At 36.2% G+C, this 69,566-nt stretch overlaps 9 protein-coding genes across 10 annotated transcripts; 4 read left to right on the plus strand and 5 right to left on the minus strand.

Moving 5' to 3' along the window:
- Positions 1–798: 798 nt before the first annotated feature.
- Positions 799–1,470, minus strand: LOC137714498 (uncharacterized). The gene has a single exon (XM_068453699.1). The coding sequence runs from the start codon at positions 1,468–1,470 to the stop codon at positions 799–801; it is 672 nt and encodes a 223-aa protein (XP_068309800.1).
- Positions 1,471–16,865: 15,395 nt separating this feature from the next.
- Positions 16,866–26,010, plus strand: LOC137716309 (EH domain-containing protein 1-like). The gene is made up of 16 exons (XM_068455748.1): positions 16,866–17,081; positions 18,577–18,645; positions 18,782–18,861; positions 20,161–20,221; positions 20,336–20,394; positions 20,516–20,558; positions 20,639–20,697; positions 21,194–21,307; positions 21,453–21,555; positions 21,654–21,703; positions 24,308–24,436; positions 24,519–24,770; positions 24,887–24,966; positions 25,091–25,217; positions 25,395–25,538; positions 25,611–26,010. The coding sequence occupies exons 1-16, from the start codon at positions 16,928–16,930 to the stop codon at positions 25,794–25,796; spliced, it is 1,710 nt and encodes a 569-aa protein (XP_068311849.1). The 5' UTR covers positions 16,866–16,927; the 3' UTR covers positions 25,797–26,010.
- A 1,303-nt stretch (positions 26,011–27,313) lies between these two features.
- Positions 27,314–27,850, minus strand: LOC137714499 (uncharacterized). Its single transcript, XM_068453700.1, has one exon. The coding sequence runs from the start codon at positions 27,848–27,850 to the stop codon at positions 27,314–27,316; it is 537 nt and encodes a 178-aa protein (XP_068309801.1).
- A 5,699-nt stretch (positions 27,851–33,549) lies between these two features.
- Positions 33,550–37,216, plus strand: LOC137714989 (purple acid phosphatase 18-like). The gene is made up of 5 exons (XM_068454183.1): positions 33,550–33,717; positions 34,921–35,589; positions 36,230–36,418; positions 36,500–36,588; positions 36,813–37,216. Exons 1-5 carry the CDS (start codon positions 33,580–33,582, stop codon positions 37,030–37,032), a joined length of 1,305 nt encoding a protein of 434 aa, XP_068310284.1. The 5' UTR covers positions 33,550–33,579; the 3' UTR covers positions 37,033–37,216.
- A 411-nt stretch (positions 37,217–37,627) lies between these two features.
- On the minus strand, positions 37,628–41,097 carry LOC137714990 (CRS2-associated factor 2, mitochondrial). Of its 2 annotated transcripts, XM_068454186.1 has the most exons (6): positions 40,557–41,097; positions 40,279–40,406; positions 39,959–40,184; positions 39,674–39,801; positions 39,445–39,577; positions 37,628–38,852 (listed from the first exon to the last, which is right to left on the minus strand). In XM_068454186.1, exons 1-5 carry the CDS (start codon positions 41,056–41,058, stop codon positions 39,455–39,457), a joined length of 1,107 nt encoding a protein of 368 aa, XP_068310287.1. In that variant the 5' UTR covers positions 41,059–41,097; the 3' UTR covers positions 37,628–38,852; positions 39,445–39,454. The 2 variants fall into 2 exon arrangements, with proteins under 2 accessions (XP_068310287.1, XP_068310285.1); XM_068454184.1 differs by having other exon boundaries at positions 37,628–39,577.
- A 1,973-nt stretch (positions 41,098–43,070) lies between these two features.
- On the minus strand, positions 43,071–44,246 carry LOC137714500 (uncharacterized). Its single transcript, XM_068453701.1, has 3 exons — positions 43,859–44,246; positions 43,578–43,727; positions 43,071–43,414 (listed from the first exon to the last, which is right to left on the minus strand). Exons 1-3 carry the CDS (start codon positions 44,244–44,246, stop codon positions 43,071–43,073), a joined length of 882 nt encoding a protein of 293 aa, XP_068309802.1.
- Positions 44,247–46,007: 1,761 nt separating this feature from the next.
- LOC137716308 (protein FATTY ACID EXPORT 5-like) lies at positions 46,008–48,551 on the plus strand. Its single transcript, XM_068455747.1, has 3 exons — positions 46,008–46,397; positions 47,275–47,362; positions 48,306–48,551. Exons 1-3 carry the CDS (start codon positions 46,199–46,201, stop codon positions 48,376–48,378), a joined length of 360 nt encoding a protein of 119 aa, XP_068311848.1. The 5' UTR covers positions 46,008–46,198; the 3' UTR covers positions 48,379–48,551.
- A 2,100-nt stretch (positions 48,552–50,651) lies between these two features.
- On the plus strand, positions 50,652–52,631 carry LOC137714845 (cytochrome P450 716B1-like). Its single transcript, XM_068453973.1, has 4 exons — positions 50,652–51,146; positions 51,279–51,720; positions 51,927–52,114; positions 52,237–52,631. The coding sequence occupies exons 1-4, from the start codon at positions 50,652–50,654 to the stop codon at positions 52,540–52,542; spliced, it is 1,431 nt and encodes a 476-aa protein (XP_068310074.1). The 3' UTR covers positions 52,543–52,631.
- Positions 52,632–58,513: 5,882 nt separating this feature from the next.
- Positions 58,514–58,891, minus strand: LOC137714501 (uncharacterized). The gene has a single exon (XM_068453702.1). It carries the CDS (start codon positions 58,889–58,891, stop codon positions 58,514–58,516), a length of 378 nt encoding a protein of 125 aa, XP_068309803.1.
- Positions 58,892–69,566: the final 10,675 nt, after the last annotated feature.

The raw sequence follows: 69,566 nt of genomic DNA on the forward strand, positions 1-69,566 counted from the left end.
CAAATAAACTTAAAAAAACACACTAAATAAACTAAGAACTTTATTGTTCCACCACAAGTTCCTTTTAATTATCTTGAACTTGTTGCAATCCCCATTGGTGCTCAATCAAGTCAGTTTGACAGGTACTGTGCTAGTAAGACTCTTGCAATGAAGTGTACCGTTGAACGATCAATTGATTGTAACGTCCATACCGTTCCAATGGCTCGTGTTGCATGGGATCTTTGGTGTCATCATGAGCACAATAGATACATGTTCTTGAGTTGTTCATTGTGTCCGGCTCATATTTGTTGACGGCATCATAATCATACTCATCTTCCACGAGCATGTTGTGGAGAATGATACACGTCATCATGATGGATCGAAGTGCCTCGACATCAAACATTCTAGCAGCTGACCTGACAATCGCCTAATGAGCTTGCATGATACCAAAACAATGCTCCACATCCTTCCTACACCCCTTTTAACATTTTGCAAAGTGTTTTTCTTTTTCATTTTTTGGATGTGGGACTGTTTTGACAAACGTTGTCCACCTTGGGTAAATGTCGTCTGCAAGGTAGTATGGCTCATCGTATGTATGGCCATTGACTGAATATGTGACTCTGGGTGCTTTTCCTTGTAGCACTTCGTCGAAGACTGGAGATTGGGTAAGGACATTTAGGTCATTCTGAGCTCCTAGAACACCAAAAAATGCATGCCAAATCCATGTATCAAATGAAGCCACAACTTCCAAAATGATACTTTTGGCTCCTTTTCTATCTCCATACGCTCTTTGCCACGTACTTAGACAGTTTTCCAGGTTCAGTGCATGCAATCAATGCTTCCAATCATGCCAAGGAAGCCTCGCATCTCACCCTTCCTCAGTACCCTTCGCAGATCCCTATGCATCTGTTTCCGAATGTACTCCTTCGTATAGAGGGCTTCAATTGCGGAGCAAAATCGCATCAGGGACTCCAGAACAGTTGATTTTCTCATCCTCGTTATCTCATCCACTTTATTTGCAGATACTCCATATGCAAGTATCTGTAAGGTAGCAGTAACTTTTTGCTCAGGAATAAGACCTAGAACATGAAAAGCATCTTTTTGTGGCACAAAGTATTCATCATGGCTGCAAATAGCACTCATGATTTTATCGAACAAACTTTGTTGCATTCTAAAACGACGTCTAAAAACATGATCAGGAAATACACAGTTGGGGATAAAATAATCTTCCAAGTGATTATTACCTCGTATTTCCCTTTTTCTATCGAAGTTTGCAGAACGTATGGGTTTGGATATCTGATCCACAACTTCCATGACATGGTGGGAATGTGAGGCCCTATGCCTTCCATAGTCATCATCCTCATCCTCCTCCATTGCTAAAGCCTCATCTCCACCTTCACCTTCTTCGAGATTGACCAATTCTTCCTGTTGTGCCAACAATCTTTTATGTTGCTCCTCAAACTGTTTATACACTCTTCTTGAAGAAGACATTGTACAAATGGATGTAAAGATGAAGAAATATTTTTAGCTAAAAATAAGGATTGATTTTGGTGTGAGGATGGATGTAGGGTTTATATCGACAAAAAAAGAAAGGATGAGGTTCTGGTTAGGTATTTTTTTCACACAAAAACTATATGAAAGCTTTGGTAGAAAGTGTTGAAAATATTGAAATATGGTGTAAGGTGGAAGATGATGGTTAGGTATTTATAGGAAAAAATAAGTAAATAAAATAATAGTATTTCCACCTCTACAATTGAATAGCCCTGGCAATAGGTAAATAAAATAATAGTATTTTTTTTGCTTGGAATTTCCCGTGCACTCTCCACTCCCTCTCTTTCCACTCATCTTTCTCACTTTTCTCCATTTTTCTAAAGTGCCTTTCTCTTTCTAAGCTCTCGACACTCTCACTCTCTCTAGAGCTCCGAGAGCTCTCACCCATTTTCCTCTTCAAAAATTAAACAAATCAAACTCCAAAACCATGAAACCTTAATCTCTGGGACTAAAGGATCCTAGCTATACCATTGCATGCGTCATCGAACCATCACGATGTAAACCACCATTGAAGCCGAAAGCTTCAAGATCTGAAACTCGAACCCAGGTGAGGTTTTCTATGCAAATCTTGTTTCATTATGTCTTAATGTTGATTAGGACAAGATTTGTGGTGTTTTTCCAGTTCGAAACCAGAAGTTTAACCCCCTGAAATTTCTCTGAAACCTTGCCCAGTTTTTGGTCACCTCCTCGAAGCAAACTCCGGCAAGTTTGTGGGTTCTGGAGCTCTTGCTCAGTTTGAATCCATTCCAGGTACTTAAATGTCTCTTTGCATGTGAAAATTAGTTGGAAATTACTAAGGTTTGACATGCATGCATACTGTTTTTCCCCATTTCGAATCCGGCGACGAAACCCAGCCCTTGCAAGCCATTTTCCGACAATAAAAAAGTGGCTGACGTCTAGGCGATGTCAGCCTTACGTCATGTTGCCTTCGGGCTCTCGAGCTAGTAACTCGTGTCAAGCCTCTCCCTCAGGTCAGGCCTTCCCTCGGGCTGGCACACATTGGGGCAAGTCACTTGGGCTATCTAGCCCTGTTCCATCGCCAGTCCATCGGGCAAAAGACCACGGTGGAACTGCTCTAAAGCTTAGCAAAAAAGAACCATTCATCATGTGAAAGAGCACCGTTCATAAACAGTAAAGTGACAAAAATGCCTTTAGTTGTTGCTGATTCTCAAGCTTTTTCCTGAACATTAAATTTACAGTTTTACCCCTGCTCTCCACGTGTTGGTCATCGTGGAAAAGGAAGGGATGGGTCGCACTCTTCTTTCTGCTTTTCTCGAGTTTTCTTTCCCAGAAAGCTCTCTAGTTCTCTCTTGCTATTCCTCCGCTTCTTCCTATCAAATTTCGATTCCTCATGTGTTTGTCGTACAACGCCAAAATGGCGCAAGGTTTCGTTGATTTCGGTACAAATTCCTTCGAATGTCCAGCGTTCGCATCTTTCTCTCGCCGATTAGCCACGGTGGTTTAACTTCTCCTTCTGTTTCAACTTCTTTGTCACAAATATCTGCATCTATCATGCCGACGACAGTTTTTCTTGCCGGAAAAAACACATCAAGGTTTATTTTTGGTTGAACAGCTTCTTGATTGTTCAAATCTTTGGTTTCCTTGATGAGTTCTAGGTTTTTAGGGATTTCTGGGTTTTTTTAGCTAGTGAGTGTTAAGGATTTCTGGGTCTTTTTTTGGAATTGTTGTTTGCTGCCCTTGGATTTTTGAATTATTAAAATTTATAATTCATCTAAATCGTTTTTAATAAATCAATGTTATCACGTAGAGCAGTTTACATAGTCAAACTTTATATTGGTTTTTTTTTCAATCGTTCTTATATTATATTTTAAATGTAAGAAACTTTTAATTTTTCTGGGTTTAATTTTAAATCAGATTCTGTTATGGGTCGTTATCAACCATTGAATTGGTTTTGGAGTTTTCATTTTATCAAAGGGATAAAGTGTTTTTTTTGGGTGAAAGTTTTAATCGGTGAGATTTTTAGTTAGGCTATGTTGTGGGTTTTGGCAAATTTCTTGCCTGTTTATGCATGTGGTTTTTATTATAGACTTGGAAGAAAATGGGATTGAGGGTGAGGGGAAAATGGCAGAGAAAGCATGGAAGACAGATTTCGGATTAGGGTTTACATTAGGCTTTTCATCTCCAAATAATTCTAAATTTGGTTCCCTTGTTGCTCGGATATGCAAACAATCATCGTTTGGAATTTGGTTTTGACTGCAAATTTGGAATTTGATGTTTATAGCATTTGATTTTCTCGGATATTTTACATGTATTTGCGGTGACACAAGGGACGAATTCTAGGATGTAGGTGGAAGGATTTGGAAGAATCAGATGTGCCTAGGTGATTGTTTTACAGGTTAAAATACGGTGCAACTTTATTTCACTAACTTTGCGTTGGTTTTTTAATTTGATATGTTGTTTTGGTGTGTGAAAATCAAAGAACTTTTAAATGTTTGCGAATTTGGTTGACACGTAAGTGCAATTCATTTTGGTCAAGGCTTTGGTTTGTGGCCGGTTGGAAATCATTTTGCTAAAATAAGAAATATCTCTTTTTGCAGCTTGCAATTGCGTTTTCAATTGCCAATTAGTTTTATGGTAGAACCTCAATTTCATCATATATTATCATCTCCAAGAGGGATTCGTTTCAGCAGGACAACCTATCTTCGACCACAGCGATTTCACACAAGAATCCTGAACCAAAATATACAAATGCTGTCAGAGTAAAAAGCATAAACATGCAAATGCATTTGATTGCTAGTGCATGTAAACGCCGGTTACGAAAATGATTCTGCATGATCGAATCATCTTTACTGTCCTATGTAATATGTCTAGAACCCAAACCGGCTCACCACTTTCATTCTTACTGTTTCTAGGACAACCTAGAACAAAGCTACATAAAATACACACCGTACCTCCGCAACTACACTCGATGAGCTTGTTCATGACCAAATAAAATAAAACTACGACTTGTCTGCTAATTCTTGAAGTAAGCCTACGTAACTAGAAGTTCATATATGTGCTTTCAATTGTTCTTACTGAGCTCATAAAAATATAGATGAAAGGACACTTCGCTCACAAAATCAGCCCAATGTCTGACCCGCCAGACACATCCAGAATGATTATGCAAGGGGCAATTGAAGCCCAATTTGGTACAGTTTTTCAGAGAAGATTTTGGTTTCCAGCCCAACTTTTAGGCACTTTGCCGGAAAAGCTATCCAGGGAGAGCATGCCATGGGATCAGTTGAGCTTTCTTATTCATTATCAGTGTTTTAAAAAACTAGTTTTAAGACTCGCCTAGGTGGTTTTTTGGGGGCAGGGATATGAAGGAAACGTCTCTGCTCGGCGGGAGACTAGCCTAAATGCTTAGGTTATCACCTTAGGCGGCTAGGCGACATGGGCATTTGAATTTTTTATTTTTTTTTTTTAAACAGCCCACCCCAAAATGACACCATTTTGGGCAAGTTTTTATAAAATTCATGCTCATTTTATATTTCTAACGTTTCTATTAGTTTATTATGACTCTGTAATGTGAATTAGAGAAATAATAATAAGTCAAATATTTTCTTTCTTGGCATGGTTGTTTGATTGTTTTACAAAGTATTATATTTTATATATATTAACTATAATAATAATTTTAGGTACCATGAGGGTATTGCCTCACACCTCAAGGCTATCGCCTAGGCGAGGCTATGCATGAAACACCTTGGCTTTACTTTCACTTTTTAAAACATTATTCATTTTTATTCCCTTCTTAAATACCATAAGTTCTAAATTAACATTTATGTCTATGCTATTCATCTGTAACATTCCAAATGCCTAACTAATCTGATGAAATCATGAGATCTGTGAAAACATAGCCATGGAAAGCAAAAGACTAAGGTTAGCTGCAACTGATGATAGCATGTGGTAATTAATGTCTGCAATTTAAAATGCGGTTTAAAAAGCCCTTAAACGGTTTCGGATGGCTAAAACCATCAGATATAGCAAAGCAGTGTGTTTGAACTAGGCCATGCTCTTTTCAAAAACGTATCATGGACCAAAACAGAGATCGGACATTAAATCTACGTTCTTGTCTTCCTTGGGTCCATTCTCAAGCAACCAAAAAATCTCAACCAAATATTCTTCTTCCTCTTTTAACGTCATATTTGATATTTGAGTGAAGTTTTCCTTTCATGAGTCATTTTTTATCAACCTTAAAGTGTTTCATTTTCTTTATTTTTCTTCGTAGAAATTCAGCCAAAAATTAAGTCAACCATTGTTTTGTACTGTTGCAGGGTAATCAGCTCCAGCTTCTTTCCTTGAATATGTCTCTCCCTGGAAGTCAAATTCCAGATTGGTTCAGCCATCAGTGCATGGGGTCTTCGGTAACTATGCAGCTACCGCTGAATTCATACCATAATAAGGTATTGGGGTTTGCTATATGCACTGTTAGTAAGTTCAGGGGTGCTCATTATTGTGCATCTGATCTCTCTGTTCGATGTTTTTGCACCTTCAAAGGAGATCATAGTGATTTCAATTACAATTTCTATATGGTTGATTGGGGATCCAGAGTCAGATTCCTTGACTCAGATCACATCTTTCTGGGATATGTTCCATGGTCTAAATGTACCTTGATTGAAACTGGAAAGCTGCCCAGTAAACATTGTTACACTGAGGCTACATTCAAAATTGTAGTAAAAGAAAATGGAGTCTATGCGAGCAATTTCAGGGGCTGCAGTACGATACCCTTCTATTGGAAGGGTCGGACTTCATTTCATTTATGCCAATCATGAGACAGACAGCAGTTGCTAACTATGCTTAGATGAGCAGCCAGGGTTGCTGCTATAATGAGGCTGGATGGTCAAGTGAAGGAATGCTTCTTGTAAGCAAGGGGTGCAATATCCTAAAAGGAATTCAAAACATTACTAATCTGAAAATGACAGTGGTGAAATGCCTTCACTGGGAATTGTTGATGGCCCGGAATGGTGGTGATGCAACCCTGCAGATTGGTTTTCTCTTCAGCTCACATTAACAATGTCATGAAAAGAAGTTGTTTGGTTGAAAAACCTTCTAGTGAGTGTCATTATCTCTGTCATATTCTGCCATCTCTGCGTTCATTCCTAGCAAACCAATTTTTTTTTTTTTTGGTTTCTTGACCCAAAAGAAAATTTCACTTTGATTTGCAGCTTGCAATTGATGATCGTTTTCATCCTCAATTGGTGAGGCAGTAACTCAATGTGGATTTATACTTTGTGCAGGTTGCTTGATGAAGGGGAAAACAATTGTATTTGTTGGAGTTGGGAACATCTTCCAATAGACTTAATCGTTTAATGCTTTGCCTTGATTGGTTTAATACAAGCTTGTAATATCTTCTGTTCTCTACTTTGCCCTCATATAAGTTTCAAAGAAACGTAGGAACGCTTTTGATTCTGAGAATAAAATGTACCTACTTTTGCTGTGAAAATTTATTGTCTCTGGCCTGAAATTCTTGACTTGCGTGACTTCAATCTGCTGGAGGTATCGGATGGTATTGCCCGTTGGAAATATTAAAGCTTTGAAGAAACTTTTTTGAGAGCTTACATGAGACACTGACAATCCTCAATTTTTTTGCTGGGAATAATGTGATCTGTGACCATGTGATTAATCCTAACGCGCAGAAGGGACTGGTGGTGAAATATGGAGGAGTAGGAGTAGGTATGATTTTGGCAAACACAGCTGCGTCGCATTAGATTTTTTTGCTGGGAATAATGTGATCTGTGACCATGGAGGAGTAGGAGTAGGAGGAGGTGCAAAACCGAAGCATGGCGCAGCCCTAAATATCATCATGAAAACTATGAAGCGGAACTTCGTGTTCTTGGCAAATCACAGGTAAGAGTTTCCAATCAATAATTCAGGTGTGTTCTGTCTGTTTATATAGCTTTTTGTGTTTTTCTTTAAGTCTGCTCGATAAAAGTAGATTTCGATTTTCAGTCAGTGGCGGGGTTTCACTCTACAGAGGAAAAAGGATGCTGTCAACAAATAAGCAAAATATACCGGTAGCGTGTATACTGGTAGTTCACCAACCCCTGACCGGCTGTTCCCACTTCCTTGTTTTGGAAGCAACTTTAAATTGCTGCATTGTTGCTGCTGTAGGATTGTGATTTGTGACCGTGGGATGGGATTAGTCCGAGAGCGCAGAAGGGACGGGTGGTGACAGATGCTGGGGAGTAGGTATGATCTTGGCAAACACAACCTGCAAATGGAGAGGAGGTTGTTGCAGATTCCCAACTGGTTCCTGCTTTTGACACTCCACAGAACTGTCACTAACGTTGGCCCTCTGGTTTTGAACTACCACGCCATTGTTTCACCGTTCAAAGGTGCTTATATGAAAGTTGAGGCCTCGGACGCTGAATGTCACCAAAGCCAATCAGAAGCTGTCTTATAAAATCTCATTCACTTCAAAATTCCAGTAGGCAGTCCCCCGGTCGGAGGGTTGGTGTGGAAGGATGGAGTGCAGAGGGTGAGAAGCCCTTTTGTTGTACTCCGGCTGCCACCGCCATAAATCGTGCACTGGATTTTCTTTTTTTTTTTTTTTTGGCGCGAATTAATTTCAATGTGTGTTTTCATTAATGTTTTTGATTAAACAGATTTTCTGTAATAGTTAGCCTTTTTCCTTGCTTCTTGCCATGATCTTCTAGCTGTTGTCAACCTTACAACGCAAGCGAAACAAGAAAGTGTAGTGAAAACGTAGATTATGCAAGTTCAAATCTAGGCAAATTTTTTTGTAATTTCATAAGCAATTTGTGGAGTTCTAGTAGTTTTGTAGCTAACAACATATATATCAAAGATCTCAGAGTAGTAGCGTTATTACCGTGACATCAGATTAGATGCCAAACAACCATTAATCGCCTGCTTTCTGCCTACTATGCCGATCCGGAGCTCTTGACAACTATCCGAGTATCAAACTCTCGATTGTAGTTTTTTTTTCCCAAAACTATGCTTCTTCCATGCTGTGTTTAAGGGCTGGTTTGGTATTGCTATGCTTTGAAAAAAAAACTACTTTTGTTGTGATGTGAGAATAAGCAGCTGTGAAATAAAGCAGCAGAATGTTTGGTAAACTTTTTTTTGTAAAAGTGCTTTTGGGAAAAACAAAAAAATATGGTAGTGTTTGGTAAACTTGTATGTAAAACAGCTGTGATTGTGTGAAATGACCAAAAGGGTATAATACTATATGTGCTATTAATTTAATTTTCTTAACAAATAAAAGTGAATTACTAAATATACTTTATTTTTAAAACAAAAATATGCATAAACTTTATCTTAAACATATAATCTAACGTTTAACAAGAAATCATAATCCAACATTCACTATATAATTCAGCATTTAAAATATCTATTTACTATACAACTATTATTCTTTATCTTTTCTTTTATTATGGAATCAAAATTTTTTATTCCCTTTGCCCTTGTCATCTCTCAAATCCCCTTCCCCTTGCCATCCCATTAGACTTTTCATCGTCTTCTTCTTCTTCTTCTTCGTAATCTTGCTTCTCGTCTTCGTCTTCGAGGTCAGCATTGGCTTTAAACTTACAGGTTTTCTCTTCGCCAGTGGAGGAGGAGTTGTTGAAATTTTCTGGGGTTTGAATTTTAGTTTCGACAGCCAACGAACTGTTATGGGGAACTTCAAGCTCTGGGTTTTGTTGGGGCAGTCGGGCTAGTCGCTGCAACTTTGGGTTTGCACTTCCATGGCCATGGTGATACCTAGTGGAGCCATGGTCTTCCATGTCATTGAAGAAGTCCATCGTCGCCTGCTGCATCACTCTGAAACCTAGATTACCCAGAATCGCATATCACCCAGATTACCCAGAAATCCAAATCTTCCTATTCTACCTTCCAATTATTCAATTCAATATTCCAATTACCTTGAAATAAAGGTTGAAAAAAAAAAGAAATTTAACCTTTTTATTGATGAAGAGTGCTCGAACCAGATAAGAGCCAGAGATCGAGCTTGAACGAAGAGAGAAAGCTGGAGACAGGGAGCTCGAACCAGAAAGTGAGGGTAGGTTTGGGAATTTGGAAGTTTCATTAATAAAATCACTATAGCTCCGTGTTTTCACAAGAAGCTGATTTCTGAAGCTGCCTTTGCAGCTTCCCATTTTTAGCTTTGTTTCATCTAAAACTTTGAAATAAAGCTGTTTTGGGGGTGTTTACCAAACACCAAAAACTCTCCTAGGTTTTCTTTCATACCAGCTTTATTTAAAATCACCTCAACCCCAAACCATACCTAAAACAACGGGTTCATATTCTAGAATGTGTGGATACAAAGAAGCATATAGGGTTGATTTGAGTAGTAATTGTAAATGTTATTGGAATCCTATTTTAGGTAGGATTAGGTTATGTAATCTTTAGGATTTAGTTTCCTTATTTTTTAATTACTTTTTCCTTGTAGAATATAGTGTGTGCGCCTATATATTGTGAACCCTAGAGGATAAATAATATAACGAAGTATTAATCTATTTCTTCTTGGCATCAAGAGCTGGGTTTCGTTCAAAATTCTAAACAATAAACCGTGTACAGTTGATGTGCTTCTGCAATTGTGCACCGCGTATAATTGCGACTAGTAGTTGGCTTCTCTCACTCTATTGTCGACTATAAAAATTAATTTATAAAAATAAAACTAAAAAAAAGTACACATACATGGTAGGCCAACCTAATAACCCAAAGGAAATTCTAAGCTAAATTTGCCTCAAAAAATGAAGTTTTGGGTTAAAACTCATATTTGGTCCAAGGGTTGGAGCAAGTTGGGATAGGTTTATAACCTAAAATTTGAGTTTTACTACAAGAATTGGAGTAGGTCTAAGGACACTCCCATTGGAGCTAATTTCTTTTGGTTACACTATTCCTTAAAGTCCCTAAATAAATCCTGAAAAGTGGTAGTTGGAGTGCCTGATTTTCTTTCAGGCACATGAATATCAGAGATGCTCTAAGTTATTAAAAGTGCATTGTCATTATTATTCGAATTCCAAATGCATGTGAGCAATTTTCATGTTGCGTTAGGCTCGCTGCCGCATCAGATTCCATGGGCGAATCAAACACATAACTATTTGCCTTAAATTTTTTTTTTTCTTTGATTTATGAGGGATAAAGATAAACCAGCGTAATTTTCCCAAGAATCTGAGAGTTTTCCCCGAAACCCAGTTGGAGAAAAGGCACGACTTCTGCATGACAATCACCTACAGCTGGTTGGTGCTGATCGGCGGAGTTTTTGCGTATACTCGAGGCGCGGCCATCGTATTGCTCCTCGCTCTTGCTGTATATATCAGTCTCAAGGACTTCAAGAGGAAGAAGAACTATTATCCTGCTTTGAATCTCGAAACGGATACGTTTACTAAGATCATAAGACGTTAAAGGGGGAAATAAATAAAAATATCTTTGTTTATTGAGCTCACAAATAGGTAACTTTTGTAGCTTGATTAATTTGATAGATTTAACTTTGCTGATAATAATGTTGGAAATGTGAGTTGTTCCCTCTAATGATCTGGAAGCTTCGTGCTTCTGCAAGAGTGGAAGACTTTACTTGTTAAAATTGTTTTTAGGTTTGTACTTTAATCTTTGTCTTTTGTATATTGTTATGGAGAAGAACTTACATGCAACTCGGGAGTGAAGGTGGCGATATCCCAAATTAATCACACAATGTCATGTGAGTAAAGAGAAAGACACTTTTTAGTATAGAGTAATGCTAGAGGCACCAAAGTAAATCCCAAAGTTTTGTTTCTCCACTCACTTCATTTGTTTATGTCTAGGCTCATTTTAAGCAAGGTTTATTTATGTCTTAGAACAACAGAGTTATGCATTAGTCAATGCAGTAAGTTTCGACATTCTTTGGTTGTTGCGTAAAACAGTTGGAATTTCTTAAGACAATGGTCCAACAGAAACTGTAGGATTGTGTATTATTGCAACCCAATGAAGTTTTGGATAAAGATTTAGGGTTTTGGAGTTTGGAGGGTGCATTTAGGAGATGTGTATATTTGGTCTAATACTTCCCTAAGTTTTCATTACTGTCTGTAATTTTCCCCTTCTAGCGGTTCTCTTATTTCTTTAAATTAGTATCTGATCACTCATTACCAATTTTAATTGACTGAGATCTTATTAGTTTTCAGATTTTGATCGAAATCCCTAACATTAATGTATTAATGAATTTACATGTGAGTTACATTATTATTTTTTTAAATGAAAAATAGGAATTTAGTCAAGGTTTTACTACCTGCACCTTTATTAAACTCATAATTAATTTTAAATTCAAAACATTTTCAAAATAAAAAAAAATTAGAATAAGTTTGTGCCCATTAATTTTTTATAAAAAGATTTTCAATTTTTTTTAACCTTAAATGTACCCATTTGTATAATTTTTTTAAATTTTTTTTAATCTTAAATGTACCATTTTAAATATACCATTTTATTATATGTAAAACGTACTTTTTAAAAATATATATAAAATGTACCCTCTTTTTTTCCTTTTTCTTTTTTTTTTAATAAAATCCATTCAATTTAATCCAAAATTTTAAACTTATATGGGTACATTCTTTTTCGTTGGTTTGAGAATGTATCCATGTCAATTTAATCGAAGAAATTTACTAAAGCCTAATATCTTTCTTTTTTGTGTTGGTACATGTTGTGGTACAATGTTTTTTTGGGTTAATTTTGATGAATATACCCATATATATATATATATATATATTATATTGGAGAGTATAATTTATCTTTAAATATTTTTAATCCCACAAATTATCAATTTAATTTAAAATGTCATTACTATAAGCAACTACAAATTTCAATTTTGAATTTAAAAAAATATAATAACCTACATAGAAATACATTATTACATTAATATAAGGGACTTCGATAAAAAAATAAAAACCAACAAGATTTAAGTCAAAGAAAATTAATAGTTAAGGACCTCATCCAAAGTCTCCATTTATATTATCTTGCCAGTTGTAATTATAATTGTATTGTAGTAGTGAGGAAAAGAAGTTGGGGTACTGAGGTTGATCTATCTAAGGTTTAGAGATTTGGAGAGAAAAGTGGCAATAAGCAAAAGACTAGCTAGGAGGAAATTGATTAGAAGAGAGAAACTAACAAGGAATTGAGAGTCTTTGTCAAGAGGAATTATGCGGTACTTTGACCGGACCACCCCTTGATTTTAAGGCCCACACTTATCCTACTGTGGTCCCACTCTCTCTCATTCACCCCAATCCGAGTTCTTTCACACAAGAATCTCTCCTCCATCAAGGGCAAAGAATAAACAACGCCAGCTGTGTAAAGAGAAACAAAATTCTTTATTAGTCGTTGATCTTGCTGATGACCAAACTGTATATGGTCATGTGTCCATCAGGCGGATGGTCCTATATATTTTGGCCATTCTCTGCTCGAACCTCCATTGTGAGAGTCTTGTAATCCATGACCCTTTTCAATCGAGTTTCATTTTGTTTCTATTGTAGTTAGCTTGATTGTATCGGGTTGGGTCTTCGGGTTGCCTTCCACCAATACGAATAATAGAAAATTTAATAAAATAAAAAATTTAGTAGCATAATTGTGCTCCTGTTGTTGAACAACTTTCCAAGTTTGATCATCCTAATATAGGTGTGCCCATTGCCAATAATTCTTTCACTCTGTTGCCGACTATCCCTTGCTTATGGTTGTGCTCATGTAGGTTTTCGAGGTTGGAGGTGGTGTCTGGTGAGGTATTATTCGGATGGACTGAAATTCGCTTGGGTGGACTGGAAAGCTGATGGTGGAGAAGGCAGTGGAAACTTCTCGGTTTCTTATCTGTTGTGTAGGTCTATGGGCCTTACTGTTTTCATGGGCTCTTTTTCTATTTGTATTTAGTCTCAGACCCTTGTTTTGGTTGTTAATAGGTGTTTGTTGGGCCTTGTTTTGCTTGTAAATTTGTGGTGGTTGTTTAATAATAATAATAAAATTTACAAAAAAAAAAAAAAAAAAAAAAAAAAAAAAAGGACTCTCAAATGGGGTGGGCACCATGTTAAATTTGAATAAGGTTGAAGTCCCCGGAAATGGATCATCTCCAAATCCATTATATGGGAATCCTAGAGATCCTCATATCTCAATCGTTTATCATGTATCGTACGATCATAAATTATTTGACTGCAGAGAGGATCCGTGATGAGACTCTAAAACACTCTGCTGCTTCCAATGTTGCAAGTCACATTACTTTTTCTTTTGTTTGTCAATGGGAAATCAACAGTTGTGCTAGCTTTTTCAGATTTTTTTTGCTTTTTACTGTTTAAATCAATGGTTGTCAAATTAACAATAACTTTTTAGTCTTTTGGTCCCTATATTTAAGGACTATACTATAAGACCATCTCCAACTCTTAGGTTATAACCTAAAATTTTTAATGCAAAAGATTTAGGTTTTAACCTGAAACAGTTTTTTTGCTCCACCATTCTAGGTTAAATTTTTAGTCCGAGATTATTAAAGAATGAATTTAGGATAATTTTTTTTCTTGAGTAAGTTTTTTAAAAAACAAAATTATGTAGATTATCCTAACTTAATTTTATGAACATTTTAACATAAAAATATTTAGATTCTGATAAATATTAAAAAATCACTAAATTCACACCATGAAACTCGTGGAATACTGTAAAAGAATATGAAACACATGAAAGATTTTTTTTTTTAATTATTTAGTCATTGGACTTATATATTTGGACTGTTATATTATTTTTTTAACCGTTGGATTTGATCATATTAGATTTCAATCTTTGGATTCAATTAATTTATAAATATAAAACTAAAAAAAATACGCATATATGGTCGGCCAAACTACTAACCCAAAGGAAATTCTGAGCTAAATTTGCCTCAAAAATGAAGTTTTGGGTTAAAACTAATATTTGGCCCAAGGGTTGGGGCATGTTGGAGTAGGTTTAGAACCTAAAATTTGAATTTTACTCCAAGGGTTGAAGTAGGGCTAAGAACACTCCCATTGGAGCTAATTTTATTTTAGGTACATGAATATTCCTTAAAGTCCCTAAATAAATCATCAAAAGTGGTAGTTGGAATCCCTAATTTTCTTTTGAGGAAATTATAGCAATGGTCTCTTAACTCTAACTCAATTGGAGCAATGGTCTCTCAACTAAAAATCTATTACCATTGGTCCCTCAACTCATCAAACCGTGCAGTTGTGGTCTCTCAACTAAAAATTCATTACCATTGGTCCCTCAACTTTAATTCAACTGGAGAAATGGTTTCTCAAATTTAATCCAATTGTAGCAATGGTCCTTCCAACATAACTCATTTTGACAAAATTCTAATAAAGTTGACGAAAAGGACCATAGCTACACATTTTGATGAGTTAAGAGACCCCAATTGTAGCAATGTCCAACATGACTTATTTTGATAAAATTTTGATAAAGTTGATGAAAAAGACCATAGCTACACTTGATGAGTTGAGGAACCAATAGTAATGAATTTTTAATTGAAGGATCATTGTTCAAATTTGATTAAAGTTGAGGTACTATTACTACAATTTACTCTTTTCGTTTTTTAGGTACATGAATATCAAAGATGCTCTAAGTTATTAAAAGTGCATTGTCATTATTATTCCAATTCCAAATACATGTGAGCAATTTGATTAAAGTTGAGGGACTATTACTACAATTTACTCTTTTCGTTTTTTAGGTACATGAATATCAAAGATGCTCTAAGTTATTAAAAGTGCATTGTCATTTTTATTCCAATTCCAAATGCATGTGAGCAATTTGATTAAAGTTGAGGGACTATTACTACAATTTACTCTTTTCGTTTTTTAGGTACATGAATATCAAAGATGCTCTAAGTTATTAAAGGTGCATTGTCATTATTATTCCAATTCCAAATGCATGTGAGCAATTTTCAAGTTGCATTCTTTCAGGCTCGCTGCCGCATCAGATTCCACGGGCGAATCAAAGTATTTGCCTTAAAAAAAAAAATTCTTTGATTTATGAGGGATAAAGATAAACTAGCGTAATTTTCCCGAGAATCTGATAGTTTTCCCGGAAACCCAGTTGGAGAAAAGGCACGACTTCTGCATGACGATCACCTACTGGTTGGTGCTGATCAGCAGAGTTTTTGCTTATACTGGAGGCGCGGGCATCGTATTGCACCTCGCTCTTGCTGGATATATCAGTCTCAAGGCCTTCGAGGCGCGGTCTTAAATCATTTGACTCTGGAGAGGATCCGTGATGGGACTCTAAAAGACTAAAACACCCTGCAGCTTCCAATGTTGCGGGTCACATTATTTTTTATTTTGTTTGTCAATGGGAAATCAACGGTTGTGCGAGCTTTTGAGATTTTTTTTGTTTTTTGCTTTTTACTGTTTAAATCAATGGTTGTCGAATTAACAATAACTTTTTAATCTTTTGGTCCCTACATTTAAGAGCTATACTATAAGAGCATCTCCAACTCTTAGGTTAAAATATAAAATTTTTAATGCAAAAAATTTAGGTTTTAACTCCGAAACAGTTTTTCTGCTCCACCATTCTAGGTTAAATTTTTAGGATTATTAAAGAATGAATTTAGGATTTTTTTTTTCTTAAAGTAACTTTTTTTAAAAAACAAAATTGTGTAGATTATCCTAACTTAATTTTATGAACATTTTAACATAAAAATATTTAGATTCCGATAAATATTAAAAAATCATTAAATTCACACCATGAAACTCGTGGAATACTGTAAAAGAATATGAAACACATGAAAAAAATTTTGTTTTAATTATTTAGTTGTTGGATTTATATATTTGGACTGTTATATTATTTTTTTACTGTTCGATTTGATCATATTAGATTTCGGTCTTTGGATTCAATTAATTTATAAAAATAAAACTTAAAAAAAAATACACATACATGGTAGGCCAACCTAATAACCCAAAGGAAATTCTAAGCTAAATTTGCCTCAAAAAATGAAGTTTTGGGTTAAAACTCATATTTGGTCCAAGGGTTGGAGCAAGTTGGGATAGGTTTATAACCTAAAATTTGAGTTTTACTACAAGAATTGGAGTAGGTCTAAGGACACTCCCATTGGAGCTATTCCTTAAAGTCCCTAAATAAATCCTGAAAAGTGGTAGTTGGAGTCCCTAATTTTCTTTTAGGTACATGAATATCAGAGATGCTCTAAGTTATTAAAAGTGCATTGTCATTATTATTCCAATTCCAAATGCATGTGAACAATTTTCAAGTTGCGTTCTTTCAGGCTCGCTGCCGTATCAGATTCCACGGCCGAATCAAACACATAACTATTTGCCTTAATATATATATATATATATATATATATATATATATATATATATTCTTTGATTTATGAGGGATAAAGATAAACCAGCGTAAATTTCCCGATAATCTGAGAGTTTTCCCGGAAACCCAGTTGGAGAAAAGGCACGACTTCTGCATGACGATCATCTACGGGTTGGCGCTGATCGGCGTTGTTTTTGCGTATACTAGAGGCGCGGGCATCGTATTGCTCCTCGCTCTTGCTGTATATATAAGTCTCAAGGACTTCGGGAGGAAGGAGAACTCGTATCCTGCTTTGAATCTCGAAACGGGTACGTTTACTAAGATCATAAGACGTTAAGGGGGGGAATAAATAAAAATATCTTTGTTTATTGAGATCACAAATAGGTAACTTTTGTAGCTTGATTAATTTGATAGATTTAACTTTGCTGATAATTATGTTGGAAATGTGAATTGTTCCCTCTAATGATCTGGAAGCTTCGTGCTTCTGCAAGAGTGAAAGACTTGTTAAAATTGTTTTTAGGCTTGTAGTTTAATCTTTGTCTTGTATATTGTTATGGAGAAGAACTTAGGCCAAGGTGGCGATATCCTAAATCAATCACACAATGTTATGTGAGTAAAGAGAAAAACACTTTTTGGTATAAAGTAATGCTAGAGGCACCAATGTAAATCCCAAAGTTTTGGTTCTCCACTCACTTGATCATTTGTTTATGGTCTAGGCTCATTTTAAGCAAGGTTTATTTATGTCATAGAACAACAGAGTTATGCATTAGTCAATGCAGTAAGTTTCGCCATTCTTTGGTTGTTGGGTACAACAGTTGGGATTTCTTAAGACAATGGTCCAACAGAAACTGTAGGATTGTGTATTATTGCAACCCAATGAAGTTTTGGATAAAGATTTAGGGTTTTGGAGTTTGGAGGGTGCATTTAGGAGATGTATATATTTGGTCTAATACTTCTCTTAGTTTTCATTACTGTCTATAATTCTCCCCTTCTAGCGGTTCTCTTATTTCTTTAAATTAGTATCTGATCACTCGTTACCAATTTTAATTGACTGAAATCTTATTAGTTTTCAGATTTTGATCGAAATCCCCAACATTAATGTATTAATGAATTTACATGTGAGTTACATTATTATTTTTTTAAATGAAAAATAGTAATTTTATTAGGGTTTTACTGCTCACACCTTTATTAAACTCATAATTAATTTTAAATTCAAAACATTTTCAAAATAAAAAAATAGAATAAGTTTGTGCCCATTAATTTTTTATAAAAAGATTTTCAATTTTTTTAACCTTAAATGTACCCATTTGTATAATTTTTCTAAAAAAAAAAATTTATCTTAAATGTACCATTTTAAATATACCATTTTATTATATGTAAAACGTACTTTTAAAAAATATATATACATAAGTATATATAAAATGGAATAACTGTATGAGAAAAGTGAATTTAACATAAATACATAAGTATATATAAAATTTTCGGGTAAATTTTGATTTAAATAAAATTTTAATTATTTTAGCCTTAAATTTCATTTTAAATTTAATTTTAGGCCGTTAAATCTATTTTTTAGCATTAGATTACATCATATTCAATCTCACCGTTGAATTTGATGTTTAATAATTTGAAATGCTAGGTCGTAGGGGATTAACCCGAAAACAAACCCTGGTGGAAGGAGAAACAAAAACAAACCCTCCACGAGCGTTTCCGTTTTAAAAATTTTGAAAAATTAAAATCTGAAAAATCCCAGTTTTTCGATCAGATTATTCTCTCACTGGTTACGATTTATGGAAATTTGTTCAGTTCCAATTAGTTCGTGCTCGAAAGATCATCAGAAAATCTACCAGGAATGGTTTCGATTCGTTGATTCAGGTACATACTTACACTGTTCCGCACAAACACGCATTTATTTTCTTCACATTTTTTTCGGGGAAAATTTCTTAGTTTTCTGTTTGGTTCCGAGAAAATTGAGCAACTGTAAATTGAGTATCGGTTTTGTTTTGTTCAGACGCTGATGGGCGCATAACCGTGAGTGATGCTATAAAGTTCTTCGGCATGTCCAATCTGAATCGGAAGGAGCTCAAGCAGGTTAATTTGCGTTTTATTTTGTTTATTTGATTTTTTTTTTTTTTTTTTTTTTGGTACTACCAACCGAGTTACATAACAAACCTACTTACGAATTTGATGTACTGTCAAACTGTCAAATTGACTGTCCTCACTGACAAATGTGATACGTGGATCCTCCATTAATTGACACGTAGACTGACATTCAAACTAATTTTTTTTATTTTTGTATTTTTTTTTGCCTTTCTTTTTCCTTTTTCTCCATTTTTTTATCTGGTCATCGATGAAATCCATCTCCGCTGCACTTGGACATCGCCTGCAACCTGCATCTGCATTTCGCCTGCAACCAACCACGAACCTGTATCTTGCCGTGGCTTGAACCCGGCTCTTCGCGTCCAGGTGCGCACGAGGGCGAGTCAGATCGAGAGCCTCAATCGGTGTTGAGATTCGAAGAGAGGGAAAAAGAGAACAGAGAGGCATTATTTTTGTAATTTTCTATTAATCAATTTAATTTGTCAGTCAGTCTACGTGGAAAATTTGGTGGGCGCCACGCCTGCCACGTAAGCATTTAACATAAAAATTAACGTATTTTTTAACGAATATTTGACATTGCAATGAATTCGTAAAATGAGATATGAATTTGTTATATGACTTAAAATTAAGATGTTAAAATGTAATTTACCTTATTTTCTTTTATCAAATTATTGCGTCTCGTTTTCATTTGTTTCTTGTGTTTGCTGTAATTCAATACTATTAGTATTTGGTGAATTTGTTTTTATGCAGAGGTTAGTGTAAGCTCAGTTGACGCGTGGTCATTTTTGAAATACATTTTGTTAGGACTGAGTTGTGAGGGTTTGTATTTCCGTTGAGCAATGCATAGTTATTGTGATGCGTAATATGCGAGTAGAGCGCGGTTGAAGTTGGCACATATTGGGTTACTTTGACAAATTCAAGCTTAAGATTATGATCTATGCCAAACATTACATTACATTTGTAGCAGAAAGCTCCTTCCTTTTTTTTTCTCTCTTTGGTTAAACTTTGTTACTTGAATTTTGGGTTTACATTTGTCAAATATCACTTTTTTAGTGGCTTCCAGCCTTCTTTTTTTTGTTTTTTTTTTTTTTTTTTAATTTTGAAGTTCGTTCCTTTTCTTAAGGTTTGGGCCATGGCCGATTCAAAGAGGCAGGGATATCTTGGTTTCAGTGAGTTCGTTGCCGCTATGCAGGTTATTTTATAAACTGATATTTTTATTTTTCATATATAGCAAAAATCAAATATTTGGATTGATAGGAATCTGATATGTTGTTACTTTGTCATTTCTAGCTAGTTTCTCTTGCACAACAAGCTGGACATGATAGTACACACGGTTTATTGAATAGCAACGGTGGGTTTGTTTTGTTTGAAATCCAAGCACACAAGTATTTTTTTATTTATTTATTAATTTCAAAATCTTGTTTGTCACACTCATTTTACTTAAACTTTGAGCGTTGTGTTTTAGTTGACTTGGCAAGTCTGAAACCTCCTGTTATGGAGGGTTTGGATGCATTATTATTAGTGGTACGTGGGCTTTTTATACCTTTCTTATTTTTATTTTACTCATTGTCATGGAATTTTTTTTTTTTAATTTAGTCGTTGTATATGGCCGAAGAAATTGATTTCGTTTACTTAATTTATTCAGAATAAAAAGCATTTGCACAAGTCAAATGAAAACAAAGTAAATGGTGAGGAATTTCTCTAAGTACGAGATGTGTACTGTTACTTTTGGTTTTGGCTGTCTATTTACATATAATCTGTGACGCAGGAACTGCTGTGCAGCAATCACCTTCAGCACTTTGGTTTTCTCCAGAATCATCAAAAAAGGTATATGTTGTTTCTTATTTTAAGAGGCATTGCCCTTTTGCTTTCACGATAGTCAGAAAAAAAGGATTTATCGTAAAACTGTTTCTATTTGATACTAACTTGAATTTTCTTATTTTAATAAGTTGAGTTTATTTTTCATTGTTCGTGAGAAATTTATGATAGTTTTGCATTCCAGTCTCTCCCAGTTGTTATACTTCAAGCTGATTGCAAAAATACTTGTGTTTTTATTAGGTTAAGTTTATCAATGGTCATGCGAAACTATGAGTCAGTTAAGACTCTGTCCACAACAAAGACTAGAAGAGGTCATTTTACGTAGTGAAAAATAATGAAAAGACCTTTGCTTATGTCAGTTTTAGGAGCATTTTTTTTTTTTTTTTAATTCGTGATATGTCAGAGTTAATAAAATTTCCTGTGCATACAGAATGAAATTTGCAATACTGTTGGGTAGACATGAGTTGTGCACTCACCTTATAAAAAATCTTTGGCATATTTCTAGATACCGCTTTCTTCTGTAACATCAATTATTGATGGGTTGAAGAGACTGTATGTTCAAAAGCTGAAGCCATTAGAAGTTACTTACAAGTTCAACAATTTTGGATCCCCATTAATGGTAAGTGACTATCATTCCCTTCTTCTAGTTCTTTCATCAGATTTAATGCCCAGTCACTCGAAGTTTTATTTCAATCTTCTCAAACTTCTATCTAATTGTGGCATGCTATAGTTATCAATTGATATTTAGTTGCTTTATTTCGCAGAAAAATAGTGATTTTGATGCCAAACCCATGGTTATGCTTTTGGGTCAATACTCCACTGGGAAAACAACATTCGTTAAACATTTGCTTAAAAGTAGTTATCCAGGCAAGTTATCCTCTGGGAAAGTGTGTCTTTGTGTAGTTTGTCTTGCACAGAAAGCTTGTTCATCTATTTCATCCCCTATCTTACTTCACTTTTGACAGGAGCTCACATTAGTCCTGAGCCTACAACCGATCGATTTGTCGTTATTATGGTAATTGTCAATTTATCTCCTTTTATGTTGTCATTAAGACAGTGTTGAACTGCTTAGCAATTAAAAGTTAAAAGTAAATGTTTTATATGGTTGTATGCAAGTTAAAAAGCCATATAATAAGGCTTTACGGGGACTCAGTAAGAATATAGAAACTAAGCTTCTTACACAAATAGCCATCCATGACTTGCCTTAATGGCACTTCCAATAGTGCCCAGTTTCACTAACGAGGTCGGATCAATCTAGAAATGTTATCGTTGGTCATGTGTCAAAATCTAGAAATATTTTTCGGTTTTTAAAAAAATAGGAAACTTCATTTTAATCCTCGGCAAAGATGACTTTTAGACTAAAACCATGAGTAAGATCAAAATCTAATTTTAATCCCTTGATATGTTAATCACCTCATTTATTAATTATATTTTTTATGTTTTAATTATTTCCCTTTTTCTTCTTAATTTTAATGTATTAATTTTATTTCATTATAATTATAATTTTCATTTCATTCATCGTAATATATTTTGTTGTAAACATTTAAATAAACTAATTTTTATTTTACAATGTATTTCGATATACTTGGTCTTCTTCATTTAGGTATATTAAATTTATTATAATACATTTCGGTGCATACATTTAGGTACACACATTTCAGTACATACATTTTGATACAAACATTTAGGTACATTAATTCAATATAATACATTTTGGTACATTGGTTTAATATAATGCATTTCGGCACATACATTTGGGTACATACATTTCAGTACACACATTTAGGCACATTAGTTTAATATAATACATTTCGGTGCATACATTTGAGTACATACATTTCAGTACTAATATTTAAATACAATATAATACATTTCGGTACTAATATTTCGGTATATACATTTCGGTAGTAACATTTAGGTACATTAATTGAGTTTTTTAAGTTTGAAGAATGTTAAATAAAATTAATAAATTAAAAAAACTTTTGTTTGGTCAAAAAATATATTAAATGTGTATATCAATAAATTTAAATGTCACATCCCGGCCCGGGGCGGACCACTTCCCGAGCCCGCTCCACCACCGTAGCACGATATTATCCGCTTTGGGCTTACCATTCCCTCACGGTTTTGTTTTTGGGAACTCACGAGCAACTTCCCAGTGGGTCACCCATCATGGGATTGCTCTAGCCCTCTTCTCGCTTGACTTCGGAGTTCCTATGGAACCCGAAGCCAGTGAGCTCCCAAAAGGCCTCGTGCTAGGTAGGGATGAGAATATACATATAAGGATCACTCCCTAGGCGATGTGGGATGTCACATTAAATATTTAATTGGAGACATTGAATAAAATACACATTAATTATTTTGAATTGAGGACGCATCAAGGGACTATAATCAATATGTAATCTAATACAAGGTTTATTTTAAATTTAAATCTTTTTCAAGGATTAAAGTTAGAAAACCCCTAAAAAAATATGACAAAAATCAGAAATGTTATCGTTGGCTATGTGTCAAAATCTAGGCTGTTGTATTTCAATTTTTTGTAATCCAACGCTCCAGATTAGCTAAGTTAATAAAAAAATATTAAACATTATTAAAAAATACAGAAAAAAAATTGTATTTTTTTTTTATTTTATAAAAACCTTACCATTATCTTCCACCTTACACCACATTTCAATATTTTCAAATACTGTCAACCAATCTCTCTCAATGTTTTCATAAACACACCAAATAAACTTAAAATCTATCCACAAAAATTGTACTTTTAGAAAATGACATGTGACATGACGAGATTGGTTAAAAATACGAATTGCCTAGGCTATTCAGTTTAGAAGTGGAGATACAATAGGGCAATTGTTACTATTCACTCAGGAGATTGAATTGCCTATTGGCCGTGGGGCTTTTTAGGGGTGGAAGTGCTCTAAACTTTTGTGTTTTGAATTTAAAGAAACTTTTCCTTTATATTTATGTGTCGCCCTTTTTAGTAATTATCAGCAGGGGTATATATCCCTTAACATTTCCATTAAAACTAGGGTGCGTTGGCACATTTTGAAAATGAAACTTTACATTTTGGCCTATATATTAGAGACTCTTATCTTTTAAATTTCAATAGAAAAATTTGTATTTTGTCTGGTTTCTATTGGTTGAAATAGTCTCTCATATCAATCATGAGTCAGGAATTTGGAAGGCAGATTGCAGAGTAGCGTGGCAGAATGCCAAGAGTCTGGATAGGGTACTAAGCTTATTATTAGCCTAGTTCTAGGAATTTGGAGAGAAACTGAGGGACATTTTGTGTTTGTGGTCATTGATCAATAAAACAATTAACAATATTTCTTGCATCTCTTGGAAATGCTTCTGAGAGGCTTAGCAGTTGTACATGTACATTTTCCTTTTTGCTTTTTGGGTGTCATTAGTACAAAAAAAGTGATGTTTTAGACAAGATCCTGAGATTTCTTCACTTGTTACCTTATATTTCTTAAGAAAGTTGTTTGGGTTAGTGTTAAGATATATATTCTGTTGCTGTTTGTAGACATTAAACTTTTCCAAATTCCATTTGCAGTTTTTTGTTTTCTGTTAATGCTTCTGAAATTAATATTGTTTAGTAGCTAATTCTTCTTGCGTGTAGTCTGGGCCTGATGAAAGAAGTATTCCTGGGAATACTATTGCCGTCCAAGCTGATATGCCATTTAGCGGTCTTACAACTTTTGGAGCAGCTTTCTTGTCAAAGTTTGAGTGTGCTCAAATGCCACATTCTGTGAGTTGTCTTTCAGAATCACCTTGAAATTCTACAAATTGTCTACTAAAACACCCAAAGCTTACACATTTTTATATCCAAGCTGCTAGAACACATTACTATTGTGGATACTCCTGGAGTTTTATCTGGAGAGAAGCAACGGACGCAACGAGCCTATGATTTTAATGGGGTAACTTCGTGGTTTGCTGCGAAGTGTGACCTCATTCTACTTCTGTTTGATCCTCACAAACTTGATGTTAGTGATGACTTCAAGCGTGTTATTTCATCTTTACATGGCCATGACGATAAAATTCGTGTTGTTCTGAACAAGGCAGATCAAAATGATACTCAAGAAGTAAGCATCGGCAATAAATGGATCTCTTTGATTATTTTCCCTCTACATATTTTTGTGGGAATTTAATTAGGTCATTGGATGTTACGCTCAAATCATTTTTCATTCTTGGTATGCAGTTGATGAGGGTTTATGGAGCGTTGATGTGGTCACTTGGGAGGGTTGTTAATACTCCTGAGGTCATGCGAGTTTATATCGGGTAGCCACTCCATCCTTGCATTCATTAATTCCTTGGAAGCAAATCCTATAGTTTCAAATATATTCCAATGTTTCCTAGCAAATACCTTGGTTCGATCCTGGCAAGCTAAGTTTCCCTTTTGCAGCTCATTCAATGACAAACCTGTAAATAAGGCTGCTACGGGTCCAGTCGGGAAAGAACTCTTTGAAAAGGAACAGGGAGATCTTTTGTCTGATTTAAACGATATTCCAAAGAAGGCTTGTGAGCGCAAAGTGAGTTTGCTATGTTTACGTATATCGAATCTTACTTTACCAAGATGCTCTCTGGTTTTATTTGCAAACTTATAAGCTTATTGTAGAGGTGATATTAGGTTAAGGCCCCTTATTTAAACTGAATGTTTCTTGCAGATTCCTATGGAATGGAATTTTTATGATCTTTGTTTTTCGCAGATCAATGAATTTGTGAAGCGTGCCAGAGCTGCCAAGATACATGCATGCATAATTAGCCATTTAAAGGCGGAGATGCCTGCCATGTTTTGGAAATCTACGGCTCAACAGAAGCTTATTGATAATTTGGAAGACGAATTTAAAAAGGTACTATTCCCTCCATCCCCTGCGTATGCGCACTCTCTACTCTACAATGCTCACACTTGACGTACTATACAGGTTCAGAGGGAGCACCATCTGCCTCCAGGGGATTTCCCGGACGTAAACCGCTACAGGGACATCTTGAGTGGTTACAGCCTTGACAAATTCGAGACGTTAAAGCCTAAGATGATAGATGCCGTCGATGAAATGCTGGGTTATGATATCCCGGAACTCTTGAAGAAATTCAGAAATCCATTCGACTAATGGGGGCAAACAGTTCTGAGAAATATCATGAACTATGGTGGCTTTGAAGGGTATATGTTGACGGAGCATTGCTCTTCTTGAGCACTTGGTGTTTGTTGTAGCATAATATGGTTTCAACTCGTATTATAGTTCCGGGATTTAGATATTGCCAATCTCTATACAAGTGGTGAGATTCTTGTATTAAAAAATTAATAACATAAAAAATAAAATTTCTCATCGCTTATATAATAGCACATGGTGTACTACTTGTGTTACCTGCACAAAGGAAAAATTTATCAAAGGCTCCTTAGAGCAAGTCACCCCAAAAAAAAAAATGGGCCATCACCCAGCCTATTTAATCCACTTAGTGAACAGTGATAGACCCCAATGAACAATAATAGGCCAAATGCATCTCCACTCCTACAAAATGCACTGGCACCTAGTCCATTTAAAATATTATTCAATTTTTTATAAAATAATAAATAAAAAAATAGTTTTAATTTCGGATTGGATTTTTAACCAATTTCATCACGCCACATGTCATTATCAGAATAAAATTACATAAACTCATCAATTAAACTTAAAAAAAACACACTAAAGAAAATTACATAAGCTCATCAAATAAACTTAAAAAAACACACTAAATAAACTAAGAACTTTATTGTTCCACCACAAGTTCCTTTTAATTATCTTGAACTTGTTGCAATCCCCATTGGTGCTCAATCAAGTCAGTTTGACAGGTACTGTGCTAGTAAGACTCTTGCAATGAAGTGTACCGTTGAACGATCAATTGATTGTAACGTCCATACCGTTCCAATGGCTCGTGTTGCACGGGATCGTTGGTGTCATCATGAGCACAATAGATACATGTTCTTGAGTTGTTCATTGTGTCCGGCTCGTATTTGTTGACGGCATCATAATCATACTCATCTTCCACGAGCATGTTGTGGAGAATGATACACGTCATCATGATGGATCGAAGTACCTCGACATCAAACATTCTAACAGTTGACCTGACAATCGCCTAACGAGCTTGCATGATACCAAAACAATGCTCCACATCCTTCCTACACCCCTTTTAACATTTTGCAAAGTGTTTTTCTTTTTCATTTTTTGGATGTGGGACTGTTTTGACAAACGTTGTCCACCTTGGGTAAATGTCGTCTGCAAGGTAGTATGGCTCATCGTATGTATGGCCATTGACTGAATATGTGACTCTGGGTGCTTTTCCTTGCAGCACTTCGTCGAAGACTGGAGATTGGGTTAGGACATTTAGGTCATTCTGAGCTCCTAGAACACCAAAAAATGCATGCCAAATCCATGTATCAAATGAAGCCACAACTTCCAAAATGATACTTTTGGCTCATTTTCTATCTCCATACGCTCTTTGCCACGTACTTAGACAGTTTTCCAGGTCCAGTGCATGCAATCAATGCTTCCAATCATGCCAAGGGAAGCCTCGCATCTCACCTTTCCTCAGTACCCTTCGCAGATCCCTATGCATCTGTTTCCGAAGGTACTCCTTCGTATAGAGGGCTTCAATTGCGGAGCAAAATCGCATCAGGGACTCTAGAACAGTTGATTTTCTCATCCACTTTATCTGCAGATACTCCATATGCAAGTATCTGTAAGGTAGCAATAACTTTTTGCTCAGGAATAAGACCTAGAACATGAAAAGCATCTTTTTTTGGCACAAAGTATTCATCATGGCTGCAAATCGCACTCATGATTTTGTCGAACAAATTTCGTTGCATTCTAAAACGACGTCTAAAAACATGATCAGGAAATACACAGTTGGGGATAAAATAATCTTCCAAGTGATTATTACCTCGTATTTCCCTTTTTCTATCGAAGTTTGCAGAACGTATGGGTTTGGATATCTGACCCACAAATTCCATGACATGGTGGGAATGTGAGGCCCTATGCCTTCCATAGTCATCATCCTCATTCTCCTCCATTGCTAAAGTCTCATCTCCACCTTCACCTTCTTCGAGATTGACCAATTCTTCCTGTTGTGCCAACAATCTTTTATGTTGCTCCTCAAACTGTTTATACACTCTCCTTGAAGAAGACATTGTACAGATGGATGTAAAGATGAAGAAATATTTTTAGCTAAAAATAAGGATTGATTTTGGTGTGAGGATGGACGTAGGGTTTATATCGACAAAAAAAGAAAGGATGAGGTTCTGGTTAGGTATTTTTTCACACAAAAACTATATGAAAGTTTTGGTAGAAAGTGTTGAAAATATTGAAATATGATGTAAGGTGGAAGATGATGGTTAGGTATTTATAGGAAAAAATAGGTAAATAAAATAATAGTATTTCCACCCCTACAATTGAATAACCATGGCAATAGGTAAATAAAATAATAGTATTTTTTTTTGCTTGGAATTTCCCGTGCACTCTCCACTCCCTCTCTTTCCACTCATCTTTCTCACTTTTCTCCATTTTTCTAAAGTGCCTCTCTCTCTCTTTCTAAGCTCTCGACACTCTCACTCTCTCTAGAGCTCCGAGAGCTCTCACCCACTTTCCTCATCAAAAATTAAACAAATCAAACTCCAAAACCGTGAAACCTTAATCTCTAGGACTAAAGGATCCTAGCTATACCGTTGCATGCGTCATCGGACCATCATGATGTAAACCACCATTGAAGCCGAAAGCTTCAAGATCTGAAACTCGAACCCAGGTGAGGTTTTCTATGCAAATCTTGTTTCATTATGTCTTAATGTTGATTGGGACAAGATTTGTGGTGTTTTTCCAGTTCGAAACCAGAAGTTTAACCCCCTGAAATTTCTCTGAAACCTTGCCCAGTTTTTGGTCACCTCCTCGAAGCAAACTCCGGCAAGTTTGTGGGTTCTGGAGCTCTTGCTCAGTTTGAATCCATTCCAGGTACTTAAATGTCTCTTTGCATGTGAAAATTAGTTGGAAATTACTAAGGTTTGACATGCATGCATACTGTTTTTCCCCATTTCGAATCCGGCAACGAAACCCAACCCTTGCAAGCCATTTTCCGGCAATAAAAAAGTGGCTGACGTCTGGGCGATGTCAGCCTTACGTCATGTTGCCTTGGGGCTCTCGAGCTAGTAACTCGTGTCAAGCCTCTCCCTCAGGTCAGGCCTTTCCCTCGGGCTGGCACACATTGGGGTAAGTCGCTTGGGCTATCTAGCCCTGTTCCATCGCCAGTCCACCAGGCAAAAGACCACGGTGGAACTGCTCTAAAGCTTAGCAAAAAAGAACCATTCATCATGTGAAAGAGCACCGTTCATAAACAGTAAAGTGACAAAAATGCCTTTAGTTGTTGCTGATTCTCAAGCTTTTTTCTGAACATTAAATTTACAGTTTTACCCCTGCTCTCCACGTGTTGGTCATCGTGGAAAAGGAAGGGATGGGTCGCACTCTTCTTTCTGCTTTTCTCGAGTTTTCTTTCCCAGAAAGCTCTCCAGTTCTCTCTTGCTATTCCTCCGCTTCTTCCTATCAAATTTTGATTCCTCATGTGTTTGTCGTACAACGCCAAAATGGCGCAAGGTTTCGTTGATTTCGGTACAAATTCCTTCGAATGTCCAGCGTTCGCATCTTTCTCTCGCCGATTAGCCACGGTGGTTTAACTTCTCCTTCTGTTTCAACTTCTTTGTCACAAATATCTGCTTCTATCATGCCGACGACGGTTTTTCTTGCCGAAAAAAACCCATCAATGTTTATTTTTGGTTGAGCAGCTTCTTGATTATTCAAATCTTTGGTTTCCTTGATGAGTTCTAGGTTTTTAGGGATTTCTGGGTTTTTTTAGCTAGTGAGTGTTAAGGATTTCTGGGTCTTTTTTTGGAATTGTTGTTTGCTGCCCTTGGATTTTTGAATTATTAAAATTTATATTTCATCTAAATCATTTTTAATAAATCAATGTTATCACGTAGAGCAGTTTACATAGTGAAACTTTATATTGGTTTTTTTTTTTCAATCGTTCTTATATTATATTTTAAATGTAAGAAACTTTTAATTTTTCTGGGTTTAATTTTAAATCAGATTCTGTTATGGGTCCTTATCAACCATTGAATTGGTTTTGGAGTTTTCATTTGATCAAAGGGATAAAGTGTTTTTTTTGGGTGAAAGTTTTAATCGGCGAGATTTTTAGTTAGGCTATGTTGTGGGTTTTGGCAAATTTCTTGCCTGTTTATGCATGTGGTTTTTATTATAGACTTGGAAGAAAATGGGATTGAGGGTGAGGGGAAAATGGCAGAGAAAGCATGGAAGACAGATTTCGGATTAGGGTTTACATTAGGCTTTTCATCTCCAAATAATTCTAAATTTGGTTCCCTTGTGGCTCGGATATGCAAACAATCATCGTTTGGAATTTGGTTTTGACTGCAAATTTGGAATTTGATGTTTATAGCATTTGATTTTCTCGGATTTTTTACATGTATTTGCGGTGACACAAGGGACGAATTCTAGGATGGAGGTGGAAGGATTTGGAAGAATCAGATGTGCCTAGGTGATTGTTTTACAGGTTAAAATACGGTGCAACTTTATTTCACTAACTTTGCGTTGGTTTTTTAATTTGATATGTTGTTTTGGTGTGTGAAAATCAAAGAACTTTTAAATGTTTGCGAATTTGGTTGACACTTAAGTGCAATTCATTTTGGTCAAGGCTTTGGTTTGTGGCCAGTTGGAAATCATTTTGCTAAAATAAGAAATATCTCTTTTTGCAGCTTGCATTTTCAATTGTCAATTAATTTTATGATAGAACCTCAATTTCATCATATATTATCATCTTCAAGAGGGATTCGCTTCAGCAGGGCAACCTATCTTCGACCACAGCGATTTCACACAAGAATCCTGAACCAAAATATACAAATGCTGTCAGAGTAAAAAGCATAAACATGCAAATGCATTTGATTGCTAGTGCATGTAAACGCCGGTTACGAAAATGATTCTGCATGATCGAATCATCTTTACTGTCCTATGTAATATGTCTAGAACCCAAACCGGCTCACCACTTTCATTCTTTCTGTTTCTATGACAACCTAGAACAAAGCTACATAAAATACACACCATACCTCCGCAACTACACTCGATGAGCTTGTTCATGACCAAATAAAATAAAACTACGACTTGTATGCTAATTCTTGAAGTAAGCCAACATAACTAGAAGTTCATATATGTGCTTTCAATTGTTCTTACTGAGCTCATAATAATATAGATGAAAGGACACTTCGCTCACAAAATAAGCCCAATGTCTGACCCGCCAGACACATCCAGAATGATTATGCAAGGGGCAACTGAAGCCCAATTTGGTACAGTTTTTCAGAGAAGATTTTGGTTTCCAGCCCAGCTTTTAGGCACTTTGCCGGAAAAGGTATCCAGGGAGAGCATTCCATGGGATCAGTTGAGCATTCTTATTCATTATCAGTGTTTTAAAAAACTAGTTTTAAGACTCGCCTAGTTGGTTTTTTGGGGGCAGGGATATGAAGGAAACGTCTCTGCTCGGCGGGAGACTAGCCTAAATGCTTAGGTTATCACCTTAGGCGGCTAGGCGACATGGGCATTTGAAATTTTTTTTTTTTTTTTTTTTTTTTAAACAGCCCACCCCAAAATGACACCATTTTGGGCAAGTTTTTATAAAATTCATGCTCATTTTATGTTTCTAACGTTTCTATTAGTTTATTATGACTCTGTAATGTGAATTAGAGAAATAATAATAAGTCAAATATTTTCTTTCTTGGCATGGTTGTTTGATTGTTTTACAAAGTATTATATTTTATATATATTAACTATAATAATAATTTTAGGTATCATGAGGGTATTGCCTCACATCTCAAGGCTATCGCCTAGGCGAGACTATGCATGAAACGCCTTGGCTTTACTTTCACCTTTTAAAACATTATTCATTATTATTCCCTTCTTAAATACCATAAGTTCTAAATTAACAATTATGTCTATGCTATTCATCTGTAACATTCCAAATGCCTAACTAATCTGATGAAATCATGAGATCTGTGAAAACATAGCCATGGAAAGCAAAAGACTAAGGTCAGCTGCAACTGATGATAGCATGTGGTAATTAATGTCTGCAATTTAAAATGCGGTTTAAAAAGCCCCTAAATGGTTTCGGATGGCTAAAACCATCAGATATAGCAAAGCAGTGTGTTTGAACTAGGCCATGTTGGAGAACAATTCAGAAATAAACAAAAATAACAGAAATAAACAGAACTTGAAATTCTAATATTTTATTTACCAAATATACTTGATGTGCAGAATGAAATTATACAATAAATACATAAACTAATACAAAAATATCAATGATACTAACTTGATCACAGAAGGTAGAGGCTAGCGTAAAAGCTATGTCATTCGAACAGTATTTTCGTCACACTCTTGTGCTTGTGGTTCTACAACGTCTGCTCGACCAAGATACAACTACCTAATTCTACAACCCGCACTGGATTATAGAACTCTAGCGAATTGCTTTGTGTGTTTACTCTCTGGAAATTTTGTACGGAAGATAAGGAGGAAGAAAATATGATTCTCACTTGGATACTATGATGAATCTGATTAATTTTAAATTCCAAGGCCCCAAGGCCCTTGTCTTGATTAATTAATATTAATTGTATTTAGGCTATATTATATTCAAGCCTAATCCACACAACCATAAGGCCCAAGCCTTCAATCTATTTCCAAATGGTCCAAGTTCTAATTACTAAAAAAAAGGAATAAGCCTATATAAAGACTTGTGAAAAATTACTATTGACCAATGTGGAACAAGAGGATCTCAAACTCCAATAGGCCATGCTCTTTTCAAAAACGTATCATGGACCAAAACAGAGATCGGACATTAAATCTACGTTCTTGTCTTCCTTGGGTCCATTCTCAAGCAACCAAAAAATCTCAACCAAATATTCTTCTTCCTCTTTTAACGTCATATTTGATATTTGAGTGAAGTTTTTCTTTCATGAGTCATTTCTTATCAACTTTAAAGTGTTTCTTTTTCTTTATTTTTCTTCGTAGAAATTCAGCCAAAAATTGTCCTACATCAAACAAGGAAAGAGGATAGAGAATCGGGTAAAAAGGCTAGAGGATAGAGAGAGGTGGGCATGGGTGAAGAGGATAAGAGGGGAGAGAGAGAGAGAGTTATGTGACAAAAGAGAGACATAAGTGATGGTGGGAAAGAGAAAAAAAGCCGCGTGCAAGATGAGAGAGAAAGAAGGCGTGTATGTCAGTGTGTACGATGTGCGTGTCAGTATTTGTGAAAGCCCGCGCGTCTTTGTGCGTGTGGCGTGTGATGTGTAGAATGTGATATTTGTTCTTTCTATCTTAATATTAAATAAAGTTATTAAAATACTTTTTGTTAAAATTTAAAGAAAACTAATGAATATAATTTGAAAGTTTTAAGTTTTAATCAAAATGATAAAAATGTGTTATAAGTAAATAGTATCAGAAATGATTTTTTAGAGTAACAGTGTCATTTTCATCAAAAGTAAATAATACCGAGAATATTTCGTTAAAACTCTATAAAATCTAAAGTTTTGAAGCTTTCCTTTATTAGTTTCTCTTTAAACCTGACTGCGCGACTGCCTAATCACCGCGTAAAGTCTTCACCAATTTTATATGCTCTAATCAAGTGTGAAAAATAAAATATACAAACTACAAAGTTTCCTAGAAAATTAGAAATAGAAGTTAACGAAAAGGACATGGGTAGTTTGGTCATTCCACAACGACAATCCAAAAAGAACACAGTGACACACGGCGGAAACCTGGGTACTAGATATCCAACACCAACTCCCACAAAAAATGATTGCAGGCAAAGCAGGAATCAATGGACCCAAAGCCGATCATCACGGTCCTTTTCTTAATCTCCGCCACCGTCATCGCCGCCCAAGAATACGTCCGACCGCCGCCTCGCAAGGCCCTCCATTTCCCATGGAGTCGAAAACCCTCTTCTCTTCCCCAGCAGGTGAGTTAACCATCATCTTCTCATCTTCTCGCTGCTCCGTCTCTTTCGCTTTCTGGGAATGTCAAGAGTTCTGGGGATAAAAAATTGGATCCCAACTAGATTTTCTATCGAAAGCCGGAAAATTTTGCTCCGTTTTAACTTGGGTTCTGTTTGTTTTGCCAGAAAATACTTTCCTTTCTGTCTAAGCTTTGTTTTTTATTTACTGTATTTTTGTTGGTTTGTTTAGTAACTTGATTATTACTGGTTTATGCTTAGTTAATTGATTGAATTGCAGAAAAAGAAAAAAGTTCTGAAATTTTGTTGCTATTTAAACGATGTGTAGGGCCGTTATTGTCAGATTAACATAGCATGGTTGGAAATTTATCGAAATCGAGAGGGGTCATTGTGTTGGTTTGCTGAGTGTAATGCTAGTTTTTGTTTGTTGTTGTGAGTTTTGTGGTAGTGTAAGATTAACAGGTCTTGTTCCAAACTGTCGTTTTCAATCGTAGGCGAAATCGAGTCCCAATAAGAATCAAATTCATTCTGACCAAAGCAACCTATCTCCATCTGATCAGTCATTCGACTGACCGTTGTCCACTCGATTTTTCTGTTATTTTTCATTCAAACACTAGGTACTGAACCTACGACCGAATCATTTTGTGTTGCGCCCTGAGCTGCACAGCACATTTTGTTCCTATGGCTACTTTAACCAGCACCATATAACCTCTACATCCCCATATGCAGCCAATTTCAATGCCTTTGCCTAGGGCCATGCTTGCTAATGCCTCTAGTCAATTAAGCCTCGTGATTTCATATCAAGGATCTGGCCATTTATGATCTTAATTCATTAGCCCTCATGGCTGGATATGGGAGAAGCAAACATACTTCATATGAAAAGATTTCTGGTCAGTTAATTGGATGCATGCATTCTGTGCTAAACCGAAAATCAAGTGCAGTTTATCGCTAAAGTATATTTGGCATGTTAATTTGTACTCACTATATTAAATTTGGAGTTCTTGGATGTTATGATTGCTTGGTGACATTATTGTCATTGATAGTGACATAACCTATGTTAATTCGCATTCGGGGCAAGTAATTTGTATGAATTAGGTCTTTGTCTGATATTTTATCTTTAATGACTCCCAATTCCGTAACGTTCTTTAGGGTTTATTAACGTTAAGCATACCCTAAATATATCGTTTTCTGCAAAAATGCCTATTGCAGGTGCACATCTCTTTTGCAGGAGACAAGCACATGCGGGTGACGTGGGTCACTAATGATAAATCTGCTCCTTCTGTTGTTGAATATGGAACATCATCTGGGAAATACAGTTCTGTAGCTCAAGGAGAAAGCACCTCTTATAAGTATATTCTCTATAGCTCAGGAAAGATACACCATACTGTCATTGGGCCTCTTGAACATGACACCGTTTACTTCTACCAATGCGGAGGCCAAGCTCCTGAGTTTCAGTTCAAGACCCCTCCAGCTCAATTTCCAATTACTTTTGCTGTGGCTGGAGATCTTGGACAAACTGGATGGACGAAGTCAACGCTAGACCACATTGACCAGTGCAAATATGATGTGCATCTGCTTCCTGGAGACCTTTCATACGCTGATTACATTCAGTCTCGTTGGGATACATTTGGTGAGCTGGTGCAGCCACTTGCAAGTGCAAGGCCATGGATGGTAACCCAAGGGAACCATGAAAAGGAAAATATACCATTTTTAAAGGATGGGTTTCAATCCTATAATTCCAGGTGGAAAATGCCGTATGAAGAGAGTGGATCAAGTTCAAATCTTTACTATTCCTTTGAAGTTGCAGGTGTCCATGCTATCATGCTTGGTTCATATACTGATAATGATGAGTATTCAGATCAATACAGGTGGCTGAAGGTTAGTCAAATTTCTCTTCTCCTATCAGAAGGAACAGATTTTTTCTTCTACATTAAATAATGCACAGTATATTAGTAATATTCATTCTTACTCTTTATCAGTAGCTTCTTGGATCTTGTAAACGTTTACGGTATGTGCCATCTGTTATAGTTCATAGTTTTTGTGACATATTCACATATGTCCTACTACGCTGTTGGAGGCTAAGAGTTTTGTCTGATTTTCTAGATAATGGGTGAACATGACATGCCTTCCATATGTCTTCATGTATTTCCTCGTCAGAAACTTGGAAATTTCAATCCTGGGTAGAAGGGATGGGCATTGGGCACCCGTTGGGTGTCACGGATGTGGTGGTGGTGGTGTTGGTCCCTAGTGAGTAGTAATATACGTGTATATGCACAATAAGTAAGTGAACCTATTCTAACAATCCATCACAAAATAAGTTGGTGCACAAGTTAGGGAGGGTCAGAAAATCTTTGGAGCCTCATCTGAGGAATTAGAAACATATAAAAAGGAAATTTATTAACATAAATCTTGTTGGGGTGTTGTTCCCGGTGTAGCCTGTGGCACCTCAATCTTAAAGCAGGCCTTGAACAATGAGGGGTCCATATTTGAATAATTTGATGTCATTCTTGTGAAACAGGCTGATCTTGCAAAGGTTGACCGACAGAAGACACCTTGGCTGCTCGTGCTCTTTCATGTTCCCTGGTACAATAGTAACAAGGCTCATCAAGGTGAAGGGGACGGCATGATGGCAGCAATGGAGCCATTGCTTTCTGCTGCCAGTGCGGATATAGTATTTGCTGGTCATGTTCATGCTTATGAACGAACGGTAAAGCTATACTAAATTGGCACGTATTTCTGTTGTAAATATAGGTCACTCAATTTTAATCCATGATGTCTTGTTTGACAGAAACGCGTGAACAATGGAAAATCAGATAGGTGCGGTGCTGTCCACATAACCATTGGTGATGGCGGAAACAAAGAAGGCTTGGCTCACAAGTATGCCTCCATGCTCAAAAGATTTTCAAATTTGCAATTTAGGAAAGTAGAATGTTTGTTCAACTCTCATGTGCTTGGAAAAAACAATCATCTGATCGGTTTGCATGGGATGAGTTCTGGACATTTGAATTTTATATTGTCCCTATGTAGCTAATATTTAGCAAATACGAATCTCATTGGCATTGGTTACTAACTGCTTGTTCCAATCCCTCACAAATTGGCAGGTATAAAAACCCACCACCCGAGTGGTCAGTTTTCCGGGAAGCAAGTTTTGGTCATGGTGAGCTGAATATAGTGAATTCAACCCATGCCTTTTGGACCTGGCATAGGAATGATGACGACGAGCCTATTAGGTCCGATCAGGTCTGGATAACCTCGTTGGTTAGTTCAGGATGTGTTGCTGAGAAGACACATGAACTAAGGAAGATACTTACGGAACCGTAGAGCTTGTAATCACATGAAGTTTGTCTCTCTTCTGGTTGGCGTGTTCGTAAAATTGGCTTTCTGCAGTTTGAATGTGCAAGCACTTCTGTGTAGGTGTCAAACTTTATACCACATATATAGTAGAACTTTCCTTTTAGTTTTGTAAAATGTAACATATATACAGTAAGATTCTCCCTTTATGTTGTTCTTGGTAGCATATATTATGTATTTCTGGTTATACATTAGAACCGAGGCTTCGGTTATACGAAACTCAGGTTAAATGGGCGTTTCCAAGTTGTTTCCTTAGACATTTTGAACGAGGGATAGAACCTAGGGATCACTCAACTAGGGGCAACAGAATCACTCACATTGCTAATCGTGGATTCACTCGAAACGATCAAATTTCCCACTTTATTACATTTGGAGCCCTTTAAATAGGAAGATTACGACGCATTTGTAGGGTAAATATTTAATAGTAGGATAGTTACTAGGCAACTCAATTAAAAGATAAGGATCTCTTTTAATGGTGGATACGATATATGAAATAAGGTGAACTATATCTCAACGGTAGATACGATTATGTAACTTCCATCATTTCACCGAAAAACCCGTCACATTTCACTATAAATGAACTTGGATACTCTTAAGTGGTGAAACCATTACAAATGAAATTGAGTTCATAGCAATGAGTAATCCAAAATGGGAGAGCATTGGGACCCTTACTAGATTTTCTTTTCATTCTTTTAAGTTTCTTCAACCACAGGAACCGGAGGTGGAGATCAAGGAAACTAGTGTTAATATGGTGATGACAACGCTGGTGGAGAGGTGAAGAGAGCAGAGCGCTAAGATGGGGGCGGTGCGGAGGATATCCCTCAGAAGTGCAAGGAGGAGCAGACACTTGTATCCTGCAGAGCATGTGTTTATAACTACTCTAAGAGGAGAAATTTTTATGTCCATCCAGAGGACCACATCATCCGTATGCCCACGCAAACTCAAGCAGAGATTATCTTCATTAAGAGTGTTAGCATGGGAAGATTTCAAAAAGCCTATAATCCGACCCTCCCAGAGAGGGTATCAGTTGGAAAATGCTTAGAAAATAGCACCTGTCTTCTTCAGGTGCCATGTTCGTGATAGGGTCCCATTCCTTGGCAAGAGCATTCAAGTTGCTCTGGAACGGAGCAACCCTTTCATCACTGACATCATTGCCAGCCCCTGCAGGACAACCCAAGTAACACATCATGATCCATCGAAAAATGAATATGAGTTAGAGAAGGAGATTTTTAAGTCTATTTAGGAAGAGAGAGACTGCCTCTATGTGAGCGCCTAGTTTTGTAACGAATGTGTCTGTTTAATAAGTTATTTTGAAAACAACGACATATTTATATTAAAGGATGAGGGAATTGCACTAAAGACCTAGTCATAATAACTAGTTTTGACAGCCCTATTATCTACAACTACGAGAGTCGAACCTAAGACTTCTCACTTACAAAAGAAGAATATTAGTAGTACTAAGTGGTTGTTGCCTCATAAAGTTAAACATTTGATCTTATAATATAAAGATCTAGAAGCGAAAGTGGAACAAGGTTCTAGTTCATAGCGTATAGCCAAATTAGCACAATTCCTTTATTGGTAAACTTATATCTTATAAATGAACCCAAAAAAATAAATTGTATCGTATACATATGCAGCTGTAAGCTCAAAAAGGAAAGTGATTACAGTAGAAATTATTTGAGGTTTGACTACTACTACTGCTTTAACCACCATTCTCCTCCGAACTACTTTGTTCCTCTATTATCCAACCAACCATAATCCGCAGATCACTCCTTTTCGGGCTTTGTTTACTGTTCGAAGAGGTTGGAGATGAACTAAAGTTTAGATATTAAAACAAAAAGGAACTTACGAATAAACCAGATAGTTAGATCTTCTAATTCAGTTGTTTCACATTGTTGCCTATTATTCCAGGCCTTGCAAGTCATAATTATACCCTATGACGATGAATAATAAACTCTTGATCCCTTCACTGGTTATGCGATTCTTGTATACCAAATTTCAGTAAATGACTGTTGGATCTTGGATGATGCTAAACTAAACTGTTAGAAATTTCTATACAACTCGATTAGTTGGGTTGAAAAGCCACTGCGCACTAGGCCCCACCCCAGTACAGAGTTCCAAACCTGCGCACCCCAAAGCTATAGCAAGCTTTGAAGGCCCCAAAAGGGCCAAGACACAAAAGGATAACTAGTACGGGAAGACTGGTAACTAAATGCTGGAAGAATAAAGGTTGACAAGGGAATGGTAGTCAGATGTCATTTAATTTTTCGCCTTTGGCATGCAATATTCAAGCACAATGTGTAAAAGTTCTGAGATTATAACTTGCTGAATAGAGCATTGGAATTTACATTGGAGGTTTTTTTCAAGAATTGAGTACCAAACCTGGCAGCACTTAAGCATCTGCAGACATTTTACTTCTATCTGTGCACTCGGGGTCTTGCTTTTGATCCCTCTTCCCCCTCCAGAGGATAATCTGCTCGTCCTTGAACAAAAGGGGGATGCAAGGTACTAGATCCTGAACATATAAAGCACAGAAAAAAGATAAATTTAGGGATGAATTAGAAGCCCACAACTACCACTAAACAATCTAACTTAACCAAACAAACCATACCCTTAATTTTACGCCTATCCTTTTGCAATCGCTAGTACCAACATGGGTGCAGTCTAGTCTCACTACCTCTTCAGTATTGAAGGCCTCCCTAATTCCATCCACAACATTCACATACACACCATTTCTCGCTGCGGACAAAAAAATTAGGATAAGAGAAAAGAACCATGGAATTCGGCCATATCACATTTACCGTTATAAACAACAAAGGAAAGCAGAGCATCATCTGAAACATCCAAAACTTAATTTCACTTACTAAGTTCACTTATTTTAAAATGCGACACTTACTAAGTTTCATCAGAGGTAAAGAGTTTAGTCCTCTGTTTCTTAACTCCTTCGTTCCTTCAAATGTCAAGCCGTCAGCAACATTCTTCACAAGCTTTGGATATATCGGAGGATACGGCTTCCAGAGCATTACAGGTATTACCGGTCGATTCTTCGGATCATAGTTTCGACCCCGGTATAAAATGAGGACATTAATATGCCGGTAAATAATCTTCCCACCAGACTTGTCCTGCACATACACTACTATCCCCATCAGCTAATATCTCCTAACACCGAAATTCAACCTATTACGGATATATGAAGAGCCTGAGTTACGTTCAAACCTCAAGGTGGAAGCAAACATTGTCCATATCAAGAGTTGGCACTCCCAAACACTTGATCCTCACCGCTTCGGCTCGCTTCCAGTGGTTGTGGATATCATCCAACATGTTATGTGTAACTCCTCCCTTTCCTGATACAAACAATTTAATCCTTCAGTCCCCTCCCATCCAATTCAATTACAAAATCAAACCAGCATTGAGCATATATAAACAGTTACACCTATACAATGCAATGCCTGATCAATTTCCGAATGCTAAACCCTAAACCCCAAATCCCTTACCCATATTAATTTGCCGGGCGCAATCACTATGACGGTACCGTTCCACCAGCTCCGCCACTTCCTCCTCCGCTAGCGGGTCTCCGAGAACCCGTTTTCTCTCCTCCGCAACCCGGTCCAAGTCCACTTCTTGTTGTACCGCGGCAACAGTCCCGGTCCATTTCCGATCAAGCCGACCTGGTCCGAAAGGAGAGAACTTGGGCGACTCCCGGAACGCAATAGGTTCGACCGCCGGATTGGTCTCCGAATACGAGTAGCTGAAGTCGAAGGGCAGGTCCGATTTGAGAGGACGGGTCGGGTCGTTCTTCGGGTCTGGAGTTTTATCCTGGGTTTTGGTTTTCTTGGGCTTTGGGGTTTTGGAAACCGGAGAGAACGGAGGGTCGTATTCATATGGGTCTTCGGAGAGGGATTGACTGAGAAGGCGGGAGAGGGAGAGGAATGGTTTGGTCGGGTCTAGGGTTAGGGTTTTGTGAGGTGAGGGACGCCATGAAAGTAGCTTCAGCATTGCAGCAGAGAGTGGAGTTTGGTTTGGTTGCTAAACAGATACTTGGCATTGAGAGCGTGTCGAAGAAATGGGCAGAACTGTCATTTAGCGTTGCAAATTGAGGAATAATATCGTAATTTCGTTGCCACACTACAATACGCATGTCGTCTATATTTCCTCGTGCAATGAAAATTAGTCCCAAAACAAAATGTAACATATGTTGTTGATAAATTTTTGACAAGATAGAGATAATTTGATGTGTGTTCACATCATGGACCGTAAATTTGAAGATTCGTTTGATGCGTATTTTATTTTAATTATTATTCTTGTACCATAGATAAAGAAAAAGTATGTGGGTCGAAAAAAATAAATAAATAAATAAATAGTGGTAAGCTATATTTATTTATTTTTTTTTAGGTCTAGAGAGGCTTTCTGAAATTTTACCATGTCTGTGATTACAGTCAAGTAAACTCATCAGCTTGAAGCATAAAACCCAAAACCTACCACACTTTTTTTTTATTGGGGAGTCGCACTTCACGCCCTTACCATTGAGCCACTTACCATGATTGAGGAGAAAATAATGTTAGACAAATTAAATTTGTGCACCGATTTATTTGCTCAAATAATGTGTCGCTAATTAAATGAGAATTGTTATTGGCACTCCACAAATCTCATTCTACACTCCAAACTTTTTATATTTGAAAAGAAAAATACACTTGTGAGGAGTGTAGAATGAGATTTTTGGAGTGCCAATAACACTTCCCAATTAAATTTGTATTTTAGTTTAAGGTAGGGCATATGATTAGTAATTGTAATAAAAGCGCTTTAGTTTATAAAAATAGAATTTTAACGAAAAGTCTACGGTACTGTTTACTTTAACGAAAAACTACATTTTTACACTAAAAATTCAATCCTGGTATTATTCACTTTACCCTTTATTTTGTCCTTATCATTAAAACTCAAAGTTTTTAAGTCATTTTCATTAGTTTTCCTTTATAAAAATTGTCATTTAACAAATATTTTAAAAGTACTTTTAGTTAGAAGAAAAAAGGGAAGTACTTTTCTTCCTCCACTCCATTCCTTGTCCTTCATTTTTCCCATATACTTTCACTTTTATCTCCAGCACAAAAAAGAAAAATACACATCTCAATATCGCTTTCTTCATCACTGGGTTTCAAGATGATGCAAAACTGTGCAAAAGCAAAATCGGTGACAAAACTCAGTCCTCCCTGGTGAGACATTGCTTAATTTCTCTTCTTTACATGGAATTTGGTCCTCGACCATTGACTTGAAAACATCCAAGAGGTTTGTTGGAAAACAATTCAGAAATAAACAAAAAATAACAGAACTTGAAATTCTAATATTTTATTAACCAAAAATACTTGATGTGCAGAATGAAATTATACAATAAATACAGAAACTAATATAAGAATATCAATGATACTAACTTGATCACAGAAGGTAGAGGCTAGCGTAAAAGCTATGTCCTTCGAACAGTATTTTCGTCCCACTCTCGTACTTGTGGTTCTACAACGTCTGCTCGACCAAGATTCAACTACCTAATTCTACAACCCACACTTGATTCTAGAATTCTAGTGAATTTGCTTTGTGTGCTTATTCTTTGGAAATTTCGTACGGAAGAAAAAGATGATCTCACTTGGATACTGTGATTATAAATATATAGCTATGTCTTTCTAATAGCTATGTCTTTTAATCAAAATGTTTTTAATTAATAAATTAATTTAAAAACTTAATTTGAAAATTAAAATTAATAAATCTGATTAATTTTAAATTCCCAAGGCCCAAGGCCCTTGTCTTGATTAATTAATATTAATTGTATGTAGGTTATATTATATTCAAACTCAATCTCAAGCCTTCAATCCATTTCCAAAATGGTCCAAGTTTTAATTACTAAGAAAAATGAATAAGCCTATATAAAGGCTAATGAAAAAATATTGTTGCTCAATGTGGGACAAGAGGGTCTCAAATTCCTACAAGGTTGTCCAGCCCCTCAGGGCTGTCCTCTACTGCCTTCAGGGCATAAACAATGCTCTCAATGGTGGACAGAAATCCGGCTTCGGCTGCAGCCTCACTTCACTGTGCAAGCTCATCTTGTCCAAATTCAACTTGAAGTGCGGCAAGAGTTTCAACCAGGGGTTTTCCCCATGCATTCTCTTTGCCTTTGCCCATGTTCCGTCCAGCACTATCAGATTGTTCACCTTAACATTCATCGCCTCAAGGTCGTCCGCACTGACTGCCTCTTCAGATGGAAATAAGAGTACTGATCCAGGAGGAACCTCCACCTCAAACTCTACACATTCATCCAACTCCACACTTCCCTTCAACGGCTTTTGCAACTTTTGCGCAACGAACCCCTCTGCCAGAGCATTACGTGCTTTTGTGATGTCTAAAATCGTATCAAAGTTTTTATCCTCACACGTTCGAGGCATCCAAATGTGGGATAGAGAGCTAATGACACCATGTTTGCCAATGGTAGCAGCTATAGCCTATAACAGGTGCACCATTATCCATTTCGAAACCTTCACCAAAGCCATGAACTACACCAGAAACCCTTGATACAGCAGGCAATGCGGTAGTAGCTGAACCCTCATCGAAGTTGCATTGCCCATCTACATTCCTGCCATCAGTGAATTCTTCAATACTGAATTCATGTTCTTTCTCTACAAAATCTACATCCCATAATCGGTTTGGAGAACTACTCATATCACCTAAATCACTACCAAAATTGCATTTCTATCAATCCAACTACTATTGTTTTTCTCTTTTGCCAAATTTGTAGATAACCCAAATCCCAAGTTACCCATATTTCCCTTCCCTGCGCTGACCTCATCACAATACTCAAAATCCAGCTTCTGGGTCTCTCTACTTTCCACAACGTAATCAAACCCTGAACTTTTCAAACCATTGCGGACCGAACCCATCTGAGAAACCGGGCCCGGCGACCGGATAACGAACCGGGATTCAAAATTAACATCATAAACAGTAACTACACTGATATTTTTGAGTCCTAATCTAGCAATCCTAGCGGAATTAAGTGGGTGGTTCTTCTCTAGGCTGTGTTGAAGAATGGTGACGCTTACAGAGTTATGGAGCCCCGGGTTCTGAATCCGAGTGCAGAGGCAGAGCCGGACCGGTTTGGAGCACAACGGGCATATGGGTCGTTTGGAAGCGGGCTGAGTAGTCACCATTTTTAGGATTTGAGGGAGAAAGGAATGGTTTTGGAGAAGTAAGCAGAAATTGTTCTTTCGGGTCCGACAACCGAACAAGCATCAACAGGTTCGAGTGGCCATGATAGAAAATGAAAAAGTTGATTCAGCCAGTGATAAGAAGACGGGTAGCTTAACGTTTTACAAGACGACGTGTCGTTTTGTAAAAGAGTATATAAAGTCATTAATGAATATGTAGAATTAGATTGGATAATTACAAATAGCCATGTTTTACTCAGTAAAGAAATTTATGAACTTTTCCAAAATGGAATTATAAGAATGGTTTAAATTTTTTTTCGATATGAAAAATCATTCCCTTCAGCATTTAATATATTTTGAATATGATGAATTATTCAATCCAATTCAATCATAGATACCGAATAAATATCATATTTTCATAATAAGTTAGTTCATCCAAGAGTAGCCGCAACAAGTTAAGCAATTTTGAAAAAAAATAGTCGAGCTACAACTATTATGGAGTGGCTCAATGGTTGGGGACGAATTTCTGATTATATTTCACACGACACGTCATAAGTTTGATTTCTCATGCTTGTGAATCACACGATGATGACTACAAAGAAGCCAAAATGCTTCGATGAGTCTTTTTAACCCAAAAAAGTTTGACTGCCATGCGTGATATGTACATAAATCTTATAAAAATTCATAATGAGGTAAATCACTCTCCTCATTTTATAAATTAATTTGGGTGTAACATAAATTTCCTTTTTAATAACAAATAAGTATCCTTCATGTTGTCGAACAAATATCATACTTTAATATATCATGAATATAGTGAATTATTCATTTCAATTTAATTATAATGACTAAATAAATATTATACTTTTATAGTAAGCTAGCTCACCAAAGATTAGCCACAAGTTAAGCAATTTTGAAAAAATAGTCCACAACCATCAAAGGATGGTTGTGCTTGGTAACGAATTTCTAACTCGTATATCATACAACATGTTCTGAATTTGATTCTTCACGCTGATGAATCACACAATAATGACTAAAATGAGGTTAAAATATCTCTGTAAGTCTTCTCGACTCCTAAAAATGTGAAATGTCATGGCTCGAGCAACTCTCTTTGTAGTATATGAAGAGGTAGTCCATTTTATCAATTAATTTTAGGTGTAGCATAATTTCCTTTTTATAATAAGGAAAACTAACGAAATGTCCTAAAACACTATAGTTTTAATCAAAGGATAAAATAAATGTGTAAGTGAATATTACCCGGAGTGACTTTTCAAGGTTAAAATGTCATTTTCGTTAAAAGTGAACAATATTAAGAGTATTTCATTAATATTCCCATAATAAGGAAAGGGATCATCTCCTTATCATTTCCACCAAATCCACCAATCCAGTCCTTGAAATTTGATCCAAAGGCTAAAAACAGGGACTGCCTTTAAAAATTATAATAAATTTAGCCATTCAATCAAATTTCAAAGATCTGAATCGGTGGATTTGTTGAAATGGATCCTCATTATAATATCAGAGGTAGATTCTCTGCCCCCCTCCTGTTTTGTGTAGTCACGGTTAAACCACGTCATCATTTTATATTATTTTTTATAGAGATAATAAGACAAAAATAAATAGTAATATAAAATGTTTACGTGACTTAACCGTGACCATATAAAACAGAAGGACACGAAAAACACCGAAAATAGAAGGGTAGAGAATCTGCCTCCTATAATATCATAACAGCTAATCTTGAAACGATCAAATCAAACTCAGTGGTTGAAAAATAAAAATTAAAACTCAGGAGTTGGTAATGATTGGCTAGATGAGTTTTTTGACCGACTGATTCCACGCGCCAATTGAACACGAAAGTCTTTGCCTTTAAAATTTTTGTTTCTTTGATTTGTGAGGGATAAGATAAACTAGTGTAATTTTCCCGAGAACCTGAGAGTTTTCCCGTAAACCCAGTTGGAGAAATGCACGATTTCTGCTTGACGATCCCCTACGGCCTGGTGCTGATCGGCGGAGGAGTTTTTGGGTATTTCAGGAAGGGGAGCACGGCTTCTTTGGCTGGAGGAGCAGGTATCGGATTGCTCCTCACTCTTGCTGGATATATCAGTCTCAAAGCCTTCGAGGGGAAGAAGAACTCGTATCCCGCTTTCATTCTTGAAACGGGTACGATTTATTTATTTGGATTTTGGAATTTTGGTGGGTCTGGATCCCAGATTTGTAACGATACTTTAGTAAGATCATAAGACGTTAAAAGGGGAAATAAATAAAAACAAACAAACCAAACATAATCTGGATCACAAATTAGGTAACTTTTGTTGTTTGATGTACTTGGTAGCATCAACTTTGCTGATAGTTATGTTGGAAATTTGACTTTTGTTTTGTTTTGTTGAGGTTGTTATTTTGTTTCCTCTAATGATCTGGAAGCCTTGTGCTTCTGCAAAGGTGGAAGACTTTACTTGTTAAAACTGTTTTTAGGTTTGTCGTTTAATCTTTGTTTTTTGTATGTCGTTATGGAGAAAAACTTACATGTAACTCGGGGCGAAGGTGGGGATATCCCAAATTAATCACGGAAGGCCATGTGAGCAAGTTAAAAACACGGCAGTGCGTATAGGCTTGGATATCGCCACCTTAGCATCCCCGTTGTATGTAAAGAGAGAGGCACTTTTTGTGTAGAGTAATGCTAGACGCACCAAATAAATCCCAAAGTTATGGTTCTCCACTTACTTTATTTGTTTATGCATAAGCTCGTTCTAAGGTTTATTTATGTCACAGAACTAAAGTGTTATGCATTAGTCAATGCAGTAAGTTTCGATTTGGTAGGGCGATTTGAAAGAAGTGCATTTAGGTGTTATGTGTTCACCATTGCCTATCAAATTTTAAGAATTGTAAGAATTGAAGAGATTGAGAAAGATTATATTTTTATAAGGTCACATTCTTTGGTTTTCCTTGTATTTTTTCTATTTTCATGTTCTGCTCCTGTTACCTTGATGCTCACTCACTCAAAACGTTGTTTTGGAATTGATTGGTGTGCATTTAACAGTTTGTGCTGCTCTCCTTACATGGGTCATGGGACAGCGCTATATGCAAACTTCTAAGATCATGCCAGCTGGTGTTGTTGCAGGTATCAGGTGAGTTCAGATTAATCCGCTGTTTTATGTGTTCTCGCTCTCCAATTCGTTGGATATATATTTGCTAATCTAAAATTTGGTGTGCCATCAGTCTGTTGATTGTTAAACATGACATGTACGGTCAATACCTTATGCATGTGATTTGAATTTTATTTGTTTCGTACATTGCAGCCCCTGTATTTTATTTCCGGGTAATGTATTCGATTTGGTTGTTTAGAATATCTTCCTTCCCCTTCCTAGCTGGCATTGTTAAATAATTAATATGAAAAAAAAAAATATAACTATTACTCGTTGGTCTGAGTGAGTTTGAGGACCTGAGGTATGCGGAACGTGTTTCCTTGCAGTTAGTGGTTTGGGGATGGTAGGTTCTTGTTCCCAGAGACATGTAAAAGTATAAAGTAGTTCTGTCAATGATTGGCAGATGTCATAATTTTTGTCTCGAGAACAGCCTGTTTACAGCCCTTCAAATTTTATAATTCTAGTTAAAACTTGGCTCTATTGAATGTTCATCCGAATACACATTTGGATATCGAATTTTCAGAACAAGGTTGACCTGCTCCGTTGAAACCTTTGTAAGAAATTTAGTTGAAGAGAGTTTCAGATCCCATATATGTTGCAGCACAATCAGTGCCAACAGAGAGTTGGAATGTCATCTAATTCCTGCTCCTGTTATACGGTTAAACAGTATGGGAAAGGGGTCTTCTATTTCTTGTTTGGTTGTGCATAACGAAGGGAAGGCGATGTGTCTTTATCAGATTATAAACTTATAAAGTCATCTTTGGTTATCGTATTGTAGTAACCGCGTAGCCTTTCTGTCATTGTCATGAATCCAAACTGAAGACCACAATTTACGTATGATTAAAACCTTTCGATTGGAGCTCCTAACAGTTATATGACATATATTTGAAGTTTCTAAAGCTAAATCCTCTTCATTTTGTTGCAGCGCTGTCATGACCGGATTTTATTTGTACAAAATTGCAACTGGTGGAAACCATATTCCGGCCAAGACCAAGTGATGGTATTTGAGGACTTCTTTCCACAACGTATAAGCTGACTGTAAATTACACTCATCCAGATGCCCATATTTCATTTCACTAAATTGTTAATGGATATAATATCACGAGATACTATACTATGCTGTCACGAGGTACTACGTTAATCTATACAAAATCTTGTTTCATACCTTGCATTCCTCGTACTTTTAATCAAATCAATGAGATAGACTGGCATTTTTTTCTATTGTTTTCTTTGCTTAGTTAAACTTATGTTACTGCAGGCGAGGGGAATGCCTTCAGAGGATGAGAAATAACCCAACTTTCTCATCCATGAAGTATAATTGCTTTTTTTGGAAGCAGGAACTAGTGGGATGGACTGGAAAAATTCTATTAAAATGGGGGATTCAAATGAAAACTTATAAACCATCCTCACGCGTGCACCAACTGTAGCCAGTTTTTACTCCGATCGGTGAGTTGTAGGAAACAGTTACCCTTCCAAACACACCAGAGAGAGAACCTCTTCACTTCAAACCTGAGACAAATCTGAACTGCATCGAAAACTCTCTAACTCTCTGCAAAACTCTGTGTAACCTTTATACTTACTGGTGTGAGTAAGTTTGTGCACCGGAGGCATGCGGAACTTGTGTTGATGTGGTCAGTGGTTTAAGGATACCAGCTTGATTATCTCATACATTTAAATGTAGAAACTGGCTCCGTCAAAGATTAGCAGATGTGATATATGCTCTCTTAAGCAGATTCTCATGAATTCTGCACTCTGCTTGTTTGAAAACAGGAATATATAGATGCATGTGAGGTTTTATTTCTGTGGGAAACTCGTTTGGTGGCTAGGATTGAATTGGAGTGTATAATTCACCGTATGCAGTGTATGGATTAGCCGTGAGGGAAACTTCTTTTCTACCTCAGTAGGATTGGAAGCAGTCCTTTTGGCCTTACTCTCTAGGGAATCAACCATCTCGGTTAATCCTATATTCTAAAAACTATAATTTTACATTAAACTAAACTCGTCCTTCGCCTCGTGCTTGCCAATTGACCTTTTCAGTTACCGTCCGATGTAGATTGTTCTGTAGCATTAATAGTTGGAATCTCCAAAGTTTCATTGGACGTAGCCCTTTGCCACCATGTGCTAACTTCCAGTTACGTCCGGACATTGTCAATAACAACAATAAAACCTTATTCCATTAAGTAGAGTCGGTTATATGAATCATAGAACGCAATTGCACTTGTTTTTGAACCAAGTCTTCTTTTAGTTCTAAGTACTCCATCTCTTTTCTTAGCTCCGGACTTTATACCTAATAAAACATGAAATCATTAAGGGCATCAATGTGATGGTGACCAAATATCCAATGACCAAGAAAATTTAATTTGTCTCATACTATGTCTTTTAGTGTGATGGCAAAGATTGTCTTCATGCATTTGGGGTTTATGATTCATCAAACCAGACTCTTGACTAGCCGAACGGACATTGCCATGAACTGATGTTTTTGCCGTCTTGCATTTGTTATAGATCATCAAATCAATGTCTAGAGAACTTAGACAAACTTATGGTTCGAAAACTCCAAATCCTTCGAAAATTAAAATGTTCTCTATTGTATGAGATACACCAGATGAATGAAATGATGGATCTGCGGCTAGAGGCGGATCCATGGAGAGACCACGGTGGTCCTAGGACTCTTCGGAGGCCGGAAAAATACCTATGAAGGTCTTCCAGGAACTCTCCAAATGTTTCGACAAGGAAACTGACCTACACCTAGGGATAGCATTCCAAATAGACTGAGAGTGATGAAGCCCTATAAGTTGGCCTTTTATATTTAATGACCTGGCTAAAAATGACGTTTAGGTAGACTTTGTAATTTATAATGTTATTGTTACCATAATTTATGAATGAAGAGTGTTATTTTTTAATTTCTCAATGTTGTTTTATCCAATATTTTTTTTAGAACCTTTTACATTATAGGACCCTCGAGATCAAAATCTAAATCTGCCACTGTTTGCCGCAAGACTCCAAAAACCAAGGGCGGCTAAAGATCCCGATTGAACACTAGACACCAGTGCTTACTAATCAAATGTGTACCAACAGATGCAAAACAACAAAGCATTATGCTTTTATATATCACTGCACTACGAACAGCTAAAACTTATCTTTCAAGCCAAACCTACCATCTTGATTTTTGCCTTGTTATCTCCAGACCTCCCCTTACTCGACTCCTATTTCTATCGAATTCAATTGCCTTTGATCCGTCTCTCTCTGTTGCACAACAAAAGCCACCCGAATCATGGATGCCCTTCTCCTCACAGTTTTCCTCTTCCTCATCCCCGTCTTCTTTCTCCTTACAAGAAGAAAAAAATCATCAGAACGGCTTCCTCCCGGCTCATTGGGACTACCCATTATAGGTCAAAGCCTTGGTTTTCTTAGAGCCATGCGTGCCAACACTGCCGAAAAGTGGCTTGAACGAAGAATCACAAGGTATGGTCCAGTTTCAAAGATGAGTCTCTTTGGCAAGCCAACAGTCTTCATTCATGGACAGGCTGCCAACAAGTTTGTATTCAACAATGATGGCACATCATTTACCAGTCAACAACCTGAGTCTACTCGTATGATTTTGGGCGACCGGAATATACTGGAACTGAGCGGCGAGGATCACAAGCGTGTCAGAAGTGCTCTTATGTTTTTCTTGAAGCCCGAGTCACTGAAGCGATATGTCGGAAAAATGGATGAAGAAATCAGGAATCATCTTGAGATGCACTGGCATGGCAAGCAAAAAATAACAGTAAGTTAGCGTCCTCAGCAACTTTTGGGAAACAGGTCATGTTTTTGCAGATTTCTGTTGTGTGTTGTTCGTGTTTTTTGCAGATTTCTGTCATGCGGTCTCAAATTTACTAGATTTTTAAATTTTTGATAGGTTTTGCCACTGATGAAGAACCTCACATTCAACATAATATGCTCTCTACTTTTTGGGGTTGAACGAGGACCTCGCAGAGACGAACTCATTGAGTGTTTCCGACAAATGATAGAAGGAATCTGGTCGGTCCCTGTTAATTTGCCCTTCACGCGTTACAACCAAAGCCTCAAGGCGAGCAAGAAGGTTCAAAAAATGCTCAAGGAACTCGTATGTGAAAAGAGGGTACAACTTGAGCAAAAAACTACTTCTCCACTCCAAGACCTTGTAACTTGTTTGCTGAACATTCGAAACATTAACAACGAAGAAGAATTAACGGAAAATGAGATCCTGCACAATATCATGGTAGTTATGGTCGCAGGATATGACACTTCATCTGTTGTGATTACTTTTCTTTTGCGGCTTCTAGCGAATGAACCTGCTATCCATGCAGCCGTTCTTCAAGGTAAGCATAACGCATCCCGTGCCTACAACCTCACACACAACCATTTAACGCAAATCTAGTATGGAAATTGAAGTGTTCAATTTACCTTATTCGGTCTGATCACTAACAAGTTGGCATGTTCGTGATAGGGCATATTAATAGAATTGTCAACAATATCCAAAAACAACAAAAAGACTGATGCAATGTTTTAATTTGTGCTTTTGCAGAACAAGAAGAAATAGCTAGGAGCAAGTCCTCAGGAGAATTTCTAACATGGGAAGACCTTTCCAAGATGAAGTACACATGGAGAGTGACAATGGAAATTCTGAGGACAACTCCGCCCGTCTTTGGCGGCATGAGGACAGCTATCAAAGATACCGAGTATGGAGGATTCCTCATCCCGAAAGGGTGGCAAGTAAGTTAAGATTTAATATATCATGCAGTATACACATCTACAGATTTCACATTCCCCATTTCTTTTTTTTTAAATTACAGAACTAGTGATGAAATTTTTAACTATTTATCCGATATTGTTAGGTATTCTGGGCTATTCCTATGACACACAATGACGGTAGTATATTCCCGGAGCCATCAAATTTTGATCCGAGTAGGTTCGAGAACCAAGCATCAGTTCCGCCTTACAGCTTCGTTGCATTTGGAGGAGGATCTCGAATATGTCCAGGATACGAGTTTGCCAGGATTGAAATCCTTGTTTCAATCCATTATATGGTAACTCAGTTCACGTGGAAGCTATGCGCAGACAACAAATTCAGCAGGGTTCCCATGCCGGTACCTACACAAGGACTGCCTATTGAAATCATGCCACGGAAACCAATGAATTAAGTAGAGGTCGAATTGATATTATGATTGCGATTTGAGACAAATGTTCACTGTAATAAGAGCTCGCAGTTTGTTAAATAAATAAAGAAACCCACAATAATTCATGATTTTCATTTATTGAAATATAAAAAAAATTTGTAACACATACATAAACCACTCGCCTCGATCGGTAACTGAAACCTCAGCAAGACAAGCTTTCTACCGAATCCCACCAAGACAACCAATTACTTTCTGTTCCTTCTTTTCCACTCTCTTTATTTCTTTTCCCTCCCCTCACTCTCTGCGTAAGCACTCTTACATTTCATGCATTGCATACTGGTTCACTCTTACTTGGTAACAGTAGGAACTACTCATAGGGAAACGATGGCGGCAATACTAGATAAGTCGGCTAGTTTGAGTGGATAAGATTTAGCTAGAAAATCATTAATTGGTGGAGATGTAGAGCTTGTTTGAAAGTGCTTTTAAAATAACTAAAAATGTTTTAGAAAAAATATTTTTAGATTCCAAAAGCACTTTAAGTGTTTTTTTAGGATTTACTTGCATTTTTACTAAGAATTGGTTCCAAAAACATTTTCACCAAAAATATTTCAGCGATTTTCAAAACACTTCCAAACAAGTTTGTAGCTGCTGCTTAACTTGTAGACTATGTAATTTGGTTGGTCCAACATAAAGCAACAATGTATGTCCTGCTAAAGTTTACAGCTCCATGCAATGTAGGGTTGACATATCAAACTCTATACATGAATTGCTCCAAACAAACCACGACTAAATACTAGCATCCAATACTCAACCTTGCTCACAAGGCATATCTATTGAAGATATTTTAGAGGTGATAAGAGGTGAAAGAAGTCAGTCGCAATGGAGAAGGGATATGACTTGTAGGTTATTTAATCATATTTGGGTTGGCCATGCAAGTAAAATTGGTTAGGCTTAAGATTGTAGTTAGTGTCTAACTAAATTAAAAGATCGAACAATCTAAAATAAGTTCTCGTGTGACTCCCTGAAACTGAAAAAATAACTAATAAATAATGGATAATTTTATTTGAACCCATATAATTTATTTTCACATCCAGCTTACTTTTCACATCCATATTATTTTTATAGAAACTGTCAATATCTCTTTAAACCCAAATTTATTACCTAAACCACCTTCACAAGCCTAGTTCAATATGTTTACATTTATCTTTACACCCAATAGATTAAAAGAATAAAACCAGAAAATATGTTAAATTTCGTGTCAAGAGTGAACCATTTCATTAAAATAAAGACAACTTAAAAAAAAAAAAAAAAAATGATTATGTCAGCCACAAACTTTGAATAATTCTTTGTCCATCACTATGGAATGGTCAATATTGTAACGACTCGTCCCAAAAAATTACAGCTTTTATAATTTTTAAAATGTGAAATTACGAAAATGCCCTTCGAGGCAAAGGCATTGACTTTTGTTGACCACCTTGTTGTGTCACATAAGATCTGTTTTCTTGGCATATACTCATAATACTCGTCACTACAAACGTGTGGGCACAAACAGAACGTAATTTGAAGTTATAACGAATGAGTTATTAACGAACGAAGTCGAAGGCAAAATGATCAATTGACCATAAATCTGGAAGGCTCCAGATTTTGTTGGAGCATCAGTCTGTGCCACGTCTGTGGCTGTTATGGAAAAGAAAGAATAGAAATGAGAGAGATAGGCAGAGGAAAAAGGGGAGAAAATAGAGAAATGATGGTGGATGCCCAATTAGAAAGAAGAGAAAGAGAGAGTGACCAACTAGAGAGGAGAGAAATGAGGGGAAAGGATAGAGTGGAGGAGCACCGGATCACCCTTAACCCGATTCCTCCCCATCGACCTGACTCGATTTCTACACACCCCGATGCTAATTCTGGAGTTTTCCCGACGAATTGATCGTCGTCATCACCTGCAACTTATTCAGTGACCTCCCATCTTCCATTTCCACCCAAATTTGAAGAAGTGTGGTCATAGTTTTCACTAAGAACGGAACTCGTCGGTGTTAATGGGTGCACGGCAACAATCCGCCATTTCTGAAGGTGATTCCTTTGACCACCACCACCATTAGCCTTCCCTTGAACCTAGGAACAAACCCCAAATAAGTTTGGAGGCAGCGGAGCTTGGGATTCGACAAATCAAGAACACCCAATTCAAGGGTTTCCAAAGGTTCAAGGATGATTTGGGGTATTTCCCGACCGAATTGGACTTCTGCCCAAGTATGAAAGTTATTCCTCTCATTGATATCTTCATTCCTATAAAATTTGGGAATTTTTGGAGTTGTTCGATTTTCCGATGAGCCTGGGTGGCTGGCCGCCACGTACGGCGACGTGTAGGGGTAAAACCCGAGGTCCCTCCTTAAATCCACCATCCATTTTTCCAAATTCCAACGTTTTCGTAGAGTTTTATTAAACTGCTTTTAATTTTGTTTGGGTGCATTGGTGGAAGTGATCATATTCTTGATAGTTCAAGTGGCTTTAGGGCAATGGAAAACTTGTGAGTGGACCCCTTCTTAACTTATATATTTTTATAAAATATTAGCCTAGCAAGCATTCATATTTCATGATTTAATATGTTTTATAATATACTTTACGGATTTCTATAACAATGATTTATGAAATATTCATGATTTATCAAGATTACATTTTTGCTAAAGGTTATGAATCTTTGGATTTTCGTTTATGAAGTTCTATGGATTCACGTATATGTTTATTATGGATTTATGAATATGATTTGCCATGGATTTATGAGACGAGGTTTGAACTTTTGAGCTCCGATGTTTGTTACGAGTTTTGAGATATGTTTTTGGTACTTATCTAGTGGGTTATCATACGGCATATCTGCACACCACGGGTATAGATGTTTATGGCCATAGGACGCAATTGATGTGGAGGATTGAGGTATGATATATGATATACCCCCAGCTTCACTGCTGAAAGCAATGTCGGACAACTTCACTAGCCACAGCTAATGTCGGTGTGCTATTTTATACAGCTTTACCATCGGGTAATGGACAGGTTATTTAGCTTCACCTTCAAGTGATGGACAGGTACTACCTTCAGAACAGTTCCACCGGAGGTGGAATAGCCTAGCACCCTGTCAAAAAGTAAGGCCAGCACCCTGTCAAAGTGCTCCAGCCCGCAAAACAGCCTGGCACCCAGCCCAAGCCAAGCAACAGACCAGCCCATTTCGGACAGACCCAAAGGCCGGTCTATTTGGCTGGCGCGTGCAGCACACTCGCGACTAGGCGCGAGTAGAAAACAAGGGTGCAGGCGGCGGGGCCCGCTTGTCAACCCACTTGTGTTCACCCGAATTAGGGCTACGTGGCCCTCCTCAGTGTCGTTGGATTTCCAACGGCTAGTTTTTGTAGACTGTTGGATTTCCAACGGTTAAAACAAATTTAAATTTGACTTTTAAAATACACCGTCCGATCACAGATCAACGGTCCACGTTTTTTTCACCAAAAATAAAAATAAAACAAAAAAAAAAAGCCCAACGGTCAGAATTTTGACCGTTGGCCACGTGGCAACTCATTGGTTATTGGATTTGAATATTTTTCAAATCCAACGGTCCAGATTAATTAACAACATTAAAATTTATTAAAAATACAGAAAAATTTAAAAAAAAATTAATTTTTTAAATACAGAAAAATTTATTAAAAATTCATTTTTTTTTAAATACAGAAAAATTTTAAAAAATTAATTTTTTTCCTATAAATATCTAACCTTCATCTTCCACCTTACACCACATTTCAATATTTTTTACACTTTCTGCATTTGAATATTTTGTACACTTTGAGAGAAAAAAAATGACTTCGTCAAAGCTCATTGAAGATGTTACGTTGTGTGAATGTTAGGTTCACACTACTCATGACCCGATTACGGGTAATGAGATGGATAAGCGAGAAATGTGGAGTAAAATTACGAAGGCGTTTTGCGATGTACATGGAAAAGATGCCAGATCCAGTCAAGGTCTTCAAGGTTGTTGGAAAAAACTCAACACATCCTTTACTTGTTGGAAAAATGCCATATTTCATGCTTCCGGTAATCTGCGTAGTGGGACAAGTTTAGCGGATCAGGTAACAATATTTTTATTTATTTATATGCATTCCACCCACATCAATATTTTAAGTTATTTAATTTCTTATGTAATTTCTTATGCAATTTTTATGTAATTTATATGCATTCCACGCGCATCAATATTTTAATTTATTTATTTGTGTTACACCCGTATTTTTTAATACTATCTTATCCCACATTTTTATAGACACTACAAGCACAAGCATTCTACAATGCAAAGAATCGTAACAAATCATTCAACAAATGGGAATGTTGGCAAATTGTCAAAGATTTCCCTAGATAAAAAATTGTGGCAACCGGTCCATAAGTTGTCATGCACGGTATGAGTCTACACAGTTCGCCAGAAGCAGACACGGTCGAACAAGAAGCCAACACATTTGAAGACATGGAAGGGACGCCTGAAGAAGTGCCGGAGACCCGACCGACTAGTCAGTCCCTCAGGCCTCAAGGTAAAAAGGTAGTTCTTCCAAAAATGACTACACTAAATATATGGAGGAATTTGCTCATCAAGGTGAACTGAACATGGCGTGGGAAAAGGCTAGAGATGAGGAAAAAGCTACTCCTATGGTAGCAATAATAGCAGCTATTGAGGCTCGTGATGCAGCGGCTGAGAGATAAAGAGAAATAGTTAATCGAGAGAACAAGATGATTAGAGAAGCACTTCATCGAGAGAATGAGATGCTTAGAGAAGAAAGGATGGCTTAAGCAGATCGTGACACTATGAACAAGTCTCTAGTAGGACTGTCGCCGAATTCAAAATATTTTTGGACATCAGAAAAAAGAGATGTCGTGCGAAGGAGGCGTGCAATAGATGCCGAAATAAGTCGAGGGGGTTCTAGCTACAGAAATCCTAGCAACGAAGATCCTAGCACCACATATCCTAACTCCACAGACTTTGTATAATTTCGTATTTATTTGTAGTACTTTATTTAATTTGTTATGTAATTTGTTATGTAATTTGTTATTATTTTTAGAACTTTATTTAATTTCTTATTTATTTTTAGAACTTTATTTAATTTCTTATTTATTTTTTGTACTTTATTTAAACACATCAAATAAGATTACATAAACTCACCAAATAAACTTTAAAAAAAAAACACCAAATAAAATTACATAACCTCACCATATAAACTTAAAAAAAAAAAAACACACTAAATAAGATTACTTAAAAAACAATACACTTTATTCTTCAACCACAAGCCTTATTTTAATTATCTTCACCTTTGTGCAATTCCCACTAGTAGCCAATCAAGTCATTCTGGTGGGTTACGTGCCAGTATGGCTCTTGCAATGAAGTGTACCGTCGAACGATCAATTCATTGTAACGTCCATCCGGTTCCAATGGCTCGTGTTGCACAGGATCTTCGGTCCGGTCATGAGCATAGTAGATTTGTGTTCTTGAGTTGTTCATCGAATCCGGCTCGTATTCATCGACGACATCATAATCATACTTGTCTTCAACAATCATATTGTGGAGAATAATACACGTCATCATGATGGATCGAAGAGCCTCGACATTAAACATTCTAGTTGCAGCCCTGATAATAGCCCAACGAGCTTGTAGGATACCAAAACAACGCTCGACATCCTTCCTACACCCCTCTTGATACTTTGCGAAGTGTTTTTCTTTTTCACTCTGTGGATGTGGCACTGTTTTGACAAATGTTGACCACCTTGGGTAAATACCATCTGCAAGGTAGTATGGTCCCTCGTATTTATTACCATTAACCCAATATGTGCATCTCGGCTCATTTCCTTGTAGCAGTTCGTCAAACACTAGAGATTGGGCAAGGACATTTAGGTCATTCTGAGCTCCTCGAACACCAAAAAAAGCATGCCAAATCCATGTATCAAATGAAGCAACCGCTTCCAAAATGATATTTTTGGCTCATTTTCTGTTGCCATGAGCTCCTTGCCACGCACTTGGACAGTTTTTCCAAGTCCAGTGCATGCAGTCGATGCTTCCAATCATGCCAGGGAAGCCTCGCATCTCACCCTTCCTCAGAAGCCTTCGCATGTCCCTTAGCGTGGGTTTCCGAAGGTACTCATTGGTGTAGAGGGCTTCAATTACAGAGCAAAACTGCATCAGGGACTCCAGAACAGTTATTTTTCCCATCCTTGCGATCTCATCCACTTGATATGCATATACTTCATATGCAAGCATTCGCAAGGCAGCTGTAATTTTTTGCTCAGGAAGAAGACCTAGAACATGAAAAACATCCTCTTTTTGCACAAAGTATGGATCATGGTTGCAAACAACACTCATGATTCTATCGAACAAACTTCGTTGCATTCTAAAACGACGTCTAAAAATATGATCAGGGAAAACGTTGTTGGGATTTTCCAAGAGATCTTTACCTCGTCTTTCCTTTCTTCCATCGATGTTTGCCACACGTCTAGGTTTGGCTATCTAACCCATAGCTTCCATGATACGGTGGGAATGTGAGGCCCTCCGCCTTCTATAGTGATCATCCTCATCCTCCTCCATTGCGAATGCCTCATCTCCACCTCCACCTTCGTCAAGATTGACCAATTCTTCCTATTGTGCCAACAACCTTTTCTGCTGCTCTTGCAACTGTTTATACACTCTCTTTGAAGAAGACATTGTAAGAACTCAAGATTTGAAAACGATAAAGAAGGATTCTGAGCTAAAAAAGAGGATTGAGTTTAGTGTAAGGATGGATGTAAGGATGTAAGGTTTTTATGGACAAAAAAAAGAAAAGATGAGGTTCTGGACAATGCCACGTGGCACTACGTGATTGGTTGAAAATCTTATCAAAATCTTGGCTAAATTATTGTAAACAAGAAGTGACACGTGGCGTGTCGGGATTGGTTGAAAATCTTAGCAGAAATCTATCCACAAAATAGTACGTTCGGATAATAACACGTGGCGTGACAAGATTGGTTGAAAATCTTATCAAAATCTTGCCTAAATTATTGTAAACAGGAAGTGACACGTGGCTTGTCGAGATTGGTTGAAAATCTTAGCGGAAATCTATTTACAAAATTGTATGTTCGAATAATGACACGTGGTGTGACGAGATTGGTTAAAAATCCTATCCGAAATTAAAACTATTTTTTAAATTTATTATTTTATAAAAAAATTATTAATATTTTAAGGGATAACTTGATATAGATCCAATTTTGTGAGCCGTTAGTAGAATTAGTCCACTTCATTGAAATAGGTCCAATAATTAAGATTTCACGTATGCTTATTTGTGGTTTGTACCATATTTACCCCTTAGGCTTACGAATTGTTATAAATACACAAAATTTCTTAATTATGGGATTATTTGTCGTTTAACTAATCCCTTAATTGTAGGATTAGTTATAGCCATATAATCACCTCAACCCCCAGTCCGTTTCATCCCACATTTTTTCCTTCTTCCAAACAATTCCCTCTATCAATCCTCCTCTTTTTTGTCTTTTTTTTTCATGGGTGATATTTTTGTGTTCTTCTCTCCAAATTCGTTCTTTTAATGAAGGTATATTATATCATATTTATATTTATATGTTCCGCCATATAGGTTCCTAGCATTTTTCTTCCAATACAATAGGTAGTTTATTTTTGTTTTGCAGGTAGATTATATTTGCTTTGTAGGTATAAAGCATTTTTCTTCCTATACAATAGGTAGATAGTTACTAGATTATATCGGTTTTGTTTTCTTTATAAATAGTAGGTAGTTACTAGATAATATTTTAGTTTGAGTATTTAAATATTCAAAATTTAAAAACTGAATAAATGATAAAAAAAATTAAAGAATTTAAATATTTTTATCTGAAGGGGCAAAATTGATATCAAAATATGTAATTGGATAACTGGACTCAGTCCCAAAAACTACCTATGTTGTTGGACCTAGATCCAAAAGCCCCATATTTTAAATGGACTAGGGGCCAGCGCATTTTGTAGGGGTGGAGATCGTTTGTGCCAGCGCATTTTAGACTAGGTGCCAGCGCGTTTTTTTAGGGGTGGAGATGCTTTGGCCTATTACTATTCATTAAGGTCTATTACTGTTCACTGAAGTGGATAAATGGGCTGGGTGCTGGCGCAAAGTCTTTAGGGGTGGAGTTGCTCTCAGGCTACTATGATACCCCTAGTTGAGTACCTCACTGATGAGATTTACGAATTTTCCTTCGGGCGACTATGATATTGAGAACCTCACTGATGAGGTTTATGGATTTGCCTTCGGGCGTTATTACCATTTCTGAGCACTAGTTTTACATACATGTTTCACGAATGTTCTACATGGCATGCTAGGGTTTTTCATAAAACCTATACATAGTATTATATATGTGTTTTCAAAACAGGGGTTATTATGTTCAAAAATAAAATGTTTTCCTATTATTAGTATTATTATTATAAACTTTGATCCACTCACACTTTGGTTTTTTTTGTGCCCCCTCAAGGGTTAGGATCGAGGCATATGATCCTGGCGTCAAGGCATTTTGGCGTAGTTATCCTTGAGTATTCTCAATATAAGTATCTTTTCCTAGTTTGTATCTTTCTATAGTCATTCTTTGATATTATTCTTATTTAGTTGTATGCTCTGAACACGTTCCTGCTTTGGTATAATCGTTCTAATTGCACATATTCTATTTGTATGCATGTTTAAAATGGCTTCGTCACCCTCAGGTGTCAGCCAGCGCGTGCCTACTTGGTATGCGGGGATATCGGGGTTGGGGCATGTCAAATATGATTCTTGAGTACACATCAAGAACTTTGTGCAATCATAAGATTGATCGAGAAGATCTTTGTCGTGGTGCCACCACAGCTGCCATGAGGGCTTTAAGTCTTGCATCATGCGTTGTGGCTTTCCAACTAAAAAAATAGTGCTTTTGCAGATAAACTAGCATTAACTGGATTGACCAAATGTATCACAAGTTTGTCCAACGCTCCTATGAATCTGAGCTTGGGAAGAGAGATATTGATTTAAGTTAATTCTTAACTGCATTGAATTTGTTATCGTTTCACCACCAAAAAAAAAATGTGTTATAGGTAATGAGGGTAGAGTTCGTAACAACTAGGCTGTTGAGATCGAACTAAAGTTATTTGCATGTTGCTGGTAACCAGCTTGCATCGAATGACATAAAAAAAAAAAAGTCTCCCTTCAGTTCTTCAAATGTTCTTTTGGTCTTGATACATGGGCCCACGACAATTCCAGGTTTGTTGGGTGTGTTGGTGGAAGAGCAGTGCAGACAATACCCTTATCTATAAGAGCGTCTTAGGGTTTAGCCATCATGAATACCCTTAGCATCTTAGAGTTCTATACATCCACCCCTTCTCAAGGAACTTCTTTAGACAAAACTATGTTTTTTACTCTTTTTGGGTGGTAAATATTTCTCAGAACATAGAGTGTGAATCAAACCCATGTGCCTAGGTGATGGGTGTGGGTTTATTGATAAATTTTAGTTTTATTGTTAATTTCATCATGTACTTGATGATAATTATGCAATAAGGTAAAAAAAAAAACAATTCACATTTAAAATTTAAGTTGGGTGTAAAGAGAGATTATGTGGGTTCAAATAAAATTTCCCATAAATAATTCTAAAAGTACAGATTCTCACGACACACACAGTGCCTTATCTTTTGAATGTGGATCCTCTCCAGATCCTTTTTGTGAGGATCTCAGGAATTCTTTAATCATGTTCGTTCATAGTACATCGTGCGGCTAATTTTCGTCAAGTACTTTTTATGTTCAATTTTAAATAAAAAAATTAAAATGATTTCTGACCACACAATGTACGAACACAATTAAAGGATTTACAGGATCCTTTAATCATATCCGTACATCGTACATCGTGCGGCCAATTTTCGTCAGGTACATTTTGTGTTCAATTTTAAAAAAAAAAAAGTAAATTGATTTCTAACCATACGATGTACGATGAATGGACATGATTAAAAGATCGCCGAGATCCTTACAAAGGACAAGATCCTCATTCCTATCTTTTATATTATAAATAACTAGAAGATGACACACTGTGTGTGAACAAATTCATTTTATTTTTTGTTTTTTTTATGAAGGAGTGATTAGTTCGTAAAATTCAAAAAAAAAAAAAAAAGTATGGGACAATGATGATGAGACGGTTTCTCTTAATAAGGGCATATTTTTTTCTTAATATAAGGTAAAATAGGGATATGATTGTTATTTTCTCAAAATGTATATAATTACTGTTTTGTCCTCCTTATGTAAACATTGTGTATCAAAAATGAAGATAAAATAGAAAAAATAATGATATGACTGTCATTTTCTCAAAAGGTTGACAAAAAGAGTTTTCATAATAATAAAATATAGATATAGATAGTGGCAATCTTTCACAGAAATATTATTGCAATATAAGATTAAGTGATTAATAATTGCATAATTTTTTAAACTAGTGATTCTTTCAAGCAACAACGTTTGTTAGGTAGGTTTTTGGTTCCCCAGATGTGGTTTCGGAATATTTGACTTGCGGGCATATGAGATGCCCTCTCAGAAGCCAACAAAACTCTCACTCTTCAGTACTCTCGTCTCTATACTCACCTACACAAACAAAGCCTCGCATATAATGCATTGAAAAAAGTTGATATTTCACATAAAATTGATTGAAAATATGAGAAATAGCTTAATTTACTTACAAGTTTGTGCTAGGTTCCTTCTTCCATCAACGTGAGATTCATTCTTAACACGTCCCTCATGTGAGACGAATTTTCAAGCCTAACATGTAGACAATAGAAGGGGATAATGTGGAGCGCGCGCGAGTGACCATTGACTTCACAGTTCACACGTGGGACAACTTGCTCTGATACCACGAAGAAAGTTGTAGTTCCATCTAAAAATTAATTGGTAATATGAAGAGTAGCCAATTACTTATAACACATACAAGTTCCTCATTTCCCTAAAATGGATTTCAACTCTCAACACATCCCCTCACGTGTGATGAATTTTCAAATCTAACATGTCCTCACCAATTTAACTACTACTTAATAGTATATCACTAGGTATTATGCCCGCGCGTTGCCGCGGATTTTAAAACAGTGTAACCGAATATTAATATCATTGATTACAAAAATATTAGAAACACTATAGAGATACAGTTAAATATGGAAAACTTCATTACATCCATTTTTCATAGTTTAGTAGTTATGGCTATCATTCTACTGAAACCAGCACTTCGATACAAAAAATTACAAAATGCTGGTCTATGTACATGCAAAAAATATTAGAGTCATCTGGCATAGACTGGTAGTTGTAGTTGTTTTTAACCAGAACCAGCAATGATGTACAAAATATTAAGAAGTGCTGGTGTATGAACATGCAAAAATATTGATAAGCTTGAGTAAAAAGTGTTATTTACATGCCATAAAACATCCGGAATAGATTTTTACATATGCTGATGAACCATGCTGTATATTTTTTAGGGCAGCAGATGATGTTACTGTCAAAACAACCTAGTGGCAGAAAAGAAAACAAAATATATTTAAATAACTGTTCAATTTGGTTTTCAATAAATTTAGACCGAGAGAAAGGAGAAAGTTAAAGAGTATATTTACCTAGTATTTTTTTTGGCGGGTGGTGACAGTTTTTGTATCAGTCGGAGACGATTTTTTTTTCCCATGATTTGATAGGAACCTCATCAAATTCTTCTGGATCAACCTCTGATATTTCTTCTAGTTCACTGTTTTAAATAGGAATTGAGTGTTAGAATAGATGGTTTCGTAATGATTTAAAATTGTAATTAGAAAGAGAAATACGAAAGAAACCTGTGTTCACCAGCGGTAAAAAGAGCTTTCCTGATGGATTCTCGCTTTCGTTTATATGATGATCCACTTGTTTCAGGCATTGGAGCAGAGGATGACATAGTGGTTGAAGAGACTAATTTCTCTGGACAACGGTCGTGGAGTGATTGGCTCAATGGAGGTATCCTCGCAGATGAAAATTTCTTTTTTGCCCGATCAGCCTTAGAAACTCATTTGGTAACTGTTGTTGGTCAACTAATCTTTGATTCAGTACTGGTCTTTACACGGCACACCAAAAAGCTTTTCACCAGATTTTCCAATTATGAGAGCATTGATTTCATTGGTGTGATCCTCAAGAACCAAATTGACTTTATACCTAGATTGAAAAAACGAAACTGCATGAGGGAAAATAATCTCGAATTCAACTGATACAAATAAAAACAAAATAGAAGAAAACATTGTTAAAACCAGAAAGAGCAGTGTTTGTTTTTAAACTTAAATCTACAACGAAATGCATGGTTATCAAGTTTATTAATAGTTTGGATTTATGATAGCCATATTAAAGTGTGAGAAAAGCAGAGTATACGTGAAGACCAATCATAACCAATACTGGAACGATTTGACCAAGTGTAAACGAAAAGAAGCATATTTTAGTCTTTAAGTAATGAAGATAACATGGTCAAAAGTGCAAAAGGTATACCAATTTTGTACAAAAAGGGTAAATCTGTGCTGCAATGAGTATGTTTTGAACAATGATTTAATTGTTGAACGCATAGTATTTGAAAGTTGTTTAAATAATGTGAAAGCAGGAAAGGTTAGAATTTTTTGTTTAAGATCACAAAATTTAAGCAAAGTATAACTCTAACAAAGTTTTGGATAACAGCTGCAAAAAAACAGCGAGAAAAATAATCAATGAGGGTGAGGATATCTGACCTAATTTCATTCTAGATAAATGTATTCAAACTATGTGCATGAGAAAAAATGTGAAAAAACAGATTTGGTAAATGTTAGATTATATAAAGAATGAAAAAAATATAAGGATAACAAATATTCAAAGCAATTTATGACAAAGTTTGAGGAATGCATGTTAAACATTACCAAGGAGTTGGAATTTGGTTTGGATGCTTTGGCAGATGAGTTGTCCAGTCGTTAAGTCTTTATGCATTTGTTTTACACAGTTGGGACACGCACTATACCACCATTGATAACGTGTGTCAAAACACTTGACACACGCTTTACAGAAAAATGTATCATTCTGCGAAACAGTTTGTAATAGTTTTGTATAAGGAATACTAATTACGTATACAATGTTTATTAAAAATGTAAAAATACAGTCATATGTTTTTAAGATGAGTTAAAAACATGTAATTAGATTTTATACCTTGTGTAAATCAGGATCTAGAAAAGCGACTTCATCAATTGTGAACATCTTGGCTGTGCGTAAAATTTCGGCCTCATTTACTTGTCTGGAGGAGGGGGCCAATATTTTCACAGGCTCGTTACAATTTGCAAACCTGTATGATTGAAAATGTATAACTGTTTGAATAATTTTATGAAACTAATACTTCTTTTGCTTTTACAAAAGTTAAAACAGTTTAATTGTGTTAAAAGCTATAGAAATACTTCCACCGACTTGGATGCATTAACTTCTGGGATGTCCGGATCAAAAAAGAAAAGTGAGCAACCAGTACTGTTCATCACAATTTTATCTGTGCATTGAAAAAAATGATAAGAAAGTTGAAAGAAAATATTGATAAATGGTTTTACGGGCACATGCCAAGTATCAGAATGATATGATACAATCACTTACTGCACCATGATTTTAATCAAAATGGACAAAGTTTTAAAAAGCTGAAAATAAAAGAGAAAGTTAATTAATAACAGTGATTGACAATTAATTTATTAAGATATTTGAAAATTAATTAATCAAGTATAAAACAAAGATATATGATAAGTCACAGGAAGTGAAAATGATAAAATCATGTCATCAGAAAAGATTTGAACAATTTACACAAAGCTGTGTCAAAAAATAATAATAAATAAAGATACGAAAGATTGCTTGTTATTAAGGTACCTATATAAAGCTTCACTTTTAAGCTTGTAAAAACGACAACAATTGGGAGAGGCAGTGCTTGGACAGATGAAGAACAAAATTCTTCAGCAACGTCTCCCCATAGTGTACCAGTGAGTTGTTCCCTTCGGTAGATATACTATATCAGAAACAAATATATAGATGTTTTTCAATATAAAGCAAATTATGAAGATAATCTATAATGAGAGCGATAAGAAAAAAGGAATAACCTGACATTTTGAATGTGTATATCCCACTTGTATGCTACCTTTTGATTAATCTGTTTTGGCTCTAAATGTTGTATTGAAGTGAGATGACCAATGACATCTTGCAATTTAAAAGGTAAATATAAGCATGTTGTGAAAAATAATTTGGCAAAAATAAACTTCAGTGTTTTTAATCTCTATATATAGATGCATATATAATAATATCACCTGTAAGAATGTCAACTTTGTTCAAGCGGGGATAAAGAGTGTTGTAATCCTGTAAGAAAAACCGGTGTTGAGGAATAGGTGGAAACACACTTGAGAGCTTTTTGAAATTTGTTTTACCACTGAATATAAGCTGAGTCTCATACGGCACCACGTTGTCCTGACCCTTCATTCTAGTGGTCCGAAAATTTGTGATTTCATAGCAACCCCCAGGTTCAATTTTTGAAGCTATAGTCTTGTAGTCAATGTCCGGCATGTTTCTTTACAATTGGTTATGTAAATAAAATGAACCCAAAAAAATAAAAGTTAAAAAGAGGAGGGGAGGGGGGAAATGAACAGAGTTAAAAAGGAGATTAATAAATGGAAAAAAATAGATATTATTCTTCAATATGCATATATTAAATTGTTAACATGGAGAGATGCAATCACATCAAGAGATAAAGACATACAATGAATGAAAATAATTAAGTCAGCTGAACCAACACTTAAAAAATTAAGAAACAGAAAAAATGTAAAAAAGTTTAACCAAGTGTGAAGTTCACCTAAAAATATTTAATTCGTATGTTTACTTGCAATCTAAATAAATTACAGGATATGCAATTAAATAATGATGTAAAATTAATGACAAAATATATATCAATATGTTATGATTATCTGTATACAGTTAAGATTCATTATTGAATATATTACAAAGAATGATAAACAAAAATATTAATAGGCTAGTCAATCATTCTTGTTATAATTCTTCATCAAAATAATAAACCAATATTTTCTCACCGTCTCATCAAGCAAAATGCAGTGTAGAGATGTGCATTTTTTAGTAGTTCCGGGAATTGTTGATTTCCATATTCTACAAACGCAAGATTTGATTTTCTCAGCCTTTATATACGGCCGTAACTCAGAGATGGGAGTTATCTCTGTGTCTTCCATTAAATCTCTGCTTAAACCAAACATAACTTGTATGAGTTAAAAAATTGTTCTCACCAAATCTTAAAATTAATGATTAAATAAGTAAAAATATTAATTTCTCATACATCAGTTATATAACAATACTATCTTGTGTAAGTAATGCAGATAAATAAGGAAAGATAAGCTAACTTAAATCAAAATTTGATAACTATGCAGGAGTAAAGACTTAAACAAAATATTGATTAAGAAAAATTAAATGACTTACGAAAGTTGAAAAAGACACAGAAGAAAAATTGAAAAGCCGTGAGCTCATACTATTATCCAGTTACAGTTATCCATATCATAAACAGGGGGAGAAACAATATTTAGAAATCATTCAAATCAAGAAATACCCAATGTCCCAAATTAAATTTTAATCAAACAAATGAAAACATACCAGCGAAATCAACAAAATGATAAAACACTTCACTTAAAAATCAATAAAGACTTAAACTTGAGATTTTCATCAGAGGGTAAGTGTACCTAAAGCTGTGTTCTTTACGGTTGCTAGAGTGCAGGACGACAATTACCGCTTGCTAAAAATAAAAAAGAACTAAATCCTAAAATTTAATCAAATTGCTATATCAGAACCTTCATAAACATAAGAGGCAACCAAATTGATATATCAAAATAAAACGCAACTTATAATTTGGAGAACCTAAAATTTAATCGAACTACTATATCAGAACCATCATAAACATAAGAGCCAACCAAATTGATATATGAGAATACAACATAGCTTATAATTTGGACAACCTAAAATTTAATCCAATTAAAACATGACAAATGAACAGATAAAGATGCTCCCAAAAGACCGAACAACTGATGACAACTTTAAGATTAACCACGTAACAAACTAAACCTCACCCTCGACTGAAAACAGACGGTGCACCAGCCAAGTTACCGTCTCCTCTATACAAACAAAACCTGCAATACCAATCATGAACCAAAAAAATAAAATAAAAAAACAAATTATATACCATAAGCCTGAAAAACGCTGAGAAGGGAAATTCCAGAAAGAGAAAACAGATCGAAGGCAAAGGCTCTTCAATTTTAAACAAAAAAAAAACAACATATCAGTTTCATTGTCTCTTGTTCAATATGTAGACAAATCGCTGGGTTCAACAGCCCATAATTAGCAAAACCAAACAAAACCCCAAATTGATTTTAAAAAAATAATAATAATAGAAAACATTCCACCCTGTTCATATCCTGCATCTCTTCTATAAGACTATAACTGTTTCCATCTGAGACCACATAAAAACCTCCAAATTCAATTTAACCACCCATGAAAATCCATAAGCGAAACTGGGTTTGAAAATTCACCCAAATAAAGATTCAACTTTTGTATACTTTCGAATCTATCAAAATCAAACCTTTCAGTTTAAAACAAAAGAAAAATCAAAAGTTGAAAACCCTTACACTGATTCAGTGTTGAGTGAATAAACGAAGAGCTGAAAAGGACACAAAGTGAGATTTGAAAGGGGACGACCGAATGCGAGAATGGAAAGAAGAACCGCAAAACGCACAACTTGCAAAACGACAGAGATGCAGAATTTGGTATGGGAAACTGAACAAAAAGCAAAGTGGGTATAAACTAAAAACCAAACCTCACGATGACCGACACGTGGGCTATGTAAAAAATCACTGAAACAACATGGAGAAGGAATAAAGAAGATACCAGGCAAAAAGCAGGGGCATTTCCGTCTTTTCACTGCACAGATGTGGCAACAAAATGGAAAGTAAGGAAAATCTGACATTTTACTGTTAATAA

The sequence above is a fragment of the Pyrus communis genome, chromosome 14, assembly GCF_963583255.1.
Source record: "Pyrus communis chromosome 14, drPyrComm1.1, whole genome shotgun sequence".
Lineage (NCBI taxonomy): Eukaryota > Viridiplantae > Streptophyta > Magnoliopsida > Rosales > Rosaceae > Pyrus > Pyrus communis.

What these genes read in the sequence shown, in the direction of transcription:
- LOC137714498 (XM_068453699.1), bottom strand. Translation starts at nt 1,470, where the DNA reads ATGTCTTCTTCAAGAAGAGTGTATAAACAGTTTGAGGAGCAACATAAA.
- LOC137716309 (XM_068455748.1), top strand. Translation starts at nt 16,928, where the DNA reads ATGACGATCATCTACGGGTTGGCGCTGATCGGCGTTGTTTTTGCGTAT. An exon ending in ATCGGAAGGAGCTCAAGCAG is followed by an intron (nt 18,862 to 20,160) that starts GTTAATTTGCGT and finishes TGTCATTTCTAG; the next exon opens with CTAGTTTCTCTTGCACAACA. An exon ending in CGGTTTATTGAATAGCAACG is followed by an intron (nt 20,222 to 20,335) that starts GTGGGTTTGTTT and finishes GTTGTGTTTTAG; the next exon opens with TTGACTTGGCAAGTCTGAAA.
- LOC137714499 (XM_068453700.1), bottom strand. Translation starts at nt 27,850, where the DNA reads ATGTCTTCTTCAAGGAGAGTGTATAAACAGTTTGAGGAGCAACATAAA.
- LOC137714989 (XM_068454183.1), top strand. Translation starts at nt 33,580, where the DNA reads ATGGACCCAAAGCCGATCATCACGGTCCTTTTCTTAATCTCCGCCACC. An exon ending in TTCATGCTTATGAACGAACG is followed by an intron (nt 36,419 to 36,499) that starts GTAAAGCTATAC and finishes CTTGTTTGACAG; the next exon opens with AAACGCGTGAACAATGGAAA. An exon ending in AAAGAAGGCTTGGCTCACAA is followed by an intron (nt 36,589 to 36,812) that starts GTATGCCTCCAT and finishes ACAAATTGGCAG; the next exon opens with GTATAAAAACCCACCACCCG.
- LOC137714990 (XM_068454186.1), bottom strand. Translation starts at nt 41,058, where the DNA reads ATGCTGAAGCTACTTTCATGGCGTCCCTCACCTCACAAAACCCTAACC. An exon ending in TTTACCTCTGATGAAACTTA is followed by an intron (nt 39,802 to 39,958) that starts GTAAGTGTCGCA and finishes TTTTGTCCGCAG; the next exon opens with CGAGAAATGGTGTGTATGTG. An exon ending in GGATAGGCGTAAAATTAAGG is followed by an intron (nt 39,578 to 39,673) that starts GTATGGTTTGTT and finishes TTATATGTTCAG; the next exon opens with GATCTAGTACCTTGCATCCC.
- LOC137714500 (XM_068453701.1), bottom strand. Translation starts at nt 44,246, where the DNA reads ATGGTGACTACTCAGCCCGCTTCCAAACGACCCATATGCCCGTTGTGC. An exon ending in CGCAGGGAAGGGAAATATGG is followed by an intron (nt 43,728 to 43,858) that starts GTAACTTGGGAT and finishes TATGGGATGTAG; the next exon opens with ATTTTGTAGAGAAAGAACAT. An exon ending in AGTTCATGGCTTTGGTGAAG is followed by an intron (nt 43,415 to 43,577) that starts GTTTCGAAATGG and finishes ATGCTCTGGCAG; the next exon opens with AGGGGTTCGTTGCGCAAAAG.
- LOC137716308 (XM_068455747.1), top strand. Translation starts at nt 46,199, where the DNA reads ATGCACGATTTCTGCTTGACGATCCCCTACGGCCTGGTGCTGATCGGC. An exon ending in CGCTTTCATTCTTGAAACGG is followed by an intron (nt 46,398 to 47,274) that starts GTACGATTTATT and finishes TGCATTTAACAG; the next exon opens with TTTGTGCTGCTCTCCTTACA. An exon ending in GGTGTTGTTGCAGGTATCAG is followed by an intron (nt 47,363 to 48,305) that starts GTGAGTTCAGAT and finishes ATTTTGTTGCAG; the next exon opens with CGCTGTCATGACCGGATTTT.
- LOC137714845 (XM_068453973.1), top strand. Translation starts at nt 50,652, where the DNA reads ATGGATGCCCTTCTCCTCACAGTTTTCCTCTTCCTCATCCCCGTCTTC. An exon ending in ATGGCAAGCAAAAAATAACA is followed by an intron (nt 51,147 to 51,278) that starts GTAAGTTAGCGT and finishes AATTTTTGATAG; the next exon opens with GTTTTGCCACTGATGAAGAA. An exon ending in CCATGCAGCCGTTCTTCAAG is followed by an intron (nt 51,721 to 51,926) that starts GTAAGCATAACG and finishes GTGCTTTTGCAG; the next exon opens with AACAAGAAGAAATAGCTAGG.
- LOC137714501 (XM_068453702.1), bottom strand. Translation starts at nt 58,891, where the DNA reads ATGAGTGTTGTTTGCAACCATGATCCATACTTTGTGCAAAAAGAGGAT.